The 67,255-nt window shown below is 43.3% G+C and overlaps 2 protein-coding genes and 1 pseudogene across 3 annotated transcripts; all 3 read right to left on the reverse strand.

Annotated features, from left to right (window-relative positions):
- Positions 1-8,418: 8,418 nt before the first annotated feature.
- Positions 8,419-23,275, reverse strand: Sdr9c7 (short chain dehydrogenase/reductase family 9C member 7). The gene is made up of 4 exons (XM_004861271.3): positions 22,841-23,275; positions 19,682-19,940; positions 18,836-18,999; positions 8,419-12,370 (listed from the first exon to the last, which is right to left on the reverse strand). The coding sequence occupies exons 1-4, from the start codon at positions 23,139-23,141 to the stop codon at positions 12,153-12,155; spliced, it is 942 nt and encodes a 313-aa protein (XP_004861328.1). The 5' UTR covers positions 23,142-23,275; the 3' UTR covers positions 8,419-12,152.
- Positions 23,276-26,609: 3,334 nt separating this feature from the next.
- Positions 26,610-33,932, reverse strand: LOC101698563 (retinol dehydrogenase 16-like; annotated as a pseudogene). Its single transcript, XR_015443376.1, has 4 exons — positions 32,946-33,932; positions 30,617-30,875; positions 29,133-29,326; positions 26,610-28,565 (listed from the first exon to the last, which is right to left on the reverse strand). The product of XR_015443376.1 is annotated as a retinol dehydrogenase 16-like (transcript).
- A 13,619-nt stretch (positions 33,933-47,551) lies between these two features.
- Positions 47,552-54,100, reverse strand: LOC101698175 (retinol dehydrogenase 16). The gene is given in 5 exon segments (XM_004861269.3): positions 47,552-48,599; positions 48,602-48,649; positions 49,219-49,382; positions 49,573-49,828; positions 53,482-54,100. Coding segments are annotated over 5 exon segments (951 nt in total). The 5' UTR covers positions 53,798-54,100; the 3' UTR covers positions 47,552-48,432.
- Between the last annotated feature and the right edge of the window lie 13,155 nt (positions 54,101-67,255).

Below are 67,255 nucleotides of genomic sequence, written 5' to 3' on the forward strand. Positions count from 1 at the left end.
CTTAATAGATGTTTACAGAGAGTTCCACCCTACAAAATCAGAATACACATTCTTTTCGGCTACACACGGGTCATTCTCCAAAATAGACCACATGCTAGCTCATAGGACAAGTCTAAGTAAATGTAAAAGAATTGAAGTTATCCCCTGTATACTATCAGACCAGGGTGAAATAAAATTGGAAATCAATGACATAAGAAACTGCAAAACTCCCACAAACACATGGAAATTAAATAACACCCTCCTGAATAACCAATGGATCACAGAAGAAATTAAAGAAGAAACTAGACAGTTTCTACAAGTAAATGATAATGCCAGTACAACATACAGAAATCTATGGGACCCAATGAAAGTAGTTCTATGTGAGAAATTCATAGCAGTGAATGCCCATATTAGGAAAACAGGAAGAACTCTAATAAATAACCTAATCCAGAACCTCAAGTTCTTAGTAAAAGAAGAGCATAACAAACCCAAAGCTCATACAAGAGAGGAAATTATAAAGATCAGAGTAGAAATCAATGCAATGGAGACTAAGAGAACGACACAAAAAAATCAATGAATCAAAGAGTTGGTTTTTCGAAAGAATAAATAAAATTGATAAACCCTTAGCCAATCTTATGCAAAAAAGGAAAGAAAAGGCTTAAATCCATGCAACTAAGAACAAAAAAGGTGAAGTCACAACAGACCCAGCAGAAATCCAGAGGATCATCACTACTTCAAGAACCTGTACTCTAATAAAATGGAAAACACAGAAGAAATGGACAGATTCCTAGATACATATGAATTGCAAAAGTTAAATGAAGAAGATGTAGAAATTCTAAACACCCCAATTACAATGAGTGAAATTGAAAATGTAATAAAAAATTTACCAACAAAGAAAAGCCCAGGTCCCGATGGCTTCACTGCTGAATTCTACAAGACATTTAAAGAAGAACTCTCACCATTACTCCTTAAACTCATCAAGGAAATTGAAAGGGAACCAAGGCTTCCAAATTAATTCCTGAAAGCAAGTATTACATTGATTCTAAAACCAGGTAAGACCTAACCCAAAAAGAGAACTACAAGCCAATCTCCCTAATGAACGTAGATGCAAAACTCCTCAACAAGATACTGGCAGACAGAATACAGAGAGTCATCAAGAGGATCATACACCTGACCAAGTCAGATTTATTCCAGGGATGCAAGGATGGTTCAACATTCATAAATCAATAAATGTAATACACTATATTAACAGTCAAGGACAAAAACTATATGATTATCTCAATAGATGCAGAAAAGGCATTTGACAAAATTCAACACCCATTCATGATAAAAACCCTACAGAAATTTGGAATAGAAGGTCTTTATCTCAACTTGATTAAGGCTATCTATGAAAAACCAACAGCCAACATCATACCAAATGGTCAAAAACTGAAACCTTTCATGCTAAAGTCAGGAAGAAGACAAGGATGCCCACTATCACCACTCCTGTTCAATATAGTTCTGGAAACATTAGCCACAGCAATTAGAAAAGAGAAAGAAATAAAAGGAATAAAGATAAGAAAGGAAGAAGTTAAACTGTCATTATTTGCTGATGATATGACACTTTACATAGAAGACCCAAAAAACTCAGCCAAAAGACTTCTAGACTTAATTGACAAATTCAGTAGAGTAGCTGGATATAAGGTCAACACTCAAAAGACAGTAGCCTTCTTATACAGAAACAATAGACTCACTAAGAGAGAAATTGGGGAAACAATTCCTTTTATAATAGCATCCAAAAAAATGAAATATCTAGGAATCAGTCTCACAAAGGAAGCGAAAGACCTCTACACTGAAAACTATAGGACTCTGAAAAAGGAGATCAAGGACGATATAAGAAAATGGAAAGACATCCCTTGTTCCTGGGTAGGAAGAACCAATATAGTGAAAATGGCCATACTTCCAAAACTACTATGTAGACTTAATGCAATGCCGATTGAAATTCCAACAATATACTTCACAGAACTAGAGAAAACAATCCAAAAATTCATTTGGAACCAGAAGAGACTTAGAATAGCAAAAGCAATTCTAGGCAACAGAGACATGGCTGGGGGTATCACAATCCCCAACTTGAAACTATACTACAAAGCTACTGTGATAAAAACAGCATGGTACTGGCAAAGAAACAGACCCAAGGATCAGTGGAATAGATTAGAAGATGCAGAAACAACTCCAGACATACTCAGCCACCTCATCTTTGACAAAAGGGCCAACCACCCTCATTGGAGGAAAGATAGCCTATTTAATAAATGGTGTTCGAAAAACTGGATTTCAATCTGCCAAAGATCAAAACTAGACCCATACCTTTCACCATGCACTAAACGAAGATCAAAGTGGATTAAAGATCTAAATATTTAGACAGAAACACTAAACTTGCTGGAAGATAAGTTAGGTAGAACTCTTGAAGACATTGACATAGGAAAAGACTTTATGAACAAAACCTCAGTAGCATGGGAACTAGCACAAAGAATCAACAACTGGGATCTCATCTTATTAAAAAGCTTCTGCACTGCAAGAGAAACCACAAACAGAGCTAACAGACAACCTACAGTGTGGGAAAAAATTTTAGCAGCTGTACCTACTATCTAGAATATATAAAGAACTGAATAAAATCAGACCCCCCCAATTCAAAGACCCAATTCAAAAATGGGCACCAGAAATGAACAGACATTTCTCAGACAAAGAAGTAAAATCAGCAAATAAACATATGAAAAAATGTTCAACATCACTGGTCATTCAAGAGATGCAGATGAAAACAACGCTGAGATTCCACCTCACCCCAGAAAGAATGGCTATCAAGAAATCATCCAATAACAAATGCGGGGGTGGTGTGTGGGGAGAAAGGAACCCTTCTCCATTGTTTGTGGGAGTGCAGACTGGTGCACCCACTGTGGAAATCAGTATGGAGATACCTCAAAGAACTAGGGCTAGAGGTCCCATTTGACCCAGCTATTCTCCTGCTGGGTAACTTCCCAAAAGAATTAAAAGAATCATACTACAGAGATATATGTGCACCCATGTTTATAGCAGCAGAGTTTGTAATAGCTAAAGCTTGGAAACAGCCCAAGTGCCCATCAACTGGAAACTGTTTAAAGAAGATGTGGTTTTTTTATAAAATGGAGTAGTACTCAGCCATAAAGAATGAGAAACTAGAGACATTTATAGCTAAATGGATGTATATTGAAGCCATCTTCTTAAGTGAAATAAATAGTAATGTATAAATAATGAATAGTTTCTCTAGGGTGAGAAACTGAAAGTGTAAATAAGGATTAAAATAATTAAAATGAAAAATTGATAATTTGAAATAGGAAGAGAAGGTCTAAAGGGGTAGGGGTGGCAGTAGGGGAAGTGGAAAGGAAAGAAGGGAAAGGAAAACTTATGAGAAAAGAAAAAATATGGAAACGAAGTCTGTGTAAATAGGGAAGGGTGGAGGGGGTGAAGGGCACACAGGTAATGGGGAAAAAATAAGAACCAAGATACATCATGTACAGGTACAAGCACCCAATGATAAATGTAAACGTATTGTATACCTAAAAGGTACCAATAAAAGAATTTAAGGAACAAAAAAAAAGCAGTGTCGAGGCAAGTGTTTTGTCTCCCCAGTTCAACCTAATTGCCTTTAATGGGTCCCTCCTATGAAGAAAGCCTAGCGCTATCACCACCACTGGGGTTTCTGCAGCTATCTGCCAACCCTTTTCTTCCCCTTCTAATTCTTTATCAATCTTCTGGGTGCTTATCAGTAGGCAGAGGACTAAAGTCCCTGAAATTAGGTGAATTCTGGATGGATAAAGGAAATTTGGGAGAGGTCAACAAACTGCTGTCACTCTATTGCACGTAAGAAAAAGTGCTCATTTCCCACCTCCATATTCTGGCTCCATTTCTCTGTCTTAGTCACTTTTCTCATTGCAAAGACAAAATACTGGCACACCCGAAGTTAAAGGAGGAAATGTTTATTTGGGTCAGAGTTTGTAGAGGTTTCAGAGTTGGCTGGCTCCAAGGCAGAGTGGCCTGGCAGAGGGGCATCACAGAGGACAAGCAGTTTATGGCAGGCAGAAGGCAGAAGGCAGTAAAGGCAGCAAGCAGCAAGCTACAGCAACAAGCGGAGACCTTCTTTCTGTCCCTTATATTTCATCCAGGCTACCCACCCTTAGGGCAGGTAGCGCTCACACCCAGGGTGGGTCAGCCTTAATCCTAGCATCACACAATGAATCAATCCCAGCATCATATCCTTGAGCTCAGCAACACACACCCTAGACCCAGCCACCTCCGGAAAGCCCCAACTATGACTACATGAACTTTGGGTGACATCTACGTACAAGCCTTAACACTCTTCTTTACACAGTTTTTCCATGTGTTATCTCATGTATGCTTTACCATAGCCCCTTGGGGGAAGATTATGCCCACTTTACTGGGAATGACAATCATGAGGGATTAGATGATTTACCCAAGGTCACACAGAGTGGAGTCAGAATTTTATTGCAGGTATCTGGACTCCAGTTTCCAACTCCCATTACCTAGCGCCTATCAGCCCCAAGAGCAAAGACCTGGAGTCCGGGCAGCAAGATCCACTCAAAAATGCACAAGTCAGGTGAAATCAAACTTCTTTCCACAGGACATGGGATAATGTTTATAAAAGAAACTTGTAAAATTGTGGCATGCTGTACAAAGTTCGGTTATTACTGAATAGTTTTTACTTACATAGACATATATTTAGGACTACATTCCACAGAGTACAACTAAGTAGAATTAGCTGCTATCTTGGATCCAGAGCACTTTTCCTTCCCATGAAAGTGAGAATTAAGAACAAATTTTGTAACTTGATAGTGTATCTCTACTATTTGAAAAGTTAGTGTCATCTTGAGGGGATGATGCTTGGAATAAAAGGCATCCAGATTAAGAAAAATAAATCTAAGTCATTCTTCTGTTTCCTACTGCTCCTTCAGCCACTGGGTGCCTGCACTGATGCTCTCTGTCTGGGTGACATCCAGGGTCACCATCAACAGCCTGACATCTGGTTCCTCAGTTGCTCTGCCACATCAGACACAGAGCCAACACTCTCAAGCCTCACATGCCCAGCTCTCCCGCTAGCAAGTTTCCACAGGCTGAGTCACATCTCACAGTGAAGTCATTCTTGTCTTGGAGATGGCTCGCCCATTCCCTGCCTCTCACATGCAGAGGAGTCTTCTTTCCTTCAGGAGAAAGACAAATTCAGATATTTCATCTCCCCACAAAATTAGAGAGAAAGATTGACATTTCTCTTCTCACATGTGAAGCCCTCTGAGATGTCTCCTAAGTGTAGTCTCAATCATGCTTTCAGAAATTGTTTACTTGCAGTTCATTTTCATTTCCTGGTTGAATTGTATTCTTAACTATTATGATGGCATGATAAAAAATACAGTGAATGTTAAATGAAATTTATTGCAGTAATAGACACATTGCCATTAGCCCCCTTCAAAATACTCCCCCTCACTTTGAATTCATTTATCCCAGAGTTCTTGCTGCTTTCTGAAGCACTTCTGGAAGTCTTATTTCATGATTGTCTTTTTGTGGCCTCAATGTCCTGAATTAATTTAAAAATGCTACAGCAATTTCTGTCAAATAAAAACATTATGTCCATAAAATAAAATAAAATAAAATAAAAAAACAACAAAAAAAAACATTATGTCCACCTCATTCACCAGATCTGGCAAAATGTTACTTCTTGCTCTTCCTCCCAAAGTTAAAATGGCCATGAAAGATGATTTTTTTTTTTTTTTTTTTTTTTTTTTTGCGGTACCAGGGATCGAACTTAGAACCTTGTGCTTGCAAGGCAGGTGCTGTGCCACTGAGCTAAATCCTGGGCCCGAAAGACAAATATTTTTAACTGATGCAGGATATCAAGGAAGCCACAACATGCATAATCAAAGAGAACTTAAAATAAAAAAAGAAAATAATAAAAGATTAAAAAAAAAGAAAAATATAAAAAAAATTTTAAAAATAAAAAATAAATAAAAATAAAAGAGAACTTCCTGAACTGCTTCAGAAAGTGGCAAGAATAATGGGATGTGTGTTCAAAGAGAGAGTATTTTGAGAAGTAATAGCAATGTATCTTTTACTATAATAATTTTTAAATTTTGAACATTATATTTTTATCATATCCTGTAAATATATAGATTTTTTCAATACTCACTCCTCCTGCTCCATGTCAGAAATTCCAAAAGAAATAATCTGTTGTTCTGAGTCTGACATTAACACTTTCTGTACCTGTTTGTTCAGGTGCAGTGTCACTGTGCACACTGTCCTGTAGGAAACTGTCCCAAGCAGGCTGGTCAGGCAAGAGCTCAGTCAGCCTCCTGGTATTCCCTTGCTTTTGGGGAGAAAGGTACTGGAGATTAGGTACTGGCCTTCAGAGGGAAGTCAAGCATTTCTGACAGGAGAAGAGGAGGCCCCTGAAAGACAGAGGCTCCCTGTCTTCATGAAGAAGGAGCTGGAAGAGAGGTCCAAGCCAGACTGGGTAGGTTTCAGAGTCTTGGAAATAGAAACAAGCTCAGCATAGCTGTTGACCAGAGAAACCTGCTGCAAATAGGGGCATGCAAGGGTGGTCCTGAGATGACATAAAGCAATGACAGTGTCAAAGAATAGATTCCAGAACTCAATGGGTCTGATCTGCTAGTTGTTTATGGGATATGTAATGACCCTCTCTGGGCCTCAGTTTCTCCTCATGAAAACTAGAATAATAATACTTTCCTTTCCAGATTACTGTGAGGATTAAAGTGCTTAGTAGAGTGCCTGGAATGGAGTGAGTAGTGTAGAGGTGTTTGTTATTGTAGAGTGGGTGAGCTATACACATACAGGGTGGAGTCCTGACTGCCACCTATTAGCTGTGTAATCTTGTGCAAATTACTTAATCTCCCTGAGCCTCAGCTTTCTCATTTATAAAATGGGGTGACTTCCTAGGACTTGTAGCAGAGATTAAATAAAATTAAATGGAGAATGTATGGAAAACACTAGTTATTTCATTGTTACATGTCTCTCACTACCCCTAGACTTGCTCCTCCCGTGCCCCTCCAATCTAGTTCACTCTAACCCAGTGGCAACAAAAGCTATCTTTTTATTTTTGTTGGTTTTTTTATGCATAGGATTATTTTTATTGTCAGTTTCGTAAAACAATCATCATCATTGCGTATATTTATCTACAACTAATTCTGACGTAATTTACATTTCTCATGGATTAAAAAAACCCCATAATTTTACCTATCATTTCTAAAACAACCTATATGATGATGCTAGTATCACAAGTAGTAAAAGATAAGTGATTGAAAATTTGTAAAAATTTTTATAGAGTATTCCACTGAGCAAGTATCTATTTTGAAGCAGCCTTCCAAATTACAGGGTTTTTTTGTTTGTGTTTTTGTTTTGGCACTGGGGATCGAACTTGGGACCTTGCGCTTTTGAGGCAGGTGCTGGAACCACTGAGCTATATCCCCGGCCCCCAAATTACAGTTTTTACAATGTATCCTTTCTCTAACAAGGTCACTAAGTTATGTCTAAAAGTACATTCTCAAAACCCACTGATACAATCCATTTGAAGGTGCATTGAGTAATTAAAATTATTGCTCATTGAATACAGAATTATATAAAATAATAGCAATGAAGACACACAGGTAGATAAACACTGCATACACTAAAAATAACCACTTGAATATCTTTGTGAATTAGATGGTTGAGTAATAATGAAAGATAAATCTACACAAAAAGAGTTCTTTTTAAAGGTAAGCAGTTTTAAAATAAGTCTGTGGTGATAGCAAGCCTGTCACTGGTTGCCTGGAGCCAGAGCAAAAGGGAAGGGAGATTCGCTGCAAGTGGACACAAGGAACTTTCCAGGATGAAAGATGGTCTACCTTTTGACTGGTGGTGGTAGCTATATTCATACGCTAAAGCTCACCAAACTGTATGCTTAAATGGATGGATTTGATTTTATGTAAATTTTCCCTTAATTATGTTGATTAAGAAAAAGATAAGCAGCTTTCCTGGTCATTTACTATATTACTGTATTTTCTCTTTTCTATGACACTTAGCAGTATATAAAATTATTTTATTCACTTCTTTATTTTATATCTACTGCCCAACTCCTCCCTCTATTAAAATATAAACTCTTGGACCAAGGATTTAGCTCAGTGGTGCCGCTCCTGCCTGGCAAGTACAAGGTCCCGAGTTCGATTCCCAATGCCGAAAAAAATAAAATATAAACTCTTTGAAGGGAAAAGAAAAAACCTACCGTAACTCCAAAATCTAGAACTATGCCTGGTGTGTAAAAGGAACATAATAAATTTTTCTTGACAGATTGATTTAAAAAAAAAAAAAAAATATATATATATATATATATATATATATGATTTCATCCATTTTCATCATTCCTGCTACTTCCACTTCACCCCAGAATACTGTCATCTCTTGCCTAGTGTCTTAGTCACTCTCCTAGTCACTGGAACAAAATACCTAACACCCATAACTTAAAGAAAGAGAGGTTTATTTTGTCTCACGGTTCAGAAGTTTCAATCCATGTTTGGGAGGCTTAAACACAAAATGGCTTGGTGGAAGGGCCTGGGCAGAGGGAAGCCGCTCACATCACGTTGGCCAGATAGCAGAAGGAGACTAGGAGTCAGGCCGGTGATACACCCTGCTAGGTCAAGCCTCCAGTGATCACCTCTTCTGACCAGCCCCCACCTTCTAATGTCACGTTTAGCTGGAGCACCCTTGTGATTCAATCAGCCTTCAAAAGCCCTACCTATGAGCACATAGGCCTTGGAGGACATCCATAAATCTTAACACCTGATTATATAATTGCTTCCTTGTGGGTCTCCTTGTTTCCTCCATTGCCCCCTCAATGTGATCTCCCACAGTGCTCCTTTTTAAATGTAAATCATATTACTACTCACCTAATTTATAAAATGTGGACATAAACTGATTAAAAAGCTAAATAAATGCACAAGAAAGAAAAGACAACTTAAAATTCTAGGAAAATATAAGAGCTATACAAGAAATGTCATAGTCCTGACATGAAATGAACTGAAATATAACACTGAAACAGTTATGACCCTCAGCTTATAAATTTTAAAAATACTTCAACTATCAGTAATGAGGTGGAGGGCTGACCTTCAGATCAAAAAAGGTCTACTTCACAGATTACCACTTAAATGTCTGCTATCCCAGTCCACATGCCTCTACGTCTTCTTGCCAAGACTGATTGGACACATAAATCTGAGTTCATTCAGATTCATCTACCTAAACACACAATGGGGCTGTTACTTCCCTGAATCTTGCCATTTCTTCAGAATGCTTCCGAAAGTCCCCTCTGCTCTGGAAACTCCAAAGCTCACCCTTTTCTCTCATGAGCCAGAGTTAATCTCCTTGTCTTAGGGGAAGGACCCTGCTTATCTGAAATACTGGGGACACTCACAAATAACATTCCCTTTTGCTTCATTCCCCAAACTCTGTAATTTATTTAAAGATAGTAGGGTTGGGAGAAACTAAAGCTGACAAAAGGGCAGGAAACTCATATATTCTGTCAAATGTCTCACCTTAGGTAACGTGTCAAATTGGCCACCTACTTGAGTGGGGAAAGGGGAAATTTAAAAACAAGGAGCAATGGAAAAGTGTACATCAATGTTATTATGCCTTGTGTTTAGATGTCCCCCTAAAGCCTCATGTAGTCACACATGGGGCTTTTTCAGAGGTGGCTGGATCTAGAGTGTGTGATACCGGAATTGATTCATGGTGCAATGCTAGGGCACTAGAATTAAAGGGGTTACCTGCCCTAAGTAGCCTGGATAAGATATAAGGGCTAGAAAAAGCTGTGGTCATCTCTTGTTTGTTTTGCTACTTTCTGTCCACCATGAACTGCTTCTCCTCTGCAATTCCCCTCTGCCAGGCCACTCTGCCTTGGAGCCAACCAGTGATGGGCTGAAATCTCTACAAACTGTGAGCTAAATAAATCTCCCCTCCTTTAACTTTGGGTATTTTGTCTTAGCAACAAGAAAAGTAACTAAGACTAATATCTAGGAATATTATCTAATTGTAGTTTTTCCCTACTAAAAGTTTTTGTGTCTTCAACAAAGAAAACTTATTTTTGACCTTTGTTCAACCCTGTCAATAGCATACAGGTGTGAATTTTTAATTTTTCTGGGCAGTAAGCATTGTGACTGACTCCCTAAATTCCCACTCTATCCTATCACTAATCCAAGCAAGTCATAGCAACCTCCCCATTTGTCAGTGACTGGTTCATGGATGGACTAGCTTAAGCCAGTGAGGGTCAGTGGAATTCAAGGAGCCTTCCTGAGGGCTCTGGGAAGGCACCTTCCTCCATCTTGACTGCCCTGGAAAAGCAACTCTCTCTTCTCCTGTGAGTTGACAGTAAGGAAGCCTGGCATGCCCACTGCCACTGACGTTCATTCTACAGTAATAAAGGATGAAGCTAAAGCTGTGAAGTGGCAGAGCAAAGAAGTAGAAAGAACCTACAGCCTTGATTCCATCATTCGGTTGCTGGTCCAGCCCTTCCTCTTTGTTGTTTAACCCATTGTGAGTTGGCTTTTTCTGTTGCTCAGTGCATTCTGCCCAATTCAGAACTTGGTGCCAGGGATAAAAGCACTGCCAGTGACAGGCTGTAGTGTGTTGCATGTGGCCCCACAACACATGCCTATATGCTAATCCTTAGAACCTAGAGAATTATTTCATTTGGAAAAAGGACTCTTTTTAGATATAATTAAATCATTTTTTTTTACTATTTTCAAGTTCAGCCACATGTTGAAGACATAAGTTAAAGACATTTTAATTTTTTAAAATCCATGTTTACCTTTATTATATTACAGGATTATTTATCAAGGTCAAAAGTTTTTTTCAACAGAAGTTTAAGGTGATTTCTTTTTTAAACATTTAGTTCTATGACTTATTTGACAGTGTTACTAATTTCAAAGATTGATTCTTTTATGACTAAAAACAAACAAACAAAAACATGGTCTGAGAATCTGCATGTCTGAGTTCTCCATCTTGGCCACTAAGCTGCAGGTGAGGGATGGGGCTCTAGAGGTAGTTACTTCTCCTATAGACCTATCAATGGCTCCCAAGTAACTACACACTGCAGAATCATCCCGGTCTGTATTGCAAATACATATTTCTGAACCCTACCCAAGGTCTAATAAATCAGATTTTCTAACACTGGAGCCCAAGAATATATATATATATATATATATATATATATATATATATATATATATTTATTTATTTAATTGGAAGACTCTGATGTGTTTGTGCACTACTGCATGATGATCCCCCAGTGTGCCTCTCACTTTATTTTCTGGTTTCTGATCCTTCTGTCACTGCCCTATCTGTGCTGACAGATATTGTGCTATGATAAAAACACAAAATAAACAGTAAAAATTCAAGGCAATGAGGGCCGGGGATTTAGCTCAGTGGTTTTGCCGCCTGCTGCGCAAGCGCAAGGACCCGAGTTCGATCCCCGGTACCAAAAAAAAAAATCAAGGCAATGGTTTCATCATCTTCATAGTGATGATCTTCACCCCCTTCGTAGTGCTTTGTAGGTAGTAGGCATTCAATAAATATTAGGATAGTTAAGCAATAGTGGTTAAATAAATGAATGTCATTTCACATGGATTCAAATCACCTATATAGAGAGAAATATAGAGTGAAAAACTATTTTAAACTATTGTTGAAGATGCTCTTGAGCTCCTGGCTGCTGTACTGTGTCCTTCAGTAATGGTTGTATGGCTGAGCTATGAGTATCTGAAGACCCATGGGGAGGAAACTGAGATTCTTCTGCCAGCCAGATTATCACAGAGTATTTCCCAGAGGTGGTAACAGCTTGAGACTCAGATTCCCTGCCCTCCCCCTTGACTTTTCCAGGCCAAGAAAAATTTGTATCCTGCCTGTCTTTGGGGCAATGTTGCAGGTCTTCAAATCCGCAAAGGCTATGTCAGGGTTGTGGGGTACCCAGCAAGGGAGAGGAGGCATCCGTCACAACGATGCCAGCTGAGCTCAGTGTCGTTTGCAGCCAGTACCCCAGGACGTCTGATACCACCACAGTCCTTCCTTCCCCGCTTCCTGTGCATTCCACCATCCACCCCTGGAAGCTTCCCGGCTCAGACACTGTCTGCTGGCTTTGGAAGGTACCGGCTCAGGATGAAATCTGTCACAGGGGTGGGCAACTTTGCCAAGGGAATGTAGAGGAGTTTGGCATCCAGGCCAGGGTTGTAGCGGATACGAGGAGTCCGGGAAACAATGGCGTGCTCCATACTATTGATGACATCGGTGATTCTCGGCTCTGCCAGTTCCAACATGTTGCTCAGCTTGTAAGTATCTGTTGGGAGAGGGGTAATGAAAGGCTCTGTTATGCTTTATAAAGGATTGTTTCTTCCAAATCCCATCCAAGTTAACATTTCAGAACAAAAAAAGGAGGCAGAGTGAATGATGGGGGAGTGGGGACAGGACAGAAAATGTGTCTGTATGTGTAGAAAAATGGGAAGTAAGGAAGTAAAAATATTATCTGAGAATTCCTAGCTACTAAAGGCTTTTTATTTTGTGTGTGTATTTCTTCTATTTCTCACATTTTTCTACAAAAGCATGTAGGAAAAACATGTTATTTTTTTTAAAAAGTAGTTATCCTGCTCCTGCCTTGGTCCTAAGTCCATTGTGGATGCCGATGACCAAGGCATAGACAGGCCCCTTGAAGGGTTCTCCTGTCCATGAGGTGCCCCCAGGAATGGGGAAGGGAAAGGCCACGTGATGCCCGACGAGGCCCCTCCTTGGGACACTGGGACAGAGATAGACTAGGGAAAGGGGGGCTCAGATTTCAGTGAGAGCCCCAAGGACTCCAAAGGAACTGGAGCCTGAGAGTCAGACTTCCCTACATGGGATTAAAATTGGAAATCAAAAGCTGCCCCAACTTTGGGATAGGCCAGGTAGGCAGGGTCAAGACTCTTGTAAGTGACTGGTGAAGACAGGCCAGTGTCACTCAAGTGCCCTTCATCCAGACTTGGAAGAACTAACTTAACTCCCTTGCTGTTTCCTGGAGAGAACACTGCTGAAGTGAAAAGCCAACCAAAATTTTGGTGTCACTCCGAAAGCCACGGTCAATTAAAGGCAGACTGTCTATAAAACATACAGGAAACCTCTGACCTTAGACTTGTCACAGAGTCCACCACCAGTAAGGCTGGGGCAGGAAGGCAAGTGTGAAGGACCCACTCAGGTTCTCAGGGCTCTGCACTCACTCAAGAGTGGGGAGACCTTCGAGACTGAAGATCTGAAGGCAAGCAGACCTGAGGAGATGTTTGGGACAGTGTCCCCTGAAGCACGAGGAGGTCCCACACAGGCAGTGGGGTGGAAAGTACCCAATCACGGGAGGTGGTATGAGGCACATTCTTTCATTGTTCTTGCAAATATTTCTATCAGCTTCCATTTTGTGTAAGCACTCACTAGTGGGAAAGGAAATAGAAGTTTCCATCTAGTCCTTGTCACTGTCCTTGGCAATAAGGAAGAACATGGACTTTGGATTTGGACACTTAGGAAAATGTTTCTGTTCTTGAGAGAATTAAGCAAGACAAGTGTCAAGTATTAAGGTTAAGACTTTGGCTCTTTGAACGGCTCCAACAGCTAAGTTTTTATCCCTTTCTCCTTTGCCAGGGACAAGGCTGCAGGTGTTAGGCACACTATCCCCAAGAAGTGGGGGCAGAGGGTCTAAAAGGGGAATTTTGGATGAAAAAAGAAACTGAACCAGGATCCATGCTCCTCCTCCAGCCAGTGGCACAGGTTCAGCTCTATCAGGCCCAGGACGTCATTCACTGTTGCCCGTCCCCTGATTCTGAGCTCCACTTCTTTGGGAAGGTGCCTATGTCAGTTGTTATTAAGGAGCCATTTCCAATATGGTTCCATTCTGGACATAGTTAAAAATGAACCCAAGAAAGCTGGCCCTTGGTCCTGGGGTTGACAAGCCAGAGGCATGGTTGATCTGTCCCACAGCAACTGGCTAGAGGTTATGTCACAACCACTCCAATACTGTTCAGTCTGTCTGCAGCATCTCCCCCACTTCCCACAAGCACCATGACTTTTTACTGCTGTCTTCAATCTCCGTGACTTTCTGAGTAATCTCCCAGTTGGCTTCTCTTTCCTTCCCAGTACACACAAATGTGACCAGGAATTTCAGAACTACTTAAAAGGCCCAGTAACTGAGGATAAGATCCATGCTCCTCAGTGCAGCTGCTGCAGCCTTTTATGCCCCATCTCTACTCTCTCTGCCCTCAGTCCCCTTCACACTTTTTTCATGCCCAAGGTTTGTTTCATTCATTATGCAACTAATTGGACTACTTTCCATTTTTGTCCAGTTCTCCTAACAATCCATGAAAGAAGAATTATTATACTTTGTAAGTGAATAAGCCAAAGTTTAGAGAGTTGTGTCACGTGATTATAGGGACTGCTGGAATCTGAACCCAGAATCCATATTACCTCCAAAGCACTCAATCCTATGTTGGTCTCCAAATGTAGCCGTGCTCCTCCTTTTGTGTGAAACATCTACCATCGATCCCTTTTGGTGAACTCCTATTCATCCTTCAAAACTCATTAAGGCATTCATTATCACCTCTGTGAGGCTTTTGACAGCAGAATTAAGTTTCTCTACTGTTTACTGTTGCTTTGCTTTGGACACTTGTGCCTTATTGCACAACTCTTGCATGATACTGTATTTGCTTTTACATCTACCCTTTCTTTGTCTCATTCCTGCATCCCACTAGGTGCCTTATGGAAAGTAGAGTGCAACTACCTGGGGAAACATTTATTTAAAGGTAGTTGCCATCTGTCTGAAAAAGTTCCTCTGAAATCATGGTGTACACTGTAGAGGAACCAGACTATACAGTATTTTATAAGCAGAATCCTTACTATTATTCAGGATAACAATACCTGCTTTTTGACAAGTGATTTCCAGAGGAAGTTGGCCTTTGTGCAGATTTGTTTGTAGGCTGCTTTGGAGACTCTACAATCTCTGCCTGCATTGAGTACTTACTTAGGCAATGGCCTTGTAAAGTTTCCAGACACTGGTTGGAACTGCATTTCATTCTAGCCTCATAAATAATTTGGACCATTCTTTGCTAAGTAAGTTTTAGGACAGTGGTGGCAAACCTATGGCTCACATGCCACAGCGGACTGTTTGTATCATCAACAGCTCTAAAAGGATTCCATCACTGTTTTAGAGGGATCACACAGAGGATTTGTATTACACCCCCCATCCCCCACCCCTGCCCACCATCTTTTTCCCAACAGCTGCAGACTTCCCTTTGGAGACGCATACCTCCTCCATCCAAATCTTCAGTCTAGGCAGAGCGTATTACCCAGCCTAAGCCAATCAGACCTTCACACCCCCATGGGCACAGAGACTGGCTTAGGGTTGGACACATCCTGTAGTTTACTCTGGTCCAGCCACCACAGGCCCTCTAGGTGAGAATGAATTTTAGAACTTTCAGGAGAACTATTGGAAAGAACTCTCCCCTTTTCTCAGTAGACTTCACTCAGGAGGAAGTGAGGAGAGGCACTCAGGGAGAGATGAGGTCCCCACAAGGAAGAGTTTGTGAGACTAGAGTCAATACTACACAAGCAAAGTCAAGAAACAGGGTGAAACCAGTTCCTAACTGTATCTTTTAAGGCTGGATCAGGCTGTGCTTAAAGTTCATTTTGCTCAACCTTTTAGTCACATGAGTCATATTTATTTTCTGCTTAAATAATTTATGTTAGATTTTCTGTTATTTGTAACTAAGAAAATTCTAACTGTTGTAATTCTGTGGAACTTTTTTTCTGTCACAGAATTTCAATGTCCAGAGCTAAAAGATTACTTTCTTTAAGGAACAATTCTCTGAATATCTTTTCCCTGAGTCTTCCCTAAATCAGTGAATAAATATACCTCCATCCACCAGGTTCCTCTTCATAAACCTCACACCCATTCTTAATGGTTTCCTCTCCACCCACAGTGGCAGCTTACTCAATACATTGGCATCCAGCTTCTTTCCAACTCTGTCTCCTGTCTACTCCAAACCACCATCATGTCTACCCTGGAAGCCTGAGCAACCAGAAATCTGTGATTTCCCAATCACAGATCAGATCACATTCTTGATCCTCAGTGTGCCCTGATGCTTATTTATACCGTGCCTCACCCCTCAGCCACACCTCACTGCTTCCCATCTGCAGGTTTCTTTAAAGTTTCCCCAAAGGATTGTCTTAGCTCAGAGCCCTGCTGCAAAAATCTCCCTGCTCAACCTTCCTTTCCACTTTCCAGCAATGTCTAACCCTTATTCTTCCTCAAAGTAAACCCGAAGAAGGCTCTCCTGTGCCATAATCTGCACTGGGCCCCAAATTCCCACTGCTGTTCTTCTTTCATAACTTTGTTTCTCCTCTTTGTGCCACTTAATCACATTTAAGATTAAGTGTATGTATTTGTTAACATTTGTCTTCTCTATGGAGTCTAAAACTACAGGCAGCAGGGGGCAAACCCACCTCTTTGCCCACACCAACTCCCCAGCCCCACACAAAGCCTGTGCAGTGAAAGGTACATTAAGTGAAAAAATAGCTTTCTGGTTTTTGTGTCTTGGCTTTTAATTCTGTCGATGTATGATGTTGAAACAGCATGTCACTAAAACCCCCGCCAGATAGTAGCAGACCTACCACAGATTTGACTAAGTCATCGCATTTAGTCCGTTGCTACAGTTTGGATCTGGAATGTCCCCCAAAGGCCTTTGTGTCAAAGGTTTGTTCTATTGCCTGGCATTACTGGAAGGTAGTGGCACTTTAGGATGTAGGGCCTAATGAGAGATCTTTAGGCCAAGTGAGGGTGTACCGTTGAAGGGAACTGTGGGGCCCAGCTCCCTTCCTCTTTCTCTCTTTTGCTTCTAGGCCACAAGGTAAGCAGTTCTGCTCTGCCACACAATCCTGCCATGATGTGCAGCCACCACCCAAAGCAATTGATCATGGACTGAAATCTCTAAAACTGTGAGCCAAGAACACCTTTTCTCTTTATAAGTTGATTATCTTCAGCATTTGTTATAGTAATAGAAAGCTGATTAACACATCCATCCAGAAATTCTGAGTATATTTCAAAAATTCATCACTTTGGATTTTTTGGTTTTTTGTTTGTTTGTCTGATTGTTTTTGTACTGGAGAACTCAGGACCTTGCACTTGCAAGGCAGGTTCAGTGTCACTGAGCTAAATCCCTGGCCCATCACTTTAGATTTTTAATATAAGAACTTATAGCTTGTAGATATTGTATCAGCATAATGGAGAGTAAGAGGCCATACCAGTCTAAGAAATGATAATAACAACAACCACAAACTTAAATTGTTCTTACCAGGGACCAGGTGCTACACTATACCTAGAGTATAGGTATGCTATACTATGCTATGCTATGCTATGCTATGCTATACTATACTGTACTATACTATACTATACTATACTATACTATACTATACTATACTATACTTAGTGACTTTATTTTCATTTAACTCATTGCAGATGAGAACACTGAGAGGTTGAGGAACCTGCCCAAGGCCAGCATGCAAGCTGAAATCTCCACCAGCAGAGTAGTTCTAACTCTAAGAGCTAAACCACTACAGAAAATCGCCTCTCTGGAATGTTCACAGCAGCCATGTAAAAGAGAAAAAGAAATGTTAAGGAGAAAAATAAAGGTTAGGGAAATGTAGGAGCAGGCAGCTGAGGCCCAGAGGGAGCAAGAGCAGGACCAATGGCAGCTGCTTCACTCTGGACCAAGGAAACATCCTAATCAGCACAGTGCCAGCCCCTCTTTTTTCCTCAGAAAGGCTGCTGGAGAAGACTGGCCCCTGTCAAGGAGGTTATCAGCTAACTGTGTCAGGGCCAGTTTCTGTTGACAGAAGTTACCCACACAAAGGTGACCACAGAAGTTGTGCTAGGCTAGGGGCTTCCTCCTATCTGGCTCTGGGAGCTATGAAATGCAGAGACCGACAATTTCTTGTGTCTCCTCTCCTCTTAAAACCAGCTGAGCTTCGAGATTAGATGCTCTAAGTGAACACGGGGCTCTCTGGTCTCACAGCCTTTCCATCTCCTGCCGGGAAATGCTCCAACATCTGACACAATTCCTCTTTTACTGCCTCTAAGGCCGGGCTCTCTCATCCTCTCCTGTGGGCAAGCTCCATCCATCCCCAAACTGGGAAGTTTTGACATCATGGTCAACATCTAAGATGTCCCTTTGTCACTCTCCAAAGCACCAAAGGTTCAGAGGGGACATTTAGCTCAGAGAGAAGGGAGTCACCAAGGGACCCATCCTTGTAAAGACCCAGGTATTTAATTTCCTCCTTATTTAACAAGCACTAAGTGCAAGATAATTCACACATATTAATTCTCATAGCAACTCTTTTAAGTAGGCACTTTTATTAGTTCCATTTTACAGAGGAGAAAACTGAGGCTTGAGGAGACTACTGAAAACGTCCAAAGTCTCCTAGCTGGTAAGTGTAAGAGTTGGTACTTGAACTGTGGCAGTCAGCTTCAGCAGCTCTGCTCTTATTCACTTCTCTGTGCTCATCTCAATGCATTTTCACCTGACTCACCTGCATATTGATGTTTAGGGCCAGGTACCAGGTATAGCAGTATCTCTACTGGTTAGAACCAGCAGGCATGGTTCTAACACTGAAACCCCAGCCCTGCCACTAGCTGTATGGCCTTAGACCCCGAGTCCCATCATCTATAAACCAAAAGCCAGTCAGAGACTCCAAGATCTACCTGCCCCCATCCAAGACCTCGCACCCTGGTACTTACAGATGCGGAAGTACTCCTCTCCATAGCTGTCTCGTGTCTCCTGAGGCAGTCTCTCCCACATCTTCCTCAGTTTCTTATTGATGCCCTCCTTGCCCAGAATGGATGTCTTGTAGTTCCCCGGCTCAATGATGCTGACTTTCACCCCAAAGTAGTGCATCTCACGCCTGGGAAAATAGAATTTCACTCTGGTGAAGGCCTCAAGATGACAGTCATCAAGGAGAGTTACTTCTGGAGGGAACTGCCTCTCCAGGAACCTGGAGGCACACACCTCCACCCCTGGCAGCTGGCCCAGGCATTGCCTTTATGCAGTTCTTCCCAAGGACCTCAGTCCTTTCCCAAGCTCATCTGGTAATCTCTGGACAATTTGCATTTAGACAAATGCAGCAGGAAATCAGTGCAGAATCTAGGCCAAGACCTTCCTCCCACCAGGTGCCTCCTACTCTCAGCCCCACACCCTGCACCCATACAACAGAAGGAGTGATGAGATCTGCACAAAGCCTACTAGTATCCTCCTCTGAGGGTCTCCCAGGTCCATCTTTGGCTCCAGACCTCTGTATCTGTTTAGGGGACTCTTTCTCACTCCTACAGGCCCAAACAGTACTTCCTCCATTCTGGAACTTCTCAAGGAAGTCCCACCTCCTGTCCTCTATCTCCAACCCACCTCTTCTCCACATTCTTTCTTCTCCTGGTAGTTGGGAAAGGCTCACTAAGATTCAGCCTTCCTCCTGCTGCTGTTTTAGCCTTCTTGCTCCAGAATGCCCTGGCCCACATGCTAGGAAGCCAGCTCTCTAAGTTAAAACTCACTGGATCCCCACCTAGAACAGTTTGGTCCCAGGGCCCACTCACCTGATACTGTCAGAGAAGGCCTCAATGCCAAACTTGGAGACACAGTAGCCACCACCAATGAGAGCCACACGACCACCAGAGCTAGACATATTGACCACCCTGCCTCGGGCTTTCTTGACCATAGGCAGCATGTGGAGGGTTACGTCGATTGTTCCCACCAGGTTCACGTTGATCACCTTTACAAAATCCTCCTTTGTCAGCCATTCATTGGGACCACTGGGAAGACCCACACCAGCGTTGTTTACCAGGGCCCAGAGGCCTGGGGATGAGATGGAGGGAGAGAGAAACACACAGGAATCAGCAGTGTCTCTGGGAAAACACCACGGACAATTAGCTACCAGCCCAGGGTCACGGAGGATAGCTGAGCTAGTATGCAAGACACAAGATGGCATTGTTTGGGTGAGGCAGCTATGACAACATGGTATGCCTTTTACTGATATCCTTTTCATAACAATGAATTAGTGTTTAATTCCTTCACCGATCATGTTTCCTCTTTTCTATTCACTTAAGTATAAGAAACCAGCTCCATTTCACCTGTCAACAAAGTCAATTCCTTTATTTATTTATCCTTTCACATTCATTCGTGCACCTACTCTTTACCAATTACAGGGCAAAGGAGATATAAAATGAACAAGAAAGGTCTTATTCTCCGAGGAGCTCACAGACAAAATAAAATATTATTTATAAATAAATATATAAGACATTTAAATAAAACACTTATGGGAAAATATGATAAAGGCTCTCCTATTGGGTTGGATTGATAGAGATGGGGAGCAATAATGCTAAGTATGATCATTCACATCTGTAGGAACTCAAGAGCCCCAAGTTCTAGGCCTAGCTCTATCTCCAGCCTCAGACAGGTCGCTTTCCTCTCTAGGTCTCAAGTTCTTCATCAGACTGATCTAGAGCAATTGTTTCTGGCTCGTTTCTCCTGCTAGGGAAGGAGCTGCAGGAGAAGCATTTCTTTCATTTGTTTTACATATTGAGCTTCCAAGTACAATTTCCCTGGAGAAGGATAACCCTCAGTGCCTTCTTGTAGTTCTTTCATCCAAGGATCCCATGAGTCTCACCCCTGGCTCCTTCCCTTCCCCATTCCCATCTAATTCCCCATCTTGACCAACACAGCCTCAAGATACCCTGCCTGGCACAGTCACTTCTCTTCTGGTGGCAGGTCTGGATGCAAACTGTAATTCTGGTCCACCTATCCCCTGGCATCCCTGCCAAGCCAGGCCCCCTGTCTTCCTGCCTTCATCCAATTAGAGAGACTCTGGGAGACCAGCTGGCTGATAGGGCTTAGAACCTTCCAGCTAGGGAGACATTCTTGCCTTACAGAGGAGAAAAATGAGGCTCCTGAGACCCAAAGATCACAAAACTCCAGCAGTCTCTGCCTTTGGGGAAGGGACACACACCACCACTACCTCTGATCATCCTGGTAAAGGGCTCCAGCAGAGGATGCACTACCTGCTGGGGAAGAAAGACAACTTTTCTATTCTTTTTTCCCCCTGCAAAGAGTAACCAGGGAATAGTGAGAGCGGGCCTAACAGTTTTAGAGCTGTGCCAGCCTCATGTCCAGGGACTCTTAGGGGCAACAAGAAAGTATGCACTGTTTACCCTCTCCCCAGCTACAATTTCCAGTGCTTCTTAGATCAAAGATGTTGCCCAGTGGCACAAGCACAATAAAGGTCCCCCAAATATGTCACCATCCTAGTTCCTGGAACCTGTAAATATGTTAGGTTACATGAAAAAAAGGAATTAAAGTTTCAGATGGAATTAACATTGATCATCGGCAGACCTTAAAATGGGGAGATTATCCAGAATTCATGTGCCCAATATAATTACAAAGCTTCTTCTAAGAGGAAGAAGGCAGAAACTAGAGAACCAAAGAGATGGAAAGAGTGTAAAGAAGACGCAGCCCAACCTTGCTAGTCTTGAACGTGGAAAAAGTGGGCCATGAACCAAGAAATGCTGGTGGCCTCCATAAGATAAAGCAAGGAAACAGACTCTTTCTGGGGACCCCAGAAAAAAACAGCCCAGTGGAGACCTTCATATTAGCCTAGTGAGGCTCATCTTGGACTTTTCCCCTCAAGAATTACAAGATAATAAAGGTGTATTGTTTACCATATTTGAGTATATTTGTTACAGCAGCAATGGAAGACTAATACAGTATATTGCATGAGTCATGAACTCCATTGGCTTCAAGTTGAACGTAGGGGAGGGGTTGAAGCAGCCTGGTGGAGAGAGAGGCTCAGCCTTGCTGCATTATTCATTCATTAATTTTTCAACAAATATTTGTTAAGCACTCTCCTAGGTACCAGATACTATTCTAGGTACTGAGGACATGGAAAAAATAAAAGAGACAAAAAAACCCCAAAACCAACCTGTTCCCAGGAAGCTTTATTCCAGCAGCGCAACAAACAATAAATAAGTAAAAAGCATTGTGTACTTTATAGGGATAAATGCGAAGGATAAAAGTAAAATAAGGAGCTTGTATCTGGCTCCTCCTGGGCCCCAGAGCTCATTACTCTCTCTTGGGCAGAGCCCTAGCCTCATTTCTTTGGAAATGAGGACTTGCCAGGGTACTGCTGCTTCTACAACCATGCTATCCTATCCCTCTTGATCCCTCTCCTATACCCTGCCTGCTTCAAGTTCTCTGGGCAAGTCTTCATACGCTCTTGGTCCAGCCCCAAGCCCACAGCCTCCTTTCCCAATGGGACCAGCAACTCTCAAGTAGCCCCCAACTTCCAAGAGATCTGCCTCTCCATTGTGTCACACAGTCAAGGACAGCAAATGCCCCACTCATGGAAACCAACCTCCTGTCCCCTTGCTCTGCCCTAGCACGTCTATAGGATGGATGGTAGGACTACTGAAGTCTCTGAGAGGCACCTCCACCCTTCAAAGTCTGGACATACAGAACACATCTTCCCTTCCTTACCTCTTGTGCTCTGTCACTCTCAGTTTCTGGGAGAGAAACTCCTTGGAAAACCACCATGAACAGGCCAAGGCCAAACCATGCAGTAGGTTGCAATCCAGCTGAGCCAGCACCCTTCAGCCCTGTTCCTTTCATCACCTCTCCCACCTATTTGGACAGCAGGGTCCCTGAGACTGTTAGATGCTGAGAGTAAGAAAATTGTGAAAGCCAAAGAATGTAGTTTGCCCTACCTTGCTCGCCCACTTGGTCCCTCACCCACTGGGCCGCAGCCTTGACACTCTCAGTCTTGGTGATATCCAGTAGGGTGGTCTGCAGCTGGTAGGAGGTATCTTGCTGAAGTTTCTGAGCACCTTCCTCAGTAAGGCAAGCAGCCAGCACCCTCAAACCCCGTTCAACCAGTTGTCTGGCCAGCATATTCCCAAAGCCAGAGTCACAGCCAGTGATGAAGACATATTTCTCCGAAAGGTTGTGAACCAGATTGCAGTTCTTAAACCAGCGGTACATAAAACCTAAGTCTGTGATTGCCGCCATTGGGCAGTGGGGCCCAAGAAGGACAAGGCTCAGGAAACAGCAGGAGAAGCTGGTCTTCAGAGCCCAGCTGGCAGTCCACTGGAACACACAGGGAAGGAGAACTTCCACTTCTTGCCACAGATTCAGGGCCCTTGGGTGAGCCACCCTATAATTTTTATAGGTGGATGCATCACACCAACGAACCTAGTTGCAAGAAATTCAAGTCCAACCTGAAGATTTGTCACCTCTTCAAGCCCTGAGAGCCTCCCTCTCTCCCTCTGCCCTGATGGGTACTGGTGCCAAAAATGGGAAGGCCCCAGTGGCAGTGTGGGGACCAGGAGCCATCTCACCCAGGTAGTATAGACAGGATAAATGAGAAAGGGCTCAACCTAGACAGCTCCCCTGGGAGAAACCCTCCCCAGCCCTACTCCAGCCTAGGGATCAAAATCATCTGTCATAGGTACAGGCCTGTAAATAAATTCAATTTTTATTTTCAGGGAAAAAAATAAGACTAATTTATAAATGCAAAACGAACAGTAATTGGTCTTTGCCCTCCCAACCTCAAGAGTGAAGTCCAGGTCATCAGCCCTTTGGAATTCTTAGGTGGGTCTCCATCATGAGAGAGGATACTGTGGATTGCATGCCTCTGTTGTCCTGAGTCCAGAGGGAGGTGGACCCTCCTGAAAGGGAGGCTGGGGATATGAGGCTACAACTTTCAGAAAGTAGAAAACGGCAAGGCACTCAAGGCTTCTTGGGGGGTCACCAGAGAGAAGCTCCTGCTGCATTCCAAACCAGCCCACCACTCCACCTACTCCCACTCCCTGGTGAATAGGCCAATGGAGGAAACCAAGGACTGAGGGAATAAAGCTCCCCTAGGCCAAGAACCCAGGAAATCATCTTTCTTCCACCCTAGGACCAGGAACATTATAGATAGTCTGATGAGCTGAGGAGCCAGAAGTTAGGGTGATGATAGTGAAAGGAAGGGACTATGAAGCCAGCTGATGCAGTGGCTAACTGGGTGTGCAGAGGGTAGGGAGGCCAGGAGTCAAAGTGATTCAAAGGTATGGGCCACTGTAATGACAGATAGAGCCATAGGTAACAAAAGAAGTCAGGTAAGATTTGGCAAGGCAGGGGGTGGATAGATCTGATGTGGACATCACGCAAACTGATGCCTATCCAGATGACGAGGCTGGATGGTGAGATCACTGGACAATGGAGGGTAGGGCCTGGGGTGAGTCCTTGGCTCTGAGAAAGATGATGCATAGAAGAACAGAGGTTCTGCTCTATCAGAGGGCCAAGAGCTGGAAAATGTCAGAGTGAGGACTTGGAGGGAAAGGAAAGATTCTGGGCAGTGGAACAGAGAATATACAGAAAGGTAGAAGGGAAGCTGCTAAAGCACAGGAAATAAAGAAGCCAGACAGGCATGAGTTATGAGAGGCCACAACCAGAATTGCAAAAGGCATAGGAATAGAATGGTATTGGGGCCTAGGGTGGCTCCATGGCTCAACCTTCACATATGTCACCATTCCTCAGGACAAGTCTAGTCACCAGGTCACACCTTTCTTCTTTAGAGGGTGTGGCACAGACATGTAGCCACAGTTTCCTAGAGGGAAGGATCTGCATCTTTATGTTCCACTATTTACCACTCTGGATAGCCCCAGAATCAGATAAAGCATGTGTCACCGGATAAGAACCTAGTAGGGCTTGGCCATTGTGTACCAACAGTAGTGGGGGTGAGTAGGGGGGATGCCCCTATGAAGGGCACATCCAAGCCTACAGTGATGAGGTGAAGAGTGGTATGAGGCCAGCTTAATGCACTTCACACCTTTCCCAAGGCACTGCACATTCTACACTGGATTGGAAGCCCTCCCTTAGTCTCTGTTGGCCTCTTCAGTGAGTGAACAAGTCATAGCTGGGAGAAGTCAGACAACATCCCCAAAAGGCTGAGCAGACCCAGGGACAGTGTGTGTTCCAGTTCACGAGGACACAGGTGAAATCCTTGAAAGTTGCATGTGGTTTTGTTGGTTTGGTTTGGTTTGGTTTAAATACAGTCTCTATGTAGTCCATAGCCTCCAACCTTCTGTGATCCTCATGCCTCAGCTTCCCAAGTGCTGAGATTACAGGCATCTGCCACCAAGCTTGGCTCCTGAAAGTTTCATCAAACAGTCAGAGAAGACTATCCTGGATAAGACTTCCTCACTTGGAGGAACAAAACAGAAGAGAAGTCCTCAGAGGTGTCTGCTGTTGACACTCCCACAGCCCCACCTATCTACCCCTTCCCTGAGACTCCTGCACAAGGCATCCAACAGTGACAAGTCCTTCCCTGTTGGAAAGGGGGCTTACCTAGCCACCAACCCTGAACTTCTGAGCACCTGGTGTTCCCATGTGGCTCAGGGCACTGTCTGAGCCAGGCCACCTGCTGGTATCGGGGGAACCCAGCTCAACCACATGGTAACCACTCTTTGCAGCATCAGAGTGACACCACTCATTCCTCCATCTCCAAGGAGGATGGGGATTCTGCAGAAGGGGAGACACAGAAGAGCTGGAAAGAACAGGAAGTGGGAGCTCATTGTGTACACCTCTTTCCAACCCTACAGGTTCGAGACCCTACTCAGTCTAGGTGAGGAACCAGAAATAAAGGGACACCCTTGTATTGAAAGGGCCAGATACCTAAGGGTCAGAGACTTGATCACCGATCCTGTGCTTCTCACAAAGCGCCAGAACAGCAAAGTGAAGGAATGAAGTGCCTTCCTATGGTATCTCCCGCACCCTGATTAGCCGGACTCTAGTCCTAGAGGACCCAGTCCTGTACTCAAGAAAGAAGTCTGAAAGAAGGAAGATTAAAAGGAAGGAGGCCTCTTCTGAGGTCTGGAATGAGGACTTAGACCGCTCTACATGACACTTCCTTTTAAGGCCATTGGTGTTCAGTCATGACCAAGTTGACATCCTGGAGTCATTTAGGGTTATAGATTCACCCTAGGCTATCCCCTCCCCCTCTTAGAGTGCAGCATGGGTGACAGGGACTTGTACCCTCATAATTCCCTCACCCTCTTGAGAGGCCTCTGGGAAGAAGGCAGGATGGGGGTGGGGGGAGTCCAGACCTTGCAAACACCAACTCCACGGGGCTATAAAGTGAAACTGTGATTTTAAATTTACTTCAGTGTATTTTGTACATGTGAGTGTGCTTCCTGTGGGAGAAGGGGGCTGTCTGTGCTTGCATGTAAATACAGCTATAAAATTCAGGAAGCTTCACACTAAATATTAAGCTCTTACTCTGCTTTTTGAATGAGCTGGCTTGAGGCATTCAGAGACTGGGCTTTCTTCAAGGATTCTTCTCAGTCGCCCTTCTTTCTTCAACATTCACAGGCCTAACATAACACTTTGTATAAGTTTGTTTGTTTGTTTTTTCATTAAGGTTTATTGGTACATTTTAAGTATACAATACAGTTACATTCATGGTTGGGATCTTGTACCTTTACATGATGTATCTTGGTTCTTATCTTTTCCCCATTTCCCTGCCCTCTCTTCACCCCCTATATATATTTTTTAATGGATGACCCCCAACATCACCTAGAACTCCATTAATATGTACTGTATATTTCAGCCAACCATGTTGGGACAAACATATAATCCTAGCTATTCAGAAGATCGAAGCAAGTTCAAACCCAGTGTAGGCAACTTGGCAAGACCTGGTCTCAAAAATAGAATGCAAAGGACCAGATATGTAGCTCCATGGTAGAACTCTTGCTTAGCACGAAGAAAGCCCTGGGTTCAATCCCCAATACCAAAAAAAAAGTATAACCTTAATGTTTCAAAGCATTAGTTAAAAATGAAATGAATGGCTCTGCAACAGGGGCCATAACTTCCTGTTTTTGCAATGCCCTCTGGTCACTGTTTAAGTACACAAGGTTCCCTAAAGGCTTCATATCTTCAACCTTTATATTAAAGAAAGAAACCTAAGATACAAGGGAGGTACCTCTCAACTCCAATTTGCATTTAGCTCAGGAATCGCTATGTCTTTCTACATACAATTCTTTATTCAGCCCTCACTTGAAAACATCATCACAATACTGCAATATACACAGCCCAGTCTCAGGCAGCCAGGGGTAACTTAAGGTGCTAATCTGCATACAGGAAGTGCTCAAGAAAAACTGACCAGAAGAGGAAAGACTCCTCTCGGAGGTGTGCCTCTGAGTCAATGCCACTCAACGTGTGTGGCAGCAGAACAGAGATAGGGGTCTTGAGGAAGACACTGGTCAGGATGACAATGACTTAAAGGGGAGGGTTGGTCGCTGAGGGCCTCAGGGAGGGTGCTGCTAAGGGCAGGAAGGGATCTGAGGCCTGCCCATCCCTACTGGATATCTCCTTGATTGCCCATTCTTCTGTGTAATTCTATAAGCTCAATTACTAGGATGTTTTGGAAGGAAAATAACTGTTCTTAATTTAGTGGCAGGAAGGCCTGAAAGAGGTCAGAGATAATCCAACCTCCCTTGTTTAATCTCACCACAAGTCATCCCTGTCATCCCCCAACTTCTGAGAAGGTGCCTGACTCTTTCAACCACACCCCACTTCTCCTCCAGGCATTGTTGCAAATCACTGGGCATGGGTCATCTTTTCAAGTACCCAAGGTTTTCTTTTATTCTAAAACAAAAGTAAGACAGGGAAAGTAATGATTTCAAAACAAACAAATAAATTGGTTTTATGTCCTCTGCCAGGATCCCTGTTGAGGAAACCGCCTCCCAACCAACTCCTAACCCCCAAGGGGATAGACTGGTGGCTCCCCTCTCACCCTTCACCACCTACACAGTGATTGTAAAGGACAGGGGCCCCTACGTTGCCCAGGCCATTTCTATGTTGTGGGAAGACAAACAGTAGCCAAGATCAACGCATACCCTCAGGAGGAAGACAAGGGGCAAATGAGGGATGGGCTATGCATCCTCCCACACGCTCCCAGCCACCCCAGGTGTGTAGATTCCTCATGGTTGGCCATGCTGCTCAGAGCCTTGAGCAGCTGCCTAGGTCAACTGGGCATCAGTGAGTGCTGCTGAGTCCCTTTTCCTCAGCAGAATTCCTTGGCTCTTTCCTTCTCACTTCACCAGCCTTGAGTAATACCTCAGAAAAAGCCTTTGGACTAGGAAGGTGGGATAGGTACCCTGGCATGTGAGAGCTGTTTTCCTCCACCCACTTCCCTTCCCTGACATAGCCCAGCCCTCGCACAGTACCCACGTTCCCCCAATCATACTCCCAAGAGTTGGCTTTACAGAGCTTTTGCTGGCTTTGGGGAGCCCAAGTACACAATGGCATCCACCAGGCGCAAGGGCAGGTAGCTCAAGGGGAGGTAAACGAGCTTGGCATCCAGGCCAGGGGAGTAGCGGGTGCGAGGGTGACAGGCAGTCAGTGCATGTTCCATGCAGTCACCAAGGACAGGTCTGGGATCCACACTTTCTCAAATAATTGAAGATATTTGAGGTCTATGGAAAATGAGAAACGATCCAGTTATATTTCCGCCTCCCACTATTCCTGCTCTGGGATCAATTTAGGGAGGAACTTTTCCCTAAGAATTCATGCTCCTCACCCTCAGAAGCTTTGCCAAATCAAATCTAGCCGAATTCGCCAGGAATTGCCGCAACTCATTCTCAACAATCTGCTGTTCCACACTAAGCCACATATACTTCTCTTCCTGGAATATCTGGGCTGCATAAATTGAAGGCCTCTTGAACACTGAAAATTATTGAAGCATGTGAAATAAGCTGCTTCTCACACCAGAGGGCCATAAGGACACATGGGTCACCCTCTCTGGCTTAACTTTTGTCCTCATGATAATGAAGAGTTCAGATGAAAGAGTGTCCCATGTTCTACTAAGTCAAAACCCTTCCTTAGGTGACCAGAACCCACCTGCCACCAAGGAAATGGGGCTAAATGTTCTCACTTTATGGGGAGACAGAGCCTAGGACAGACCTCATATTATTGAAGACACTAATACTACATGGAAGATTCCTGACAGGTATTTACTTCTCTTCCCACTGTCCACAGCTGACTTGCAGGATTCCAGAAACTTCTAGCCATAGATCTCCTTGACTTCTGAGCTGGCCTTCTCCCACACTTTCTTCAAACTTTGCATAAGTGTTTCACTATCGGTCATGTTGGTCTTGAAGAAACCAGGCTCAATAATAGCCATCTTCACCCCCAAATAGGAGAGCTCCCTCCTGCAAGGCATACAGCAGAGGACAAGGACTTCAGCATCTTGATAGGCAAAACACAAACAATTAGATACCACAAAAACAGTTAAATGTAAGAATGAGATGAGAGAAATTTGAAAGCTTAGAAACTATAATGTGCAGGAGCTTAGGTTAAAAATGATGGCAATAACTTGTCTCTCTGTGGGTGAATCTTGTTCCAAGCATTTTACATATACAAGCCTAGTGTTCTAAATTCTCTGTTCTGTTTTAAGGCACCCATGAAAAAGTATCTAAGGTTGGACACTGTGCACACACACATGTAAACCACTGTTACTGTGGCTGAGGCAGGAGGATGATATAGGATAGAAGCTACTCTGGGCTACAGAGTGAGACCCTGAATAGGAAAAAAACACAAACCACTATCTACTCCTGTTCCCTTCATTTCCAGTGGCTCTCCTGGCCCTGCTCATGTCACCTCCTCCACAATTAAACCCATCCTCTCTCTCTCTCCTATCCCAGGAAGCTCCCCAGCCAGCTCTCGGCAGGGTTTCTGCTACTGTCTTCAAGGGAATATTGCTGAACCTGAATTCAGCCCTAGTACCCTACATTCTGAGCCATTTCTGCCCTGCAGCCTGCAGGGTCCCTGGATTCTGATTAGCCCAAGGGGCTCCCGTAATTCAATCACTTCTAGGAGGAATCTTGAAACAGCATGAAGTCCACATCTGCCCAGAGCCTGGGCCTTTTGCAAGACTACCTATGCCCACCTGCCCAGCAGATTTCCACAAACCATGCAGCTACCAAGGTAGCTGACTTGGTCACAACTACTCTAAGAGATGGCACCCATGACTCTGTGTCTCTTTTCCCTCACACTCACAAGCCAGAGTTCTTAGCTCAAGAACACAACCTTAATGTTGCACTAGAATGCATGCATCATGCACACAAACAAGAGCCCAATAAGTATCTGTTGAGTTGGCTAAAACACCTCAGGCCAGCTGAATCATACTGGTCATGTGTCTGGCTCTGGGCCCAAATTATCCCTGTTCCAATTCTGCCTCAGAGACTTTCCATCTGTGAGCCCTCCTCCAGGGCAAGAGAAGTTTCACTGAACTCAGGTCTTTCCTCTACCCAAGACATGGAATGGTGGTTCCCAACAAATGGCCACCTAAATCCAGAAAAGGGGAAGTGAGAGAGTCTCAATGCCAGAGAGAAGGCTCACCAAGATGGGCCTCTAAGGCTGGGACTAACTGAAACCTCTCAATAAGTTACTCTGAAACAATGGGAGAAGGAGGACCAGGGGACCCCATCTCTGTCCAGTACCTGAGGGTGTTGGAGAAGGACTCCACACCATACTTGGAGATACAGTAGCCTCCACCAAAGAGCAATAGCCGGCCCATGACACTGGAGACATTGACCACGCAGCTTTGTGCCTTCCTCAGTAAAGACAGCAGGCTCAGAGTCACCTCGATGACCCCCAACAGGTTCACGTTGAGTATGTTCACAAAGTCCTGCTTGTCCAGCCACTCACTGGGAGCAGAGGGGAAGGAGATGCCAGCATTATTCACCAGGCCCCAGAGTCCTAGGAACAGTGGGAAGATGAGAGAGCCACACTGTGTGTGTCTGTGGTCACAGTTATGGCTCAAATTCACTTTCCAGCAAAGGAAAGCCTTCTCTCCTGGGAAGGAAGAAGGACAGAACACAAAATGCCCCAGAGTTTAATACAAAATGACTCAATATCTGCAAGACTCAGGCTACAGATCTTGGAGCTGCTGGATGACAGAGTTGATGCTTTCTTCCATCTCTGATTCTTCATGGCCCAGCCACTGCCTGGGAGGTAACAGGCAGTACCTTGTATTTGATCAATATGAGAATAGATGTTGAAGAAATAGTGTGTATCCATTACTATGAAAACTACCTTTGGCTTTTTTTTTTTTTGGTACCAAGGATCAAACTCAGGACCTTGCACTTGCAAGGCAAGAGGTGGTGCAACTGAGCTACATCCCTGGCCCTACCTTTGGCTTTTTACAAATTAATCTCACCCTTACACACAGTTTATTTTTTCAGATATTCTGACCATTTTATTTTATATATACTATCTATCAAGGGAAACAAAAGTAAGCGAAAGGAAGAAATAGAGAAAGAACAGAAGGAAAAGAGAAAGGAAAAAAAGACAAGATCAACATATGGGTAGAATTTGCTGAGAAACAAAGAACGGATATCCTATCTGGGGGAGAATTTGGAAAAGAATGGTGTGGTTGCCCTCAGGTAACTGACCTTTGAACCAAGGGATCAGTGTTGAACAACCTTCCTGAGAGTGTGCTTACAAAATCCAACAGGCAGCCTTAAACTAGGGGCACAGCTGCCATTCTGTACCCCACTATATACCTCAGCACTTCGCCACAGAGAATGGCATGTCTCTTCCCACCCACAAGGCCATCCTGGCTCATCCGTCTTGCTCCCCAGGTCGCAGATTGTCAGGTAGGCAACCTAGAAGGCCCAAGCCACAGCACTAAGAGCAAACAGCATTTTTTGTCCCAGCATTCATCATGGGCCGGGAATCACTTCATTTATGGCGAGGGATTTTACTGGATGATGTGGAACAGCTATCCCAAGGAGCCTGAGCCTCCTCTGCTTAGAAATATACCCTGTTGTAGGAAAACATATTCTATCACTAACACGCTTTATCTCTAAGAACCTAATGATGTAGGTGTCTATAGAGATTTCAGTAAATAAAAGTTTACCAAGATGGCGTTTATGACAATAAAATGTATAAACAATTCTAATATTCAGCCATTCTGTGTGTTTAAAGAAGTAGGGCTCTATCAAAGGATAGAACAGTCTAAACCACTAAATTCTATTATTTGAAGACATTTTCATTAGGTAGTAAAACTGCTACTCTTCAGTTTTTAAATGGAAGAATGGGTATAAAATGTGCAGAAAATACAATCCCAGATAACTCAAACTTTTAATAGTTTTTATCCCTGGATGGTGAGGTTAAAAAAAAAGGTTCATTTTAATATGATTTTATACATTTTGACAACCATCATACTTGGCATTTATTCTTGGATGAAATATACCACTGCTCCTTTCTTTCCAGATAACAGCACAGACAAAATAGTGTAGTGCAAGAGAAAGCAAAAGTAACCCCCAGTTTTTGGCTTTCCTGAGCCAGTTCTTCATCTCATGCCTGTTCTGAACATGGGAAGATCGTAGCTCTCCAGGTGGAAGATGTTGAGCACCCAGTAAGAACAAGTCCCAGCTCCAGCATGTCCCCAGCCACCGCACAGCCCAGGGTGCCAGACCCCAGCCCTCCTCCAGAAAGATAGCCCATCTCTAACCGGGCACTCAGCATCCAGCAACCCAGAACTTCTGCTCAGAAAGGCAGGCAGAGGACAGAGAGGAAATCTGGAGGCCAGGTTCCCAACAGGGCACCTCTCACCAAGACTAGAGGGCTCCAAGGATGGGAGGTGGAGTGACAGGAGAGAGAAGGGGCTCAAGCTACCACTGTGGGGAGGGGAAGGAAGTGACTCTTCCTTCAAGCATCACCTCCTCAAGATTCCTTTCGAATCTCACCAGGGAGCACGCAGAAGGTGTCCCCTTCACAGACAGAGAAGAAACCAACAGACACAGACAGGAATCTAGCTGGTACCTCTGTCCCCAACATGCTCCTTCACCCACTGGGTGGCTGCAGCGATGCCCTCTGTCTGGGTGACGCCCAGGATCACTGTCTCCAGCCATTTGACCTCTCTTGCTTCCTCAGCTGCTCGGCCCCCTTCTCCGTCAGACATGCAGCCAGCACCCTCAAGCCTTGCATGTCCAGCTGTCTGGCCAGCAGGTTCCCAAAGCCTGAGTCACAGCCCATGATGAACACATACTTGTCTTGGAAGTGGCTCACCACCTGCCTCTCCCGGTACCAGTGCACAGGGTGGTACAAGCCCACAAGGGCTGCCAGGTACAGCAACATGACTTTGCAGAGGACAGGAACAGGCACAGTGGGGCAAAACAAGTCTGGCCTATCTTAATCCAGAGGAGGAAGTAAGAATCCAGAGGGCTGGCAAAGGCAGGTAGCCTACAGGTGCCATGGCATGGAGCCTGCATCTTACTCCCTAATTACTGTCTTTCTGGAACATTTTTTTTTTTTATTAATCCTGCCTCACCTCTCTGCCCTTTGGACTGCATTTGTCTTCTTGTTGTACAGATGCCTTTGAATATCTTAAGTCCTGCCTCCAAGGAAAACATGACTCTAGTTTTTCAATCCCTCTCTGCCTTCCTGTGCCCATAGAGAAATCCGTACATACCTGGTAGCACCTGCACCTCTCTGATCAGGTTCCAGGGACAGTCTGTCTATACTCATTTGCATGCCAGCACCCTGTACCATAGAGTTCCTAAACACAGACAGATGTTGTTGGCAACCTACACTCAGTGTCAAGGTACATTTACAATGAATTCCCTCTCTGAACCCAGGTTTCCTCATCAGGCTTGTGACCCCAAATACTCCTCCACATATTAAGTCACTATGATTATCTCCAGTACTACATAAATAGTCCAGAGAACTGCACATGAAGAAGTGCTCTCTTCATAGTGAGGACACCAAAGGGGAATTTGATGTCTGAGACAAAACAAAGAAACAGGTAAAAAGAGGGTGGGGATGGGGCAAAAACTCCCAGGGCTAATGGGAGGTGGAATAAAATGACGTGCAAAAAGCAAGTATAGCAGTAAAATTTTCACCTACTGAAGGTGGCCCTTCCCCAGCTGAATGGATGCAGATGGACATGACTGTAGCCATCTTGAATCATAACCACCATGACTGCCCCAGAACAATTCTAGTTGGCTTTCTCTGTATATTTTCTAGGCAAATTATAAATAGATGAAACTATTATAGTGATATATGGAGGTTTATGACCAGACCATGGCTCCAGGAATGTGCCTAACTCTGGTGCCAGGTTAAGTTAAATCAAATCCATTGCAGCTAGGATGAAGCTAGAATGTTGTCCTACCTAACCCATACATACAACTCTCTTTCTGAACCAAACTGCAAGGATCCAACTAGTCTTATTGCCCCACAAGACCATGCTTGGATTTGTCACTAAGTCTCCCTATGCACTACACTCTGTGCAGTCCTAGATCTGCCTGCCTCTCCTTAGTCATATGACACCTCGGGGCCTGCTCTCACACACTAGGGCTGAGTTGTTCCAGGTACCCATAACATGCCCTCTACCCTCCTGCTCTGGGGACTCCTCTGCCTGCTCACACATCAGAATCCAGTCCTCTCAGACATTGAGTGGCTAAGACCAGAAAAGACTCAGGTGAACAAGCACCAGAGAGTCAGCAGGGTCCCCTGAATCTTGGCCAGGCCCTGAGTGCCTGAACCATAACCACTGGAAAGGTGATAGTTCAGTGTGTATCCGGTGTGAATGCGTGGGCAGAGCTTCCCCTGAGGAGACCAAAGACAGGGCTGGAGACTGGACCCCACAGCCATGGCCCAGGGAGGGGCTCTCAGTGAGAGGCAGGGGATGCCATTTCACAAGAGCATGGTGGGACAGGGTGCTAGGGAAGTTGGAAGGAGAAGGGAGCCAGGGTTTCACAGCTCTCAACTGCTCCTGACTGCCCACACCTACCAATCTCTGAGAGGTAAGTAATGGAGTAAGAGACCAACTTGAAATAAAAAATATCCTATAGAAACCTGAGGCTTAATTTTATCCATTATACACCCCAGAAGAGGGACAACAGGACTGTACTCATTCAGTTCTGTGTAAGGGCCAAACATGCCTTAAAGCAGGGAGCTGACTGCTGATATGGAGAGCTCTTCTCTCCCTCCCAGTGGTGCCTCTCTCTGCTCCTGCTCCTGCTTCTGCTCCTTCACCTGCTCCTCCTCAGCTCCTCCTACTGCTACTACTCATCTCCTCCTCAGCTCTTGCTCCTGCTCAGCTCCTTGTCCTGGTCCTTGTCCTGATCTTGGTCCTCTTCCTGCTCCTACTCCCTCTTATGTGCATGTTCGTGCTTATGCTCAAGGGTGGCTGCCCAGAGCCTCCTTCATGGGCTTATTAAAACAGTGAGGAGACCCGGCTTGGGCTCCGCTCGGGGACCATGGCGTGAGCTCGGAGCATGGGGCCAGCAGGATGGGCTTCGGGAACTCCACGGCCACGGGCGCGGGCCGAGGGCCGGTAGGACCAGCTAAAGACACAGATTGATCCCAATCTAGAAGTGGGCAAAAGAGCACAGTAGCTACTGGGAGTGGAGAATCTTAAACAGACCACAAGGAGCAACTCTAGAGAAAAATGGCTCAGAGTGAAACAACATAACACACACCGACAATCTGTCTTTATAAAACTTGAAATCAGGAATCTGTCATTTCTGTTCCCATGGTTGTGAGTTTCCCACACCTCATGCACCCGAGTGAGTCCCTGAGCCCCTCAGAGTCAGGAACCTGCGTGTGTCTCTCCTGCCTGGTGCAGTGCAGGCCGCAGTGTTCTGGAGAAGCAGTGGGACCCAGATCTCAGAGCTGCTCCACCATATACCGGCCAGGTGACACTAGGTCCCAATGGACAGCACCCCGCAGGACCCTCGTCTTCACTCTTCTGGGACAGCCGGTCCTTACCGAGGGCCACACTGTGCACTGGGTTTTGGGATTTCTGTGCGTTACCTCGTCCATCCCCATGACTATCTGATGGAGAGAAAGGCGGTGTTCGTGTTATTGACCAAGCTTTGGGGCCCAGAGAGGCTCACAGATACAGCACCCGGGGTGTCGAGGGTAACACCTGGCATCGTGCTGTGGCCCTGCTAGACAAAGAGGACACAGCGGCCGAGGGCCTGGCTCTGGTTGACTTCCCCCTTGGTAGCCACAGGTAGCTCAGGAGAAGGGGCTTCTCAGAACCCTGGGAAGGAAGCTGTCCCCCAGGGGTGGCATTTTCCAGCATGAAATGTCAGAGGTGAGGGGGTTCAGGACAGTGCAGTGGAGCTGTTACCAGAGTAGCACGGGAACATTTAAAACCCAAAGTATAAATAAAAGTATAGATAAATTAAAACAAAGTATATAGGAGATACAGGAGATGGGTCTTTTGCAAATGGGAAGGGGACCAAGAGACAGAAGGAGCAGGGAAGGGAGAAGGGGACATGGAAAGAATGAAGATGTGGGCGCACGACCTACCGAGGTCCCGAGTCGCGCAGAACATGCCGAATCAGCCCATGCCCCGGCAACAATCCACTGGACCCCTACCCCCACTCCTCTGTACAGCCACCTGGTTCCACACTACAAACAGGACACCAGACCACCAGACCACGGTACTGAGTCCCGTTGCTCCCGGCCCAGAGGTAGGGGCTTCTGAGCCACCGTCCCACTGCTCCTGGTCCACAGGAAGGGGCTTCCCGGCCACCATCCCTCCTGCTGCTCCCAGCCCAGAGGATACGGCTTTTGGGCCACCTTCTGTCCCGCCGCTCCTGGCCCAGGGGAAGGGGCTTCTGGGCCACTATCCCTCCCACCACTCCCAGCCCAGAGGTAGGGGCTTCTGAGCAGCCATCCCACTGCTCCTGGACCAGAGGAAAGGGCTTCCCAGGCAACATCCCTCCTGCTGCTCCCAGCCCACAGGAAAAGGCTTTTGGGCCACCATCCCTCCAGCTGCTCCCAGCCCACAGGAAAGGGCTTTTGGGCCACCATCCCTACTGCTGCTCCTGGCCCCTGTCCCACCTCTCCCAGCTCAGAGGAGGTAATCCGTGCAGGTGCCAACAGCACCCCCCCCCAGTTGAAATGAGAACACACGTAAATAAGTCTCAAAACCAGACTTCCAGATCACCTACAGCAACCCCAAAGGGAAATGAGATGGAACACTCTGATACTCAACCACCTGGACCCACTGAACTGGCAACAAAAGGGGAACTGGAAAAAATGAAATCAGAAATAATTTCTCAGATAACAGGAGAAATTGTGCCCCTAGTGCAAGACATGATTAATAAATCTAGAGAGGAGCTCAGGAACATGATGGAATCCCAACATAGGAAACAAATGGAATCCATAAAACAGATGCAAATAGATTTCCAGGACATGAAAAACTCCACTGAAAGTCTACACAGCTGAATGAGCCAATGTGAGGACAGAATTTCAGATGCAGAAGATAAGATTGCAATTAATGACCAGGAAAAGAAAAATTGCTTCAAAATTATAAGGGAACATGAGAAATCAATCCAGCAGCTGCTAGATGATGCAAACAAGAATAACATAAGACTGATTGGAGTCAATGAAGAAACAGGAGAGAGTGCAGATGACATAAAAAAATCTCTTCACAGAAATAATGGCAGAAAACTTCCCAAGCAGGAGAAAAGGGCTTGACATACAGATAAGTGAGGCATATAGGACTCCAAATAGCCTTGATCAAAAAAAAAATCTACATATAGGCATATAATTGTTAAGCTTCCAGAAACACAACAGAAGAACAAAGTTCTACAACTTTGTTCAGAGAAAAGAAACAAATCACATACAAAGGAAAGCCCATCAGAATCACAGCAGACTTCTCAACACAAACCGTCAAGGCAAGAAGAGCTTGGAGTGACACATTCCAAGCCCTAAAAGAAAACAGCCTTCAACCCAGATTGATGTACCCTGCAAAACTATCTTTCAAAATGGATGGAGAAATAAGATACTTTCATGACAAAGAGCACCTTAGGAAATTTGTGAATACCAAACCAGCACTCCAAAGAATTTTACACAATATCCTAGGAACAGACATTGAGGATCACAACCCCAGGAAGCAAAGTAGAATGAACCCATCTGGCATGACAAGAAATTAAATGTAAAGGGGGAGAACCCAACAAAAAGAAAAAGTCATGGCAATGACAAGTCAGTACATTTCAGTTATAACCATCAATGTTAATGGTCTCAATTCACCAATCAAAAGAAATAGACTGGCAGAATGGGTCAAGAAGCAAAATCCAACAATATGCTGCATACAAGAAACACACTTAATTCAAAAGGAAACTTATAGACTGAAAGTTAAAGGGTGGAAAACAATACTCCATGCGACAGGAACCCCCCAAAAAAGCAGGAGTAGCTATCCTCTTTGCAGATCAAGTAGATTTCAAACCAACACTGATTAAGAGAGAAAAAGAAGGACACTACATCCTTATAAAGGGAAGAATCCAAGAGGAAGAGATGACAATCATAAATATCTATGCACCAAACACTAGTGTGCCCAACTATATGAAACAAATACTAACAGACATGAAAAGTCATATATGCACTAATACAATGGTAGTGGGGGACCTAAACACCACACTGTCACAAATAGATCAACTAGACAAAAAATAAGTAATGAAATACTAGAACTCAATCAAACTCTTGAACAAATGAACTTAACAGATGTTTACAGAGTCTTCCACCCCACAAAATCAGAATACACATTCTTCTCGGCTGCACATGGGTCATTCTCAAAAACAGACCACATACTCACACATAGAACAAGTTTAAGTAAGTGCAAAGGAATTGAAGTTATCCCCTGTATATTATCAGACCATAGTGCGATGAAATTGGAGATCCATAGCAAAAGAAACTCAAAAAATTTCATAAACACGTGGAAAGTGAACAATATACTTCTGAATAAGCAATGGGTCACAGAGGAAATTAAAGAAGAAATAAGACAATTCCTTCAATTAAATGACAATGACAATACAACATATCAGAATCTATGGGACACAATGAAAGCAGTCCTACGAGGGAAATTCATAGCAGTGAATACGCACATTAGGAAAACAGAATGAGCCCAATTAAACAACCTGATGCTGCACCTCAAGCTTCTAGAAAAAGAAGGGCAGGACAACCCCAGAGCTCATAGAAAGGAGGAAATTATAAAGATCAGAGGAGAAATCAATGCAATGGAGACTAAGAGAATGATACAAAAAATCAATGAAGCCAAGAGTTGGTTCTTCAAAAGAATCAACAAAATTGATAAACCCTTAGCCAACCTTGTCAGAATAAGGAAAGAAAAGGCCCAAATCCATGCAATTAGGAATGAAAAGAGTGAAATTACAACAGATCCAGCAGAAATCCAGAGGATCATCAATACCTGCTTCCAGAACCTATACGCCAATAAGATGGATAACACAGAAGAAATAGACAGATTCCTAGATACATATGAATTACCAAAGTTGAATGAAGAAGATCTAAAAATTCTGAACAACCCAATATCAACCAATGAAATTGAAAATGTAATTAAAAACTTATCAACTAAGAAAACCCTGGCCCCTGATGGCTTCACTGCTGAATTCTACAAGACATTTAGAGAGGAACTGCTGCCACTACTGTTTAAACTCTTCAATGAAATTGAAAGGAAAGAAATACTCCCAAATTCATTCCTGGAAGCAAGCATCACCTTGATCCCCAAAGCAGAGAAAGATCCTACCAAAAAGGAGAAATATAGGCCAATCTCACTAATGAACATAGATGCAAAAATCCTTAATAAGATAATGGCAAACAGAATGCAGAAGATCATTAAGAAGATCATACACCCTGATCAAGTGGGATTCATCCCAGGGATACAGGGATTGTTCAATATATGAAAATCAATCAGTGTAATACACTATATCAATAGAGCCAAGGACAAAAACCATATGATTATCTCCATAGATGCAGAAAAAGCATTTGACAAAATCCAACATGAATTTATGATAAAAACCCTACAAAAAATTGGAAGAGATGGTCTCTACCTCAATCTGATAAAAGCCATCTATGAAAAACCAGCAGCCAATATCATACTAAATGGTCAAAAGCTGAAATCCTTCACACTAAAATCAGGAACAAGACAAGGATGTCTGCTATCACCACTCTTGTTCAATATAGTTCTGGAAACATTAGCCATGGAAATTAGACAAGAGAAAGAAATAAAAGGAATAAAGATAGGAAATGAAGAAGTCAAATTGTCATTATTTGCAGAAGACATGATACTCTATATAGAAGGCCCCAAGAACTCCACCAAAAGTCTTCTAGACTTAATAACCAAATTCAGTCAAGTAGCTGGTTACAAGGTCAACACACAAAAATCAATAGCTTTCCTCTACATAAATGACAGACTCACTGAGGGAGAAATACGGCAAATAATTCCTTTCACAATAGCATCCAAAAAACTGAAATACCTAGGAATCAACCTAATGAAAGAAATCAAAGACCTCTTCTCTGAAAACTATGGCATTCTGAAAAGAGAGATTGAAGATGATATCAGAAAATGGACAGACATCCCCTGATCCTGGGTAGGAAGAATTAATATAGTGAAAATGGCCATATTTCCAAAACTGCTATATAGATTTAATGCAATTCCAATTGAGATCCAAGCAACATACTTCATGGACCTTGAGAAAACAATCCAAAAATTCATTTGGAACAAGAAGAGGTCCAGAAGAGCAAAAGCAATTCTAGGTAACAGAGACATGGCAGGGGGTATCACAATCCCCAATCTGCAACTATACTACAAAGCTACTGTGATAAAAACAGCATGGTACTGGCAAAGAAACAGACCTGAGGACCAGTGGAACAGATTAGAAGATGCAGAAACAACGCCAGACACACTCAGCCTTCTCATCTTCAATAAAGGAGCCAATCACCCTCACTGGAGGAAAGATACTCTCTTTAAGAAATGGTGCTGGAAAAATTTGGCTTCAACTTGCCAAAGATTAAAGCTAGACCTATATCTCTCACCATGCACTAAACTAAAATCAAAATGGATTAAAGATCTAAATATTAAAATAGAAACTCTGAACCAGTTGGAACAGAGGTTGGGTAGAACCTTTGAAGACATCGGTGTAGGAAAAGATTTTATGAACAAAACTTCAGTTGCCCATGAACTAGCACAAACAATCAACAAGTGGGATCTCTTCTTATTAAAAGGCTTCTGCACAGCAAGAGAAACCACCAGCAGTGTGAAGAGACAGCCCACAATGTGGGAAAAAATCTTCACCTGCTCTTCCTCAGACAAAGGTCTACTATCTCGAATCTATAAAGAATTTAAAAAGATCAGACCTCCCAAATTTAAAGACCCAATCCAAAAATGGGCATCTGAAATGAACAGACATTTCTCAGACAAAGAAGTAGAAATAGCAAATAAATACATGAAAAAATGTTCAACATCACTGGTCATTCGAGAGATGCAAATGAAAACAATGCTGAGATTCCACTTCACTCCAGAAAGAATGGCTGCTATCATGAAATCAACCAATAACAAATGCTGGCGGGGCTGTGGGGAAAGAGGAACCCTGCTCCACTGCTGGTGGGAGTGTAGACTGGTGCAAGCACTGTGGAAATCAGTATGGAGATACCTCAAAGAACTAGGACTGGAAGTCCCATTTGACCCTGCTATTCCCCTGCTGGGGATCTTCCCCAAAGAATTAAAAGAATCATACCACAGTGATAAATGTGCACCCATGTTCTTAGCAGCACAGTTTGTAATAGCTAAAACTTGGAAACAGCCCAAATGCCCAACAACTGGAGACTGGATAAAGAAAATGTCATTTTTTTATAAAATGGAGTACTACTCAGCCATAAAAAATAAGAAATTAGAGATATTTATAGCCAAGTGGATGCACATTGAGGTGATACTCTCAAGTGAAATAAATAGGACAGACATGTATAAATACTGAATAGTTTCTCTGGTGTGAGAAACTGAAAGTGTAAATAAGACTAAATGTATAATAGGTAATGTGAAATAGGAAGAAAAGGGGAAAGGGGAAGGAAGTGGGAGGGATAAGGGAAAGGATAGAAGGGAATGGGATTAATATGAGAAAATGGAAAAATAGGTACAAAATCTTTGTAAATAGGGAGGACTGGAGGGGTTGAAGGGAAGGCTGAGCAAGGGTGAAAAATAAGAACCAAGAGAGACTATGTAAAGGTGCAAATTTCCAATGATGAATGTCATTATATTGTATACCTAAAATGTACCAATGATTAGAATGAATAATCGATAATGCAAAATAGGAAGAAAAGGTCCAAAGGGGTAGGGGTAGTGGGAGGGGCAGGGGAAAGGAAAGAAGGGAAAGGAAAAATGATGAGAAATGGAAAAAATGGAAATAAAGTCTTTGTAAATAGGGAAGGGTGGAGGACGTGAAGGGAGGGCTAGGAATGGGGAAAAAATAAGAACCAAGAGGCATTATGTAAAGGTACAATTTCCAATGAGAAATGTAATTGTGTTGTATACCTACAATGTACCAATAAAAGAATTTAATTTAAAAAAAGAAAGAATGAAGATGTGTTGTGCACCTGTACCAGCTCCCCACGATGAATGTAATCATTATGTACTACAAACATCTACTAAGAAAAATTTAAAATTTTAAAAAATTTAAAAACTATATGATGGATATGCTAATTACCCTGATTTGATGATATGCATTATATACATGTACTGAAGGGTCATACTGTGTCCTGTGAATGCATATCAGTTATTATGTATTAGTTTAAAAAATAAATTAAAAATGTAAGTTCTGTAAAAAAATACAAAATAAAAAAATAATAAAATAATAAAATATAAAAACAGTGAGGAAGCAAGGAGTCCAGAACATTCTCAACAGATAATGGAAACAAGTCCTCCTTCTGGCACCACAGCCTACTAAGGGAAGTCTCAGGGTTTCTTGGTCTGGAACAAACTGCAGGTTTTTTTAAATGAATCCAGGTTTCTTCAACTGACAATTCCCAAGGGCATCCATGCACAGTGATATTTCCCAGTGCTTAAAAATGCTGCTCCTCTATCATTCATCCTAACAGTAACATGGCTTCTTGCTGGGGGATAAGGGCTTCCCAGAACACTCCAGGTTCTGCAGCAATCCCTGCAAGTTTTGTGTGTTATTGCTATGCATTTTGTTTTGTTTAGGACAGTCTCACTATGTAGTCCCTGAGGCAATCCTCATACCTCCTACTTCCAAGTTCTGGAATTAAAGGCATGGGGCACCAACCCTGGCTCCTGAAAGTTTCATGGAACAGAGAAGAGGAGTCTGGGTGAGACTCCCTCACCTAGAGACACAGGGAAAAACACAAGTCTCAGAGGCATCTGCTGTTGACACTCCCACAGCCCCACCTATCCACCCCTTCCCTGAGACTCCTGGACAAGGCATCCAATAGTGACAAGTCCTTCTCTGTCTACACTCTGAGAAGGGGGTTTTTAGCCAGGCACCAGTCCTGTACTGCTGAGCACCTGGATGTCCCCACCTGGCTCAGGGCACTGTCTGAGCCAGGCCACCTGCTGGTATCAGGGGAACCCAGCTCAGCCACATGGTAACCACTCTTTGCAGCATCAGAGTGATACCACTCATTCCTCCATCTCCAAGGAGGATGGGGATTCTGCAGAAGGGGAGACACAGAAGAGCTGGAAAGAACAGGAAGTGGGAGCTCATTGTGTGTACCTTTTTCCAACCCTACAGGCTGAAGAGCCTACTCAGTCTAGATGGGGAGCCAGAAATGAAGGGACACCCTTGTATTGAAAGGCCAGATATCTAAGGGTTGGAGACTTGAGCTTGGGACTCACTGATCCTGTGCTTCACAAAGAGGGTCAAAAAAGTAAAGGAATGAAGTACCTTCCTGTGGCATCTTCTACACTCTGATGAGCCGGACTCCAGTTCCAGAGGACCCAGTCCTCCTCTCAAGAACAAAATGTGGAAGGAAGAAGAGAAAATGAAAGCAGGCCTCTTCTGCTGTCTGGGAAGAGGACTCAGACTGCTCTACATGACACTTCCTTTAAGGACACTGCTGTTCAGTCATAACCAAGTTGACACCCTGGAGTCACTTGGGGGTATAAATTCACCCTAGGTGATTCCCCCAGCCCCTTTAGTACAGAATGAGTGACAAAGACTTGTACCCTCACAATTCTCTGACCCTCTGGAGAGGACTCTAGGGTGAAGGTGGGGATGTGAGTCCAAACTTTGTGAACAACGATTCTACCAGGCTGTAAAGTGAAATCATGATTTTTAATTTTACTTCAGCACATTTTGTGTGTGAGTGTGCTTATGGGAGAAGGATGCTATCTGTATGTGTGGATATATCAAGGGTTATAAAATTCAGAAGGCTTGACACTATTAAGCTCTTGCTCTGCTTCTGAGAGGATCATATGAATTGACTTTGAATGAGCTGGCATGAGCCATTCAGAGACTGGAAGCTCCTCAAGGATTCTTTTGTGTGTGTGTGTGTGTGTGTGTGTGTGTGTGTGTGTGTGTGTGTGTACTGCAGAATGAACTCAGGACCTTGTGCTCTCAAGGCAGGCATCAGCACCACTGAGCTAAATCCCCGGCCCCCCTCAGAGATTCTTCTTGGTCATCCTGGTTTCTTCAACATTCACGGCCCTGACCCAACACTGGATACAAGTTTTAAAATGGATGGCCCTCAAAACCACATTAATATGTACTGTACATTTCAGCCAAGCATGTTGGGGCAAACTTATAATCCTAGCTACTCAGGAAACTGAAGCAAGTTGAAAGCCAGCCTGGGCAACTTGGCAAGACCCTGTCTCAAAAATACAAAGGACCAGATATATAGCTCAGTGGTAGAACTCTTACTTACCATGCAGGAGGCCCTGGGTTCAATCCCCAATAATACTGAAAAAAAAGTACACTTTTAACGTTTGTATGCATCGGTTGAAAATGAAATGAATGGCTCTGCAACAAAGGGCCATAACTTCCTGTTTTCACAATGCCCTCTGGTCATTTTTCAAATGTACAAGGTTCTCTAAAGGCTTCATATCCTCAAACTTTATATTGAGAGAAGAAAGCTAAGATACTTCAGAGGTACCTCTCAACTCCAATTTGTACTTAGTGCAGGAATCTCTATGGCTTTCTGCATACACATACTGTTTAGCCCACACTAGAGGACATCATCACAATACTGACACAGCGGGTTCTCAGAATGCCAGGGGCAACTCAAGGTGCTACCCTGAATAGAGGAGGTGTTCAACAAAGTTTGAGCAGAAAAGGAAAGACCCGTCTCCAGAAGTGACTCTGAATCAAAGCCACTCCAGGGTTGTGAGAGAAGAGACACAGGGGACTTGAAGAATGGCACGGGTCAGAATTACAGGGACTCTAGAGGGAGGGTTGATGAGGGGGGTGGTCCTCAGCTTCCCAGAAAAGAAATTGGGAATCTTCCCTCTCCCTTTCCCTGCTGCCTCTCACGTCTGCTCCCACCCCTCCCCACTGCACTCCCCCTGCACCCTGGCGAGCCACTTCCGTTTTGGGGTGGAGTGGTGGTGGCTTCGTTTTGCCAAGAGTTTACCGCAGAAGACCACTCTGAAATCCAGCTCAGTGGCTGCAACAGGAACCGGACTGGCCCGGGAGCCGCTGAGGCAGGCGGCAAAGGTCCCTCCTCACAACATCAGGGCCCTCCAGACCCAGGCGCCCCAACGGTATCCTGTTTACCTTCCTGCAGGCCTTTGGGTTTTCGTTGCATCAGCGGGGGTGGTGGTGGCGGTGGGGGGGGGGGGTCATCCCATGCTGGGGGGGGGAGACCCGCAGTCCAGGGGGCCCCTCCTGTGCTTGCCTCAGCCCAGCCAGGAGAGGGGATGCTGCTCAAGCCCCCGCCTATGGGCTTGGCCGAGCTTTTAGGGTGCCCCAGCAGCAGCCCAGCGGGGAAACTGTGAATGGGGAAAACTAGCCCCACCGGCCTTGCTTCTATTCTGCAGCCCTGCCTTTGAGATCTAGAGACCTTTGTTTCTTCTCCCCTAACCCCCTCCCCATTATCGGGCAGGATTTGCTAGTCCCTGGAACCAACCCTGCTGGAAAGCCTTTTCTCTGATTGTTGTGAGGCCTACACCTTCCTACTCCTCATTCCTCTTATCTCCCCTAGAAGCAGCAGGGCCTAGTGGGCTTTCCCAATTATCATTAGCAATATATAGTAAACTTCACTGGTAAATTTAGGGCTTGAAACTAGTCAGCTTGCTCCTGAGTTAAGCTAGATTTTCAGTCTTTGGTGAAAATACACAAAAAGCACTCCCTCTGGCTGTTTTTTAGCGATTAGGGGAATTGTGCTGGCCATCTGAGGAGGAAATGTTATACTGGACTATTTCCTGTCTGTCCTTTTCAAACGAAGAGGAAGTTAACTGACATTACCCATCTCCCCTAAAAGTCTTGGTTCTTGGAAGGCTTGGATTATGCCAGGTAATTTTTTTCCATTAAGTTTATTGGTACATTTTAGGCATACAATACAGTTACATTCACCTTTACATGATGTACCTTGGTTCTTATTTTTTCCCCATCCCCCTGCCCTCCCTTCACCCCCTCCACCCCTCCTTATATACAGAGACTTTGTTTCCATTTTTTCCTTTTCTCATATTTTTTCCTTTCCCTTCTTTCCTTTCCCCTACCCCTCCCACTTCCCCTACCCCTTTAAACCTTTTCTTCCTATTTCACAATATCAATTATACATTTTGATCCTTGTTTACACCTTCAGTTTCTCATACCAGAGAAACTGTTCGGTATTTACATGTGTGTCCTATTTATTTCACTTAAGAGTATGGCCTCAATGTGCATCCATTTAGCTATAAATGCCTCTATTTTCTTGTTCTTTATGATGCCAGGTATTTATAAAAGGCCTTAATTTGCTCTTCCATAGGCCTAATATGTGCACAGTACCAGAGCTGGAAGAAAGTCTAGTATTCATTGAGTTCAATTCATGTTATACACTTGGTTATAGAATTTTGGACAACTTTGATTGAAAAGTCTTGGTGATGAAGTATTTTAGCAAAAAACTAGCCAGTGAAGGTAAACCACTGAATTTATGAATTCCACAGAGATTTAAAAAGGTATTACATACCTGAGAATAACATTTCATCATTTGCCCTTCTTCCCTACATTCCTTGTTAGTGTAAATCAATAAATAACCACTGGATTTAAAAAAAAAAAAAAGAAAGAAATTGGAGGCTGATTGTCCCTTCTGAACATCTCCTTGCTTGCCCATTCTTCTGTCAACTCTTGTAAGCTCAACTACTTGGAAGTTTTGGAAGGCAAACAATTGGCCCTCATTCTGTGTCAGGAAGGCCTGAGAGAGAACAGTGTCTAATCACTCTGCGAGTCATTTCTCTCATCCTTGACTTCCAAGAAGGTGCTTCTTTCATCCAGTGATCCTCACCTCACTTCTCCTCCAGGCATTTTCAAATTAATGGGTATGGGTGATCTTTCCAAGCATCCAAAGTTTTCTTTTATTGGAAAACAAAAGTAATCAAAAGAAAGCCATGATTTGAAGACAAAGAAATTGGTTTGTGTCTTAGTCACTTTTCTCATTGCTGAGATAAAATACCCAATACCCATAAGTTAAGGGAGGAAAGATTTATTTAGTTCACAGCTTGTGGAGGTTTCAGTCCATAATCGGCTGGCTCCAAGGCAGAGTGGTGTGGCAAACAGGCATGGCACAGGAGAAACAGTTCTTGGCAGCCAGAAGGTAGCAAAGCAAGCAAGCAAGGGACCTAAGCAGCTTCTTTCTGCCCCTTTTGTACTCTATCTAGGCTACTGGGATTAGGGTGGTGCAAAACCAATCAGTGGACTGATTTAGAATCACAGTATCACACACTTTAGATTTCAACCACCTCTAAAAAAGTTCCACCTATGACTGGGTAAGGCTCTGGGAGGACATCTAGACAGAAACCCTAAGAGTCTGTATGTCCTGTACCAGGATCCCTGTTGAGGGAACCGCCTCCCAACCAACACCTAACCCCCAAGGGGATAGACTGGTGGCTCCCCTCTCGCCCTTCACCACCTACACAGTGATTGTAAAGGACAGGGGCCCCTACGTTGCCCAGGCCATTTCTACGTTGTGGGAAGACAAACAGTAGCCAAGACCAATGCATACCCTCAGGAGGAAGACAAGGGGCAAATGAGGGATGGGCTGTGCATCCTCCCACACGCTCCCAGCCACCCCAGGTGTGTAGATTCCTCAGAGCCTTGAGCAGCTGCCTAGGTCAACTGGGCATCAGTGAGTGCTGCTGAGTCCCTTTTCCTCAGCAGAATTCCTTGGCTCTTTCCTTCTCACTTCACCAGCCTTGAGTAATACCTCAGAAAAAGCCTTTGGACTAGGAAGGTGGGATAGGTACCCTGGCATGTGAGAGCTGTTTTCCTCCACCCACTTCCCTTCCCTGACATAGCCCAGCCCTCGCACAGTACCCACGTTCCCCCAATCATACTCCCAAGAGTTGGCTTTACAGAGCTTTTGCTGGCTTTGGGGAGCCCAGGTACACAATGGCATCCACCAGGCTCGAGGGCAGGTAGCTCAAGGGGAGGTAAACGAGCTTGGCGTCCAGGCCAGGGGAGTAGCGGGTGCGAGGGTGACAGGCAGTCAGTGCATGTTCCATGCAGTCAGTCACCAGGACAGGCCTGGGTTGGTCTTTTGCTCCATTGATACCAATTTTTTCAGGCCTGTACAGAAAGAGAAATGGTGTAGGTATATTTCCACCTCCCACCATTCCTGTTCTGGGATCAACTTAGGAAGGAAGTTTTCCCTAAGAAATCATGCTCCCCAAACCCAAAAGCTTTGCCAAATCAAATCTAGCCAAATTCACCAGGAAGTGCCACAATTCATTCTCAGTGAACTGCTGTTCCACACTAAGCCACCTCCACCTCTCTTCCTGGGTTATCTGGGCTGCATAAATTGAAGGTCTTTCCCTATACTGGACTTACCCAACCACAGGGAAGCAGCTAGCTCTCCTGTCAGAGGGCCATGACCATACACGTGTCTCCTCTCTTCCTTACCTTTTGTCCTCATGATAATGAGGAGTTCAGATGAAACAGTGTCCCACATTCTACTAACCCAGAACCATTCCTTAGGTGACTAGAACCCACATTGCACCAAGGAAATGGGGCTAAATGTGCTTACTTTGTGGGGAGACAGAGCCCAGGGCAGACCTCATCTACTGAAGACACTAATAGTACACAAAGGATTCCAGACAGGGGTTTGCTTCTCTTCCCACTGTCCACAGCTCACTTACAGGATTGCAGAAACTTCTCACCATAGATCTCCTTGACCTCTGAGCTGCTCTGGTTCCACACCTCCTATAAACTTATCATGAATTTTTCACTATTGGTCACATTAGTCTTGAAGAAACCAGGCTCAATAATAGCCACCTTCACCCCAAAATAGGAAAGCTCCCTCCTGCAAAACACACAGGAGAAGGCAAGGAATTCAGCAGTCTTGATAGTCCAGAAAGGGGAAGTGAGAGTCACAACTCCAGACAGAAGGCTCTCCAAGATGGGCCTTTAAGGCTGAGACTAACTGAAACCTCTCAAGTTACTGTGAAACAATGGGAGAAGAAGGTCCAGGGGACCCCATCTCTGTCCAGTACCTGAGGAAGTCGGAGAAGGACTCTACACCATACTTGGAGATACAGTAGCCACCACCAAAGAGTGATACCCGGCCCATGATGCTGGAGATATTCACCATGCAGCCTTGTGCCTTCCTCACTAAAGACAGCAGGCTCAGAGTCACCTCAATGACCAACAGGTTCACATTGAGTATGTTCACAAAGTCCTGCTTGTTCAGCCACTCATTGGGAGCAGAGGGGAAGGAGATGCCAGCATTATTCACCAAGTCCCAGGGTCCTAGAAACAATGGGAAGATGAGAGAGCCACACTGTGTGTGTCTGTGGTCACAGTTATGGCTCAAATTCACCTTCCAGCAATGAAAAGCCTTCTCTTCCTGGGAAGGAAGAAAGAAGGACAGAACACAAAACAAGGGGTGGGGATTTGATTCAGTGGTGCCTTCCATGCCTTGCAAGCACAAGGTCCTGAGTTCAATCCCCAGTACTGGAAAAAAAAAAAAAAGTAAACACAAAATAGCCCAGTGTCTAACACAAAACAATACAGTATCTGCAAGACTAGGGCTGCTAGATGACAGAGTTCATGCTTTCTTCCATCTCTGATTCTTCATGGCCCAGATCACTGCCTGGAAGGTAACAGGCAGTCACCTTGTATTTGATCATTGCAAGAATGAAGAACTCCTTTGCATTCATTAGTCTGGAAACATGGAAATGATGATTGGCCTCTTTCAAGTAAATATAATCCTGTACACATTTCATTTTTTCAGATTTTTTTAAGCAGCTTATTTACATTTCTCTCTATTTAACAAGGGAAAATAAAGAAGAGAGGGAAACAAAGGAAGAGAGGGACAGAAAAAGGGAAAAAAGAAGAAAAGACAAGACTAATGTGAGTAGAATTTGGTTGAGAAACGCAGAACTGATGTCGTATTGGGAAAAAAATTTCAAAGAGCAATATGGTTGTCTTCAGGAAATTGACCTTGAAAACAGGGGAATTGATATTGAGCAACCTTCCTGAGAGTGTGCTTGCAAAATCCAACAGGAAGCCTTAGGGTGGGGACATGGCTTCCTCCCCCACCCCCACTACATAACTACACACTGTGCTACAGAGAATGTCATCCTGCTCCCACTCTCAGGAGGCCATCCTCCCTCTACTTGTATGGTCCCCAGTTTACTGATCTTCAGGTAGCCACTCTGGATAGCCCAACACCCTCTTCTAGGAACAAACAGTATTTGCCGCCCCAGAGCACAGTGCAGCTTGGCGAGTGAACATTGGATCTAGGCCAAAGGATGCAGCTTGCCAATCTGAAAGAGATGGCCCAGGAAATGCGGGCCTCTTCTGTTCAGAAACACACTCTGCCCTTGTGGGAAAACATATTCTATCACTACATACTTTATCTCGAAGAACCCAATGATACACATACTTATACACAGTTATGTAAATGAATGTTTACCAAGATGACATTAATGACAATAAACCATTGTAAACAATTCCAGTATCCAACAATTCTGTATGTTTAAAAAAAAGTAGGGCTGTATCAAATGATAGAATAGTCTGAATCAAAAAAAAATTTTTTTGAAGAAATTTCATTAGGTAGTAAAACTGTTCCTCTTCAGTTTTTAACTGAAAGAATGGGTATAATCTGTGCCAAAAATATAATCCCATATAGGTCAAAGTGTTAATAATATTTAGCTCTGAAATATTAAAATAGAAACTCTCAACTAGTTGGAACAGAGGTTGGGTAGAACCTTTGAAGACATCGGTGTAGGAAAAGATTTTATGAACAAAACTTCAGTTGCCCGTGAACTAGCACAAACAATCAACAAGTGGGATCTCTTCTTATTAAAAGGCTTCTGCACAGCAAGAGAAACCACCAGCAGTGTGAAGAGACAACCCACAATGTTGGAAAAAATCTTCACCTGCTCTTCCTCAGACAAAGGTCTACTCTCTCGAATCTATAAAGAACTAAAAAAGATCAAACCTCCCAAATTTAAAGACCCAATCCAAAAATGGGCATCTGAAATGAACAGACATTTCTCAGACAAAGAAGTAGAAATAGCAAATAAATACATGAAAAAATGTTCAACATCACTGGTCATTCGAGAGATGCAAATGAAAACAATGCTGAGATTCCACTTCACTCCAGAAAGAATGGCTGCTATCATGAAATCAACCAATAACAAATGCTGGCGGGGCTGTGGGGAAAGAGGAACTCTGCTCCACTGCTGGTGGGAGAGTAGACTGGTGCAAGCACTGTGGAAATCAGTATGGAGATACCTCAAAGAACTAGGACTGGAAGTCCCATTTGACCCTGCTATTCCCCTGCTGGGGATCTTCCCCAAAGAATTAAAAGAATCATACCACAGTGATATATGTGCACCCATGTTCATAGCAGCACAGTTTGTAATAGCTAAAACTTGGAAACAGCCCAAATGCCCGTCAACTGGAGACTGGATGAAGAAAATGTCGTTTTTTATAAAATGGAGTACTACTCAGCCATACAAAATGAGAAATTAGAGACATTTATAGCCAAGTGGATGCACATTGAGGCGATACTCTTAAGTGAAATAAATAGGACAGACATGTATAAATACTGAATAGTTTCTCTGGTGTGAGAAACTGAAAGTGTAAATAAGGACTAAATGTATAATAGGTAATGTGAAATAGGAAGAAAAGGGGCAAAGGGGAAGGAAGTGGGAAGGCTAAGGGAAAGGATAGAAGGGAATGGGATTAATATGAGAAAATGGAAAAATAGGAACAAAATCTTTGTAAATAGGGAGGACTGGAGGGGTTGAAGGGAGGGCTGGGCAAGGGTGAAAAATAAGAACCAAGAAAGACTATGTAAAGGTGCAAATTTCCAATGATGAATGTCATTATATTGTGTATCTAAAACGTACCAATGATTAGAATGAATAATCGATAATGCAAAATAGGAAGAAAAGGTCCAAAGGGGTAGGGGTAGTGGGAGGGGCAGGGGAAAGGAAAGAAGGGAAAGGAAAAACTAATGAGAAATGGAAAAAATGGAAATAAAGTCTTTGTAAATAGGGAAGGGTGGAGGGCGTGAAGGGAGGGCTAGGAATGGGGAAAAAATAAGAACCAAGATGCATTATGTAAAGGTACAATTCCCAGTGAGAAATGTAATTGTGTTGTATACCTACAATGTACCAATAAAAGAATTTAATAAAAACATAATAATAATATTTAGCTCTGGGTGGTGACATAATAGGTTAATTATGTTATGGTTTAATATATTCCAGTCTTTTTTTAGATTTCAATAAATTTTATTTAGACAAGAGAACTTGTGACACAAAATTCCAGTATTTTGACAACCATCATACTTGGCATTTATTCTTGGATGAAATATACCACTGCTCCTTTCTTTCCAGATAACAGCACAGACAAAATAGTGTAGTGCAAGAGAAAGCAAAAGTGACCCCCAGTTTTTGGCTTTCCTGAGCCAGTTCTTCATCTCATGCCTGTTCTGAACATGGGAAGATCTTAGCTCTCCGGGTGGAAGATGTTGAGCACCCAGTAAGAACAAGTCCCAGCTCCAGCATGTCCCCAGCCACCGCACAGCCCAGGGTGCCAGACCCCAGCCCTCCTCCAGAAAGATAGCCCATCTCTAACCAGGCACTCAGCATCCAGCAACCCAGAACTTCTGCTCAGAAAGGCAGGCAGAGGACAGAGAGGAAATCTGGAGGCCAGGTTCCCAACAGGGCACCTCTCACCAAGACTAGAGGGCTCCAAGGATGGGAGGTGGAGTGACAGGAGAGAGAAGGGGCTCAAGCTACCACTGTGGGGAGGGGAAGGAAGTGACTCTTCCTTCAAGCATCACCTCCTCAAGATTCCTTTCGAATCTCACCAGGGAGCATGCAGAAGGTGTCCCCTTCACAGACAGAGAAGAAACCAACAGACACAGACAGGAATCTAGCTGGTACCTCTGTCCCCAACATGCTCCTTCACCCACTGGGTGGCTGCAGCGATGCCCTCTGTCTGGGTGACGCCCAGGATCACTGTCTCCAGCCATTCTGACCTCTCTTGCTTCCTCAGCTGCTCGGCCCCCTTCTCCGTCAGACACGCAGTCAGCACCCTCAAGCCTTGCATGTCCCGCTGTCTGGCCAGCAGGTTCCCAAAGCCTGAGTCACAGCCCATGATGAACACATACTTGTCTTGGAAGTGGCTCACCACCTGCCTCTCCCGGTACCAGCGCACAAGGTGGTACAGGCCCACAAGGGCTGCCAGGTACAGCAACATGACTTTGCAGAGGACAGGAACAGGCACAGTGGGGCAAAACAAGAGTCTGGCCTATCTTAATCCAGAGGAGGAAGTAAGAATCCAGAGGGCTGGCAAAGGCAGGTAGCCTACAGGTGCCATGGCATGGAGCCTGCATCTTACTCCCTAATTACTGTCTTTCTGGAACATTTTTTTTTTTTATTAATCCTGCCTCACCTCTCTGCCCTTTGGACTGCATTTGTCTTCTTGTTGTACAGATGCCTTTGAATATCTTAAGTCCTGCCTCCAAGGAAAACACGACTCTAGTTTTTCAATCCCTCTCTGCCTTCCTGTGCCCATAGAGAAATCCGTACATACCTGGTAGCACCTGCACCTCTCTGATCAGGTTCCAGGGACAGTCTGTCTATACTCATTTGCATGCCAGCACCCTGTACCATAGAGTTCCTAAACACAGACAGATGTTGTTGGCAACCTACACTCAGTGTCAAGGTACATTTACAATGAATTCCCTCTCTGAACCCAGGTTTCCTCATCAGGCTCACCACCAAGGATACCTCCTCAGATATTAAGACACTGTTTAGACTTTTGGGAAGATAGAGGAATGGTAAACAGCAACAAATCTTATTTTCCAAGATTCAGAATCCAGACACTGAAGAATAACAACTTGAGGAAGAAAAGATGAAGGGTGGTGTATCCCTGGGACTCAGGAAAGATCTGAAGGAAAAGTGGAGCTTACAGAGAAAGTGAAGAGACAGACCACAACACAAAAAAGGGAGGAGGCAAACTACACTTTCTTCCTGGCTCCTGCCTCATGAAGTGAAAGAAGAGGGTTGAATCTGCAGAGGCACAGTGAGGACGGGTGACTCCAGAGGCCTCTAGAGAGAAATGTACCAGTGGAACAGCAGTGCATAGGGACAGTGAGAAGGGGCAATCGGCAGGGATGTGGGACATAAAGCATCTGTCATGGCATGCCTGACATGGCAGATGGCTCTAGAATGACCACCTGTTTACTGGAAATTGCCCCTTGTGAAACCTTTGCAGGTATAGAACAGTTATTCTTTGACCTTCTTGCATGTATTCACTGGAACCCCCTAGACCCCATGAACCTTAGCTCACTCTAGCAATAGTTCACCCTAGCAACAGCTTACCCCACCAACAGTTCATCTCAGCAACAAAGGCTAAGACCCTGATTGGCCTAGAGCACAGCAATCAGTGAAGACCCCAAAATCCTAACTCACCCCAGACCAGCTTATCCCCATAAGAACAGGCAGAGCAAAGACCCCTGTTGAGAAGTTCATTTCAAGCTTCTCTCTTCCATGTAGCTTGTTGCAGGACAGCTTTTTCTCTGTCTTTGTCATCATAGGAATAAACCTCCGCTTCACACTACTTTGTTTTCTGAGTTCCTCGCCTCATTCTGCACCCTGGACTATGACCTGAGTTCCTCATTCTCCACGCGAGGGATCTTCAGCTTTGAGTCAGCCTGGCCCTACTTTTGCATTCATCGTCAGGGCAGGGGCAGGAACCCAGAAAAGCAGATGGTCTTTTCAGAAGAAGAACCCCAGATTCGCAGACTCCCACCTGATGCAACATCTGGTAAAATTAACCCAGGAATTACAAGAAAAAGCATGGAAGATCCCCAGACACGGTCAGTATAACTAGCCTAAATGGGAGTGAACTCAGGAGGAAACTCCATCCTCTTCTTGGCTCACTTCCTGAAGTCCCCACTGCCACAATATAGCATGGTGGAACCTTCTGTCTGGGCCCCCTTGCATAGGGGACCCTCAAGACTGGGGCAATAAGTGCCAGTGCCAACCATAATGGAAGCATTGTAGACTTTTACCTCACTGTGCTCAGTGGTGGCATGGTCACTTAACTTCTGAGACACCTATTGCCCAGAGGAATTGCCTTGGTCACCATAAGGGTCAGACCCACCTGTAAGCATATGGGGAGGGGGAATCAGGAGTCCTGATACATCTCTAAATGTGCTTTCTGTCTAGAAATCTAGGTCTTTATCTTCTTTCTAGCTACTGTAACTCTATATCTTATAAATGAGGAACCAGGTGTTTTTCTAAATTAGGGTGCCCACCTTAGAAATGTCACTTCTGAAAGCATAGTAGAAACAAGGACTTTAGGGCAACTTTTCTCTCTTTTTTATTTTATTTTATTTTATTGGTACATTTTATGTATACAATATACTGGCATTCATCATTGGAAATTTGCAACTTTACATAATCTATCTTGGTTCTTATTTTTTCCCTCTTCCCCTGCCCTCCCTTCAACCCCTCCATCCCTCCCTATTTACAAAGACTTTGTTTCCTTTTTTTCATTTTCTCATATTAATTCCATTCCCTTTTTTCCTTTCCCCTAACCCTCCCCTCCCACTACCCCTTCCCCTTAGGGCAGCTTTTCTTTCAGACTACTTCTAACTTCTGTCCCTGTATGACAGATTATTCTTTTTTTTTTTTTTTTTTTTGCTACCAGGGATGGAACTCAGTACTTTATGCTTGCGAGGCAGGCGGTGGCACCACTGAGGTAAATCCTCAGCCCAAAACAGATTATTCTTTTTTTTCCCCCTTAAATTATTTTATTGGTGCATTTTAGGCTTATAATATGTTTACATTTATCATTGGGTGCTTGTACCTGTACATGATGTATCTTGGTTCTTATTTTTTCCCATTCTCTGTGTGCCCTTCACCCCTACACCCTTCCCTATTTACATAGGCTTCGTTTCCATATTTTTTCTTTTCTCATAATTTTTCCTTTCCCTTCTTTCCTTTCCACTTCCCCTCCCACCACCTGTACCCCTTTAGACCTTTTCTTCCTATTTCAAATTATCAATTATTTGTTTTAATCGTTTTAATCCTCATTTACACTTTCAGGTTCTCACACTAGAGAAACTATTCAGTATTTACACATGTGTGTCCTATTTATTTCACTTAAGAGGATGGCCTCAATATGCATCCATCTAGCTATAAATGTCTCTAGTTTCTCATTCTTCATGGCCATTTTATAAAAAGAACACCACATCTTCTTTATCCAGTTTCCAGTTGATGGGCACTTGAGCTGTTTCCAAGTTTTAGCTATTACAAACTGTGCCTCTATGAACATGGGTGCACCTGTATCGCTATGGTATGATTCTTTTAATTCTTTGGGGAAGATCCCCAGCAGGAGAATAGCGGGGTCAAATGGGACCTCTAGCCCTAGTTCTTTGAGTTATCTCCGTATTGATTTCCACAGTGGTGGCACCAGTCTACACTCCCACCAAGAATGGAGAAGGGTTCCTTTCTCCCCACACCCCTGCCAACATTTGTTATTGGTTGATTTCTTGACAGCAGCCATTCTTTCTGGGGTGAGGCGGAATCTCAGCGTTGTTTTCACCTGCATCTCTTGAATGACCAGTGATGTGGAACTTTTTTTCATAAATTTATTTGCTGCTTTTACTTCCTTGCCTGAGAAGAGTCTGTTCATTTCAGATGCCCTTTTTTTTTTCTCTTTACATTTTTATTGGTACATTTTAGGTATACAACACAATTACATTTCTCAATGGGAATTGTACCTTTACATAATGCATCTTGGTTCTTATTTTTTCCCCATTCCTAGCCCTCCCTTCACGTCCTCCACCTTTCCCTATTTACAAAAACTTTATTTCCATTTTTTCAAAACTTCTCATCATTTTTCCTTTCCCTTCTTTCCTTTCCCCTGCCCCTCCCACTACCCCTACCCCTTTGGACCTTTTCTTCCTATTTTGCATTATCGACTGTTCATTCTAATCATTGGTACATTTTAGGTATACCATTTTTGAATTGGGTCTTTGAATTGGGGGGGTCTGATTTTTTTCAGTTTTTTACCTATTCTAGATAGTAGCCCTTTGTCTAAGGTGCAGTTGCTAAAAATTTTTTCCCACATTGTAGATTGTCTCTTAGCTCTGTTGGTGGATTCTCTTGCAGGGCAGAAGCATTTTTTTGGCACCAAGGATCAAACGAGGGTCCTTGTGCTTGCACAGCAGGTGGCAAAACCACTGAGGTAAATCCTCAACCCAGAAGCTTTTTAATAAGGTGAGATCCCAGTTGTTGATTCTTTGTGCTACTTTCCGTGCTACTGAGGTTTTGTTCAGAAAGTCTTTTCCTATGCCAATGTCTTCAAGAGTTCTACCTAACTTATCTCCCAGCAAGTTTAGTGTTTGTTGTACTATTTAGATCTTTAATCCTCTTTGATCTTAGTTTAGTGCATGGTGATAGGCATGGGTCTAGTTTTGATCTTTGGCAGGTTGAAATCCAGTTTTTCGAACACCATTTATTAAATAGGCTATCTTTCCTCCAATGAGGGTGGTTGGCTCCTTTATCAAAGATGAGGTGGCTGAGTTATGTCTGAAGTTGTTTCTACATCTTCTACTCTATTCCACTGATCCTCGGGTCTGTTTCTTTGCCAGTACCATGCAATTTTTATCACAGAAGCTTTGTAGTATAGTTTCAAGTTCAGGACTGTGATACCCCCAGCCATGTCTCTGTTGCCTAGAATTGCTTTTGCTATTCTAGGTCTCTTCTCATTCCAAATGAATTTTTGGATTGTTTTCTCTAGTTCTGTGATGTATATTGTTGGAATTTCAATCGGCATTGCATTAAATCTATATAATAGTTTTGGAAGTATGGCCATTTTCACTATATTGCTTCTTCCTACCCAGGAACAAGGGATGTCTTTCCATTTTCTTATATCCTCCTCAATCTCCTTTTTCAGGGTGCTGTAGTTTTCAGTGTAGAGGTCTTTTACTTCCTTTGTGAGATTGATTCCTAGATATTTCATTTTTTTGGATGCTATGCTAAAAGGAATAGTTTCCCTAATTTCTCTCTCAGTGAGTCTGCTATTTGTGTATAAGAAGGCTATTGTCTTTTGAGTGTTGACCTTATATCCAGCTACTCTACTGAATCTGTCAATTAAGTCTAGAAGCCTTTTGGCTGAGTTTTTTGAGTCTTCTATGTAAAGTATCATATCATCAGCAAATAATGACAGTTTAACTTCTTCCTTCCTTATCTTTATTCCTTTTGTTTCTTTCTCTTTTCTAATTGCTGTGGCTAATGTTTCCAGAACTATATTGAACAGGAGTGGTGATAGTGGGCATCCTTGTCTTCTTCCTGATTTTAGCATGAAAGTTTTCAGTTTTTGACTATTTGGTATGATGTTGGCTGTTGGTTTTTCATAGATAGCCTTAATCAAGTTGAGATAAAGACCTTCTATTCCAAATTTCTGTAGGGTTTTTATCATGAATGGGTGTTGGATTTTGTCAAATGCCTTTTCTGCATCTATTGAGATGATCATATGGTTTTTGTCCTTCACTCTGTTAATATAGTGTATTACATTTATTGATTTATGAATGTTGATTCGTGAATCCTTGCATCCCTGGGATAAATCTAACTTGGTCAGGGTGTATGATCTTCTTGATGACCCTCTGTATTCTGTTTGCCGGTATCTTGTTGAGGAGTTTTGCATCTATGTCCACTCTAGGGAGACTGGCCTGTAGTTCTCTTTTTGGGTTAGGTCTTTACCTGGTTTTGGAATCAATGTAATGCTTGCTTCCAGGAATGAGTTTGGAAGCCTTGCTTCCCTTTCAATTTCCTTCATGAGTTAAAAGAGTAATGGTGATAGTTCTTCTTTAAATGTCTTGTAGAATTCAGCAGTGAAGCCATGAGGACCTGGGCTTTTCTTTGTTGGTAAATTTTTTATTACATTTTCAATTTCACTCATTGTAATTGGGGTGTTTAGAATTTCTACATCTTCTTCATTTAACTTTTGCAATTCATATGTATCTAAGAATCTGTCCATTTCTTCTGTGTTTTCCATTTTATTAGAGTACAGATTCTTGAAGTATTGATGATCCTCTGGATTTCTGCTGGGTCTGTTGTGACTTTACCTTTTTTGTTCTTAGTTGCATGGATTTGAGCCTTTTCTTTACTTTTTTGGATAAGGTTGGCTAAGGGTTTATCGATTTTATTTATTCTTTCAAAAAACTAACTCTTTGATTCATTGATTTTTTTGTATCATTCTCTTAGTCTCCATTGCATTGATTTCTGCTCTAATCTTTATAATTTCCTCTCTTGTACGAACTTTGGGTTTCTTATGCTCTTTTTTACTAGGAGCTTGAGGTTCTGCATTAGGTTATTTATTTGAGTTCTCTCTGTTTTCCTAATATGAGCATTCACTTCTGTGAATTTCCCATGTAGAACTGCTTTCATTGTGTCCCATAGATTCCTGTATGTTGTACTCGCATTATCATTTACTTGTAGAAACTGTCTAATTTCTTCTTTAATTTCCTCTGTGACCCACTGGTTATTTGGGAGGGTGTTATTTAATTTCCATGTGTTTGTGGGAGTTTTGCGGTTTCTTATGTCATTGATCTCCAATTTTATTGCACTCTGGTCTGATAATATACAGGGGATAACTTCAATTCTTTTACATTTACTTAGACATGTCCTATGAGCTACCATGTGGTCTATTTTGGAGAATGACCCGTGTGTAGCCAAAAAAAATGTGTGTCCTGATTTTGTGGGGTGGAACACTCTGTAAACATCTATTAAGTCCATTTGTTCAATAGCTTGGTTCAGTTCTAGAATTTCGATGTTAATTTTTTGTGTAGATGCTCTGTCTATTTGTGATAATCGGGTATTGAGGTCCCCCAGTACAATTGTATTAGTGCTTATTTGGTTTTTCATGTCCATTAATATTTGTTTTATATAGTTCGGGGCATTCATATTTGGTGCATATATATTTAGGATTGTCATCTCTTCCTCTTGGACTGTTCCCTTCACAAGGATGTAGTGATGATTTTTGTCTCTCTTAATTAGTCTTGGTTTGAAATCTACTTTGTCTGCAAATAAATTGTTACCCCTGCTCTTTTTCTGGGTTCCTGTGGAGTGGAGAACTGTTTTCCATCCTTTTACTTTCAGTCTATGAATTTCCTTTTGAGTTAGATGTGTTTCTTGTAAACAGCATATTGCTGGATTTTGCTTCTTAATCCATTCTGCCAATGTTATTTCTTTTGATTGGTGAATTGAGGCCATTAACATTGATAGTTATAATTGATAGATATTGACTCATCCTTGTCATGATGTTTTACTGTTGTTGGCTCTTTTATTTCTCTCTCCCCCCCCCTTTCCCTTTAGTTACTTACCTTTCTTGGTGCCTCTATTGGGCCTCATGGAGTTGTGACCTTCATTGTCTTTTTCTAGGATATTGCTTAGAATTGTTTGGAGTGCTGGTTTGGTGTTCATGAAATTTCTCATGTGTTCTTTGTCATGGAAGTATCTAATTTCCCTATTGGTTTTGAAAGATAATTTTGTAGGAGCCAACAGTTTAGGTTGGAGGTTATTTTCTTTTAGGGCTTGAAATACTTCACTCCAGGCTCTCCTTGACTTGAGGGTTTGTGTTGAGAAGTCTGCTGTGATTCTGATGGGCTTTCCTTTTTAGGTGATTTGTTTCTTTTCTCTAACTGCCTGTAGGATTTTGTTCTTCTGTTGGGTTTCTGGGATCTTGTCTATTACATGTCTATTACATGTAGATTTTTTTGGTCGTGGCTAGTTGGAGTTCCATATGCCTCACTTATCTGTATGTCCAATTCTCCACCTCTGTCTGGGAAGTTTTCTACTATTACTTCTGTGAACAGTTTTTTTATGTCAATTGTATTTTCTCCTATCAGTCTTAGGTTATTCTTCTTTGCATCGTCTAGCAGCTGCTGGATTGATTTCTTATGGTCCCTTACTATTTTTAAGAAATCTCTGTTTTCATGGTCCTTAACTGCAATCCTATCTTCTATATCTGATATTCTATCTTCAGATTCCCTTAATCTGCTCTGTGTACTTTCAGTGGAGTTTTTAATCTCCTGAATATCTGTTTGAATCTGTTTCATGGATTCCATTTCTTTCTTATGTTAGGCTATCATGGTTTCCATTTCTTTCTTATGCTGGGCATTCATGGCTTCCAGCATGTTTCTGAGCTCATCTATTTTTTTTATCTGTTTCTGTTCTACAGCCTCTAATCATGTCTTTCACTGTGCTCACCATCTCTGTAGTTATCTGGGAGATTATTTCTGCTTTGAATTTTTCTAGAGCCTCATTCATCTGCTTTGTTACTTCCTGTGCTCTCAGTTCAGGTTGTCCAGGTGGTTGGTTATCAGGCTTTTCCACCTCGTTTCCCCCAAAATTTGCCTTTTGTGGGGTGGAAGTCTGAGTTTGTGGCTTGCTTAAATGTCTTCTCATTTTTGTTTTTGGTACTGTCCTTGGTTTAATTCCTGGGTTGATACTTTGAAGTTGCTTATTTTAAGTATCTTTGTTGATATATTTAGAACCTTATGGAATGATTGCTTCTCAGAGGTGTCTTCCAGATATAACTGGCCTTTAGGTTTTGAGTCTCTAATGGCTCTGAGGCCATCTCATTTTCATTATACCGGGAAGGATAACTGATTAGATCAATCACAACACCTTAGCCCAAGTGATACAATCAGCAACACAATAGCATCAAGTACCTCTTAGAAAATGACAATTTGTGGTAGTTATTAATCTATCACCTTTAACTGTGTGAATTAAATAAAAATCAAGGACCAACCCAACATATGTTTATAGTGAATAAACTCTTCAATATAGCAACTTTATCCTTTGGGATGGGGAGTTACAAGGATTTGGGGAGGGAGGAATAGGTAGGTAGAAGGATAGGGGAAGGTTAGCAGTTAGGCCAGAGGACACAGGTGAGAAAAGGAAAGAGAAGAAAAGAAAAATAAGGAAGAAATATGAATTAGGGCCAGAATAGGAACACAAAGGGAGATGAAAAACAATGTAGGACAGCAAGGGACTGAGTGAGAGAGAGAAAGAAAAGAGAAAAGAAAGAAAAAAGAAAAATAAAAATTTGAAAAGAGCAGAAAAAGAAGAAAAAAATTAAAAATAAGAGCAAAAAAAATAGTGGTAATTTTGAAAATAACAAATAAAAGATAAAAATGAAGGGCCTCCTTCAGGGTATGTCTCTTCTATCACAATAGATAACATGGGAAGCAATGTGCAGATATAAGTCAATGAGTCTCAGCAAGCCAGTCACAGACCCATGAGATTCAGGCAGATTTCTGGCTGCAAGTCCCAAGTTGAGCTCCCTGTCCTCCTGCAGGGTTGAACTCTACAAGGTTCTATTGTGGATTCCAACTGCTTTTCCCCTGAAGATAGTTCAGGTTCCAATGGGAGGTGATGATCCCTCCAACTTACCAAGCACAGTGGTCTGGTGTGCCTTTATTGCTGAGATTCTCTTCACTTTTCCAGTGGGCTTCAGTTTTCCTCAGGGAGCCTGAGAGAGGCCCTCTCTCTATTGTTCACTTCTGCAGCTCAGGACAATAGCCTCTATGTCCCCCTGTGCCTCTGTAGTGTGGAACCAAGTAGCTGGGCAGCCAAGAGTCCAGAGACGGGGATGGGGGGTGTTGTAGGCACCTGTGCTGGTTTGCTGGTGGCTACCGGGCATGCCTGGGGGGTCCTCACCATTTCCTGGTTGCAGGTGGGTGTAGTGAGCCAGATGGAGTGGGGCTCCAGTCAGCCTGGGACCACGCAGCCCAAGCTGGTATGCCAGCAGCTGGTGGGCATGCCCCGAGGCAGATTATTCTTAGGGCAGAGTTTCCCAGGGCTACTTATTCCTTCTATCAGGTCACCACTAGGAAAAATCCATCTTTTAGATTCTTCCTACCCACTTAATCTAGACAAGAAAATTTACTCCCTTTGACTTGATTTGTCATCTATTTTGCCATACACTCCCAATCCCAGATATTTTGCATAAGGACAGCAAGGTCTGTTTGGGTCATAGAGAGGACAATGTCAGAGAAATCCTTTACTTGCTTTACCTGTGGAAGGTTTTTACAAATCTGCCCCTCTGAAAATACAGTGTGACCCTCAAGTTGTGACTGGCCTGACATACAATTAGGTTAATTAGGTTAATGGGAGATTCATCTGCCTCTTATCCATAGGGTATACCAAGGTAAACATCCAGATCTCAGCTGTATTGACATAGTCACAACCAGACCTCAGGAACTGATTGAGTTTGTAAGTTACGGGTCCACTGTATTGGCAGAAGCCTAACCTTCCAAGGCCTCATTTGAGGACCTTCTTCACCTCACATCTCCGAATTCTCCCCTCCTAAGAGCCTTGAGAGCCTCCATGATTTTACCATGATGGCCCTATAAGGGCCCATTAATGAGAAAATTATTTAAGGATTATATACATTTGAGAAATGGAGACATCAGCACTATTTACGAAAATATAAGGAAGCCAGACTTTCTCAAGGTCAACACCAGGAACATTGGATCACAGCAAGTCCCTAGCCGGAGATGGGGGACATTATCCAGAGCCAGTCTGAGGCATCTAACAGAAGACTGCCTCCCTGGGCTCAGTAGGAGGTGTTTAATCAACCTCCATACGTCACTAGTTTCTTTTTTACCTGTGGGCTACAGACTGCAGGGAGTCAAATCTCAGTCATTTGATTAACTCCCTTCAGAAAAGTCTCTTCAAACATTAGAAAAATTAGATGCCCAGTCCTTAAAGAAATGGCTCTCATTTTTACTACACTGAGGCTTGGGTGTATGCCCTTTGGGGAGACCAAGAACAGGGGACCTCAAGAGAATCTCTGAGTTATAATTCTATCCACCAACTATGTCTCTTTTACAAAAAGAAGAAGGAAAATGAAGTGAGGTACTCTGTGTTCAATTTTTCCTTACCCTTTGGGGCCATCCTAAGTAGGTTTCTCAATGTTCCTTTGACATTCTCTCTTAACTACTAAGAAAATCAGGATTCCTACAAGGCTGAGGGCTAAGGGAAACAAGAGGGGCTGGGGGGAGGGTGTGGGGTGGAGGAAGAGCTCCTCCTTACTCTGGGAAAAGCCCCACAGCTCCTTCTGCTAGATCACTGCTCCTTAAAAACAATTTGAGGGGTCTAGGAATTTAGCTCAGTGGCACCATGCCTGCCTCACAAGTGCAAGGTCCTGAGTTGGAGCCCCGGTACCCCTCCCAAAATAAATAGAGGTTGGCTATGGCTATCAATGACCTGTGCAGTATATCTACGGACAGATGTGTTCTTCTTAAATAACATTCTATTAAAGGATAATAAAATTGCGTGCAAGTTTCTTTGTTATTTAATATCTTGTAATTAGATAAAGATGGCTATGACTGACTAGAAGGTTGTTCTGTACTAAGTTAAACATTGAAACATGTCTCTAACATGATGATGTCATTATAATTGTTATGCTAAGATGTTATGCCACCCTCAATTTCAAGTTTTCTCTGTAAAACTTCATAATTATTATCTGGTGACATTCTGCAGATGTTTGGCTTCTGAGATGACTGTGATTGTTAAGAAATGACAGTTCCCTAGTCATGTTGTCTGTTTCAAATTGTTTAATATCTAGAAAAGATCATAATATTAAATCTACTAGTTTCATTACAATGTCACTATAATCAATCCTTCTGGATGTTCAACAACTGGGGTTTAGAGACCAGAGGAAAAAATAAACATAGCTGGGCTAAGAGAGCAGCCAATATTTTGGCCCTGACCCCTCAGGGTCAAAGACCCAGGAAAGGAGATTTTTCCTACCAGGTCCTATAACTTTGCTAAGTCACCCAACCTACTGAGCAAAGAGATTGGTAGATCACAAAGAACAGGAATTAACCATTGTACAATGTGCCAGAAAGGAGGGTCACCAGAGAGACAAAACATCTCCCCAGCTTCTACAGAAGTGACACCAGTCAAGGAATACTGTGACCCATCCTGGTGACTGACAGTGACAGAGAAGATAAGAGGCTTTACACATGGTCCCACAAGTAACCCCTGGAGAGCCTTAACAGACCTTAATATTTGATGAAATGTTAATTTTAATTAGTATTGGTTTCACTTTAACTTGATCTTAAGCAGCCAGCAGGAAAAGTAGAACCAAAGTTATAAAGTAACCATAATACAGATTAGACAAAAAGGAAACTCTAACCACTCACCCCTGCTGACAGTTTCCAGCCACACCTATATACAGGTGTAAGAGCCGGCCGGTTACAATTGTCCTCTCCATTTTAGTGCTCATGCCTTGGTCACACATGCTTTAATCTCTTGGTAGGGTTTGCTCGTTTTCACCTGGAAGTTGCCAAACTTCAAGTGCTCACACAGATGGACCTCTGTATCTCAGCAAACAGCTGAAATGACAGCCTGCAATTGGAGACTTCCTCTTACAGGCTTGTGGCTGATGACTTCCTATTGCAAGTGCAAAATATAGCAATGATCTTTTTTGATAATAGCCTGGCTCCTTCCTTTCCTTGGGCCACTAATACTTTTATTTTTATTGTGCTTGTTTTGCCCTCTCTACTTAACTGTCTTACTTGCTTTGTTTCAGAGCACATCAATGCTATCAAAGTGCAGATGGTCTTACAGATAGATAAAACCTGCCATGGAGCTACCAGCCTCCTTCCAGTGTAGCCGCCCAGACCATCATCCCCCCGCTTGACTAACATTATCTGACTAAAAGACCTATGATACCCCTAACCAGCAGAAAGCAGCTGAGCAGTCATCACCCTATTCCCTATCCTACCACAGTTGGATGATCGAATCAGAGGGGGGATTGGAGGGACAGTGAGAAGGGGAGATAGACAGGGATGTATGGCATAAAGTGGCTGACATGGCACGGCTGAGATGGCAGACAGCTCTAGAAATGACCACCTGCTTACTAGAAATTGTCCTTTGTGAAACCTTTGCAGATGTAGGACAATTATTCTTAGACCCACTTCCATGCATTCACTAGAAAGCCCCCAGACCCCATCACATTTACCTCACCCTAGAAATAGGTCACCCCAGCAACAAAGGCTAAGACCCTGGTTGGCTTAGAAGCCCTGTAGGAATGGGGAGAGCAAAGAGCCTAGGTTGAGAATCCTAGTTGGGCTCTATCTGCCATGTGGCTGGCCACTCAGCAGCTTTTCCTCTGCCTTCACCATCTTATAAATAAACCTTTGCTCTGCACTACTTTCATTTTTTTAGTTCCTCATTCTATGTTGGATGACCTGACTTTCTCATTCTCTGCTTTATAGATCTTTGGTTTTGAGTCAACCTGGCTCAACTCTTGCATTCCTTACCAGGATGAGAGCAAGAAGCCGGGAAGGCAAAGACCACTAGCTTCCCAGATTCCCACCTGATGCAATAAGTGGATGATGTTCACTATAACAGCTGGAGAGTGATTCCAGTCCAAGTGACTTTCATATCCCTGGAGAGGCTGCTTGACCAGATGCCATTTTAGGGAGGGGTCAACTGAACATGGAACTTGGAGCAGCCATGGGTTAGCTTCATCTCAAGGCTCCCAGTGTTGAAATCTCACAGTGCCTGGGTGAGAACAACCAAAGAAGCATGGTCAGGCCAGCAAGAGACACTCAGAATGTTGTAGACTGAACAACTCAGGACCCAATTCCACAACCAGAAGCCAGGATCAGCCTGAATTTCT

Source organism: Heterocephalus glaber, unplaced genomic scaffold (genome assembly GCF_053883595.1).
Source record: "Heterocephalus glaber isolate CG9 unplaced genomic scaffold, H.glaber_assembly_v1.0 deba00001569, whole genome shotgun sequence".
NCBI lineage: Eukaryota > Metazoa > Chordata > Mammalia > Rodentia > Bathyergidae > Heterocephalus > Heterocephalus glaber.

Coding starts and splice junctions, on each gene's coding strand:
- Sdr9c7 (XM_004861271.3), bottom strand. CDS start 23,141: ATGGCGGCAATCACAGACTTAGGTTTTATGTACCGCTGGTTTAAGAAC. Junction 19,000..19,681: donor GCCTTCTCTGACAGTATCAG/GTGAGTGGGCCC, acceptor CTATTTTCCCAG/GCGTGAGATGCACTACTTTG. Junction 12,371..18,835: donor AGAGGAGTACTTCCGCATCT/GTAAGTACCAGG, acceptor CTCTCCCAACAG/ATACTTACAAGCTGAGCAAC.